Source organism: Taudactylus pleione, unplaced genomic scaffold, assembly GCF_031769625.1.
Source record: "Taudactylus pleione unplaced genomic scaffold, aTauple2 ptg000136l, whole genome shotgun sequence".
Lineage (NCBI taxonomy): Eukaryota > Metazoa > Chordata > Amphibia > Anura > Myobatrachidae > Taudactylus > Taudactylus pleione.
In genome coordinates, this window is record NW_028284538.1 from 2,394,748 (window position 1) to 2,466,836 (window position 72,089).

Genomic DNA, 72,089 nt, shown 5'->3' on the forward strand with positions numbered 1-72,089 from the left:
GAAGCATCCATTTGCATCCCTCACCATCCACAGGCCTACGTTACTATATGCCTCTTCCAGAGTGAATCAGGTCTGCCCCTAACTCTGGGAAATGCTTTGGCTAAAAGTTATTGCTTACGAATCACGGATACAATGGGGTATATTTACTAAGCAGTGCTGGACCCTTTTTCTGAAGAATAAGGTGTAAATATGACTACTTAAATCAAATGACAAAATGGGTTACTGCCAAGAAATCATAAATGTCTCACGTGGTCCCATCATTATCAGAGTTTTATCACGTCCCCAAAGGTAGCTATGGGGATTGCAGTATGTAGTCAATGTACTAAACTGTGATAAGCTTAGGTTATCACAGTTACTGCATCATTAATAATGCCAGCAGAGGAGGAGTGCAATTGTTCGTGGCCTCCCCTGACAAGACTTCTTATAGCTGCTTACTGTATGCACACGGTGGCCCATCAGCAAAATGGGGATACCAAGGTTCTTCTCTGTGACATGCAACCTGCCAATTGGAAGAAAGATTCAGATCACAGCCGGAATTTGGATACTCAGCACTTGGGAAAAGGGAAGGGATTTTCTAAGGGTCTTTGACACCACTGAACACAGTAGTAAGGGGACAATTTGGTGAATTGCAGTGGTAACACGTTTTGTTCTACTGCGGTAAGCAGTACGTCTTTTGTTTGTGTTAATACCTTTGTCAGTTCCCATTCAGTACTCCCATTATCCACGGGAAAATATCTCCACATGATATGTGGGTGGCTTTATAAATATCTTATAAAGATACAGGTTTAAAGAGAAGAATCAACCTGAGGCATACTTTATATGGCACGAAACTGAGTGTATGCCAAGAATATGAATGTATACATACATTGGTGCTTGAAAGTTTGTGAACCCTTCAGAATTTTCTATATTTCTGCTGAAATTTGTCCTAAAACTACCTCAGATTTTCACACAAATCCTAAAAGTAGATAAAGAACCAAATCAAACAAATTAGACCAAAAAATTACACATGCTCATTTTTTTGAGGAAAATGATCCAATATCACATATCTGTGAGTGGCAAAAGTATGTGAACCTTTAGGCTTAGCAGACATTTTGAAGGTGAAATTAGAGTCAGGTATTTTTAATCTATGGGATGACAATCAGGTGTGTGTGGACAACCTGTCTTTTTAAAAGAACAGGGATATATCAAAGTCTGATGTTCACATGTTTATGGAAGTGTATTATGCCACTAACAAAGGAGATTTCTGAGGACCACAGAAGAAGAGTTTTTGATGCTCATCAGGCTGGAAAAGGTTACAAAACCATCTCTAAAAAGTTTGGACTCTACTAATCATCAGTCAGACAGATTGTGTACAAATGGAGGAAATTCTAAACTTCCCAGGAGTGGTCGACCAACTAAGATCACGCCAAGATCAAGGCATCTAATAGTTTGCAAGGTTAAAAAGGAACCCAAGGTATTCTTTAAGCAACTGAAGGCCTTTCTCACGTTAGCTAATGTTAATATTCATGAGTCCACCATCAGGAGCAGTGGCAAACACAGGATTTCTAGAGGGGGGTTTCCAAATGCTTGATTTTAGAGTGAGTATGGCCAGTCCATGAAGAGGGTAGAATTAGCACTTAACCAGCTTTAATATGCATCATACAAAGTATATTGTGTGTCATAATTCCAGCATATAGAGGACCAGCAATCACAGTAAGCCCTTAAATGCAGCAGTAGGGCCATCCTGCCTGAGCTGAATGTTTTTATTTTAGAAGTGGGCACCATTCCAGAGTATTAGAGCAAGTCTGGGAGTCTGGGGGAGCAGCAGAGGAACCTAGCACTGCCCTGGACATATAAGTACATATTGGGCTCTATAGCAGCACATCCTTAACAGTGAATGTTTTCCAGATCTCCTAGTTGGTGCACAGGTTATTTATTACTGAAGCTGCATACACACACAATGATTTTGTAAATGAATGATTTTAATAAACTATTTTCGTTAATTTTTTCAAGGGAAAAATTAACGAATAATTTACTAAAATCGTTCATTTACTAAATGTAAACTACAAACGATTTTCGCATATTCCCTTGATGAAAATCATTGAGTTGGGCAGTCTGACTGAACTACAAACCACAAACGTGAACGCGCATGAACGGTAACCTTTAATCGTTTTAACTTAGAAAGTTAAAGATTGAACGATAAACTATATCAATGATAATCGTTCAAACAATCGTTGTGTATGTGTATGCACCTTGACTGATACATGTTAAAAGATCCACAGGTGGTGCTAATTATTTCATTTGTGATACTGTGAAGAACATGCAGCACTTGTAAAATTCTATTACATTACTATTTCTATTGTGGTCATGTTGTGGGCTGGGGAAGGGGGTTTCCAGGCAGACGGAAACCCCCCCTGCATTTGCCTATGAGGAGGAAAATGTACAACAATGGTGTGCATGGCAAGATTGCAAGGAGAAAGCCGCTGCTCTCCAAAAAGAACACAGGTGTCTGTCTGCAGTGTGCTAAAGATCACCTGGACAAGCCAGAAGACTATTGGAACAATGTTTTGTGGACAGATGATTTCAAAATAGAGCTTTTTGGTTTAAATGAGAAGTTTTAAGTTTGGAGAAAGGAGAACACTGCATTCCAGCATAAAAACCACATACTATCTGTGAAACACAGATCATGTTTGGGCCTGTTTTGCTGCATCTGGTCCAGGAAAACTTGTCATCATTGATGGGACAATGAATGCTGAATTTTACCAGAATATTCTAAAGGAAAATGTCAGGACATCTGTCCATGAGCTGCATCTCAAGAGAACGTGGGTCATGCAGCAAGATAATGACCCAAAGCACACAAGTCATTCGACCAAAGAATGGTTGAAGAAGAATAAATGTAAAGTTTTGGAATGGTCAAGTCAAAGACCTCACCTTGATCCAATCAAAATGTTGTGGAAGGACCTGAAGTGAGCAGTTCATGGGAGGAATCCCGCCAACATAACAGAGTTTTGTGCAAAAAAAACGATAGTAGGCGCTACAGTCATAAATAATGATTATACTCTAAAATTATAATGAAAAAATAAAAGCAACAACAGCTATAAAATGAATCACAATGATACAATATTATACATGAATATAAAGATGTTGCTGATCACTGAAGTCCATTTATATATGAATACACATGGTGATTTGTGTAATGTACAATCCAAAGCTGAAAGTATCTCTGCGAATACTGCGGTTCACAATCCGGCAATCATATAGTGAAGCTAGCTCCTACCAATTATAAACAAGAAGATTGTATGGACTCAAATGGCATAAAGTCACAAATTCAATCAAATGGTATGGCAATAGCTTACACCGTTTGTATTATATTGATAACACACAGACTAGCTTGTTCCAGTATCACTTAATTGGCATACAGCTGTAATAAGTCTTATGGGTAGAATGGCCCGTTGGAATGTTTCTCCAATATTTTGTAATCAGCCTGCTGTGAAAAATGAAACACCGTTTCTGGGCAAAATAATATGCATGAGCTAAGCCAATCAACCGGGCGAATTTCACGGATCCTGCAGGTGTGTGTGTGTCGTTTAGCAGAAGCCGCAGTATGGGCGTTAATAAGGCTTTGATCAAGTACAATGGAGCAGTGGTATCTGGGTACATCAGCAAAGCGTCCTGGCTAACGCGTTTCGTCACATATTATGTGACTTTTTCAAAGGTAAAAGGGAGAACTACATGGTGTCCTTATATTCTCACTCCCACAGGTGACGCTTAAGTGTCAATTAGTGCATAAACAGATGATTATATGTGTTCAATTCAACATCCCATGTCTTGTACAGATCGCATTAATCTTGCGTAATTATGCATTCACATCTCATTCAAATAAAAAGTAATTAAGATAATAATAATGGTAATAATAAAAAAATATAATAATAATCATACCCTTTAATTGTGCACAGTTTATTCATGGTTATTATTAATAGAGGTTTAGAAAACCACAGATCACACAGTCAACATTATATTCACCTAATAACAGTTTTCAAGAATTGCTCCATAGTGAAGCAGAGTTTGTACGGAGGAATGGGGTAAAATTTCTACAAGCCGATGTTCAGGACTAATCAACAATTACCGGAAACATTTAGACGCAGTTATTGCTGCACAAGGGGGTCATACCAGATACTAAAATTGGATCATTTTCCCCAATAAAAATATGGGCATGTCTAATTTTTTTATCTCCTTTGTTTGATTTGGTTCTCTTTATCTTGTGTGAAAATCTAAGGTGGTTTTAGGCAAAATTTCTGCAGAAATATAGAGAATGCTGAAGGGATTACTTTCAGGCATCACTATAGATAAAATGCTGTTTATCTCTCAGCAATTGACATCAGTAGGCATACAAGTAGATGAAGAGAAGGTTGCAATGGTAATGCTGCAAAACCTTACATCAGAGTATGATTTCCTTGTAGTGGCTGGAGTCTTGTGCTACGCAGCTATTAACAGGGCCAAATACTGCAGTTTCAAGAGCGCATACCTGTAGAGACTAATGCTGAGAATTCTGTTCTGCTGTAAAAGGGAGCAGAAGCCAAAGTACAAATGCTTCAAGTCTCACAAAATGGGATATAAGGCCTCAAAGTGCAGAACAAGTAAACCAAGTGGTAGTTTATCATGCAAGGATGATAGAAGAAATTAATCAGCATTAAATGCAGCAGTCACCGCAAAGAATATCGGTACTTAGATTGAGGAGCCACAAGGCACTTTAGCTGTAATGAAAATTGGGTCAAGTCACTAAACCCACGTGATCCTGTAAACATTAGGAGAATAGGAGATAAAAACCTAAACTCCACGAAAGTTGGCATAATTACTGTGTTGTTCAAAATAGAGAAAACTACATATGGTAATTACTGTGTGTTTAGGAATTAAAGGCAGAACAGTTTATCACAGACATAGATGTACTATTTGTGCCAGATCTAGCAACCAATCTGATTGCCATCAATATACTGGAGAAGAAGGGATATAAATTCCAATACACAGAGGGACAGTGTGTTGTGTACAACAAAAGAGGGACTGCAATTGCAAGGGCAACCTGGTGTCAACAACTTTATATTCTAGACACTGAAGTCTGTTGTGTGATGGCAGCTTCTAACTCCAACCAGTCCATGGAACTATGGCATCAGACACTAGGGTACGACAATGTACAGAAGCTTCTAGATGACATGGTGACAGGGATGTCGGCGAACAACCCAGAGAGACCAGAGCCTAAAAGTTGCGGATGGGTAAGCAAACACATTGCCCATTTCCTATGTCAGTGCTCACAGCAAGCGCATGATTGGAACTAATGCACACAGATGTGCGTGGACTGATGGAGGCGGAGTTAATGAGCAGTAACCGCTACTTCATGACACCCACAGATAATGCTACAGGGTAGACGCATGTATACTTCTTGAAAATCAAGAGTGAAGTAACAAGTAAGAATGCAGAATACAAGAATCTAGTACAGTGTTGGCTAACCTTGACCCTCCAGCTGTTGTGGAACTATATATCCCAGCATGCCCTGCCACAGTTTTAGCATGCCCTAATAGCAAAACTGTAGCAGTGCATGCTGGGTTATGTAGTTCCATAACAGCTGGAGTGTCAAGGTTAGCCAACACTGATCTAGTATAAACTCAAACAGGCCTGAAGATAAAAAAAAAGCTAAGGTATGATAATGGCAGAGAATATGAAAATAGAGATCTAGTTGTGTACTACACACCAGAACACAATGGTGTGAGTGAAAGAGCAACAGAAGAATTATTGAAAGAGCACAGACTATGTTAAATGAAGCAAGTCTGGACAAGAGATTCTGGGCAAAGTCAGTCCAAACTACAGTATATCTCAAGAATTGAGCACCTACAGTTGCAGTAAAAAATAAAACCCCTTGGAGACATAGGCCCTCATTCAGAGGCGGTCGCAAGAAGTGATCGCTCTCTCTGAATGAGGGCAGCCGCTTCTTTTTTTTTTTAGTGTGGCCTCCTGGTTGCTAGCTAAGCTGTGGGGTACCACCCACAACTTAGCGACCGACCAGGTTGATGGTCGCGATTGTCAACACCATCGCGGCCATCGGGGCTTGCGACGAGACCCTAAGGTTGGGTCTCGGCAGCCGCAAGCCCCAGGGAGCTGAACGCCCTGAATGCCTTCGTTTGTGAAACCACCCCGCCTACAAAACGGGGTGAGCTGTCTATTAACAGCCGCCCCTTTTGTTGAGAGCTCCGAAGCGAGAGAGTTTCTCCAACTCAGAAATTTACTAAAGGCAAACTCGGGAGAGATTGCTCTATTTAAACAGAAAATCGTGGGTGAGAATGCAATCTCATTTCAATACACCATCGGCCAAACTCGCAAGTACTTTTCATGGAAAATATACAACTTGGGAATTTACCAAGAATTGTGATTATAATCACGGGTGTAATTTGAGCAAACTTGGTCCTAAATAGAAGTTTTAAATAGACTACCCCCTGATCTGCGAGTTTGGCAGAAACATACACACATCAGTGTGATCTGTGTATGTTTCTGCCTATAATTATTTTCTAAAGAGCTCCCAGATTTGAGTCCGGTGCTGGTTTTAAAAATAGGGGTAACTCCATGTATTTTTTCCCCTATTTTTAAAACCAGGACTTGCTCTGGGAGCCCAGGGCTGGTTCCGAAAATACGGGGGAAACCTACTTGTTTTTTAGAACCAGGACTGTCTCAGGAGCCTGGGGCAGGTTATGGATTTTTGGGGAGAACCCTACGTCATTTTCTTTTTAACATTAATCATTTATTTTATAAACACACAAGCAGCCTGCACATTTCTCACTGATATGTGCAGGCTGCTTGTTCGGGTGAGTTTGGCTGCGGTCAGACTCAAGGAACTCAGCAGAGAAATCTCAACCACATATACCATCGGAAAACACGATTTCAGCAAATCCCGATTTTTGGTAAATCACCAGAGTTTCAGCTATACAAATCGAGTTTCCACTCGGGCAATCTCAACTAGATATAATTCTTAATAAATTTACCCCTTAGAGTGAGGAAATGCAGTACATCATGTGCAGGACATCTTGTGCAGAACGTCTTAAGCAAAACATTAGGTTCAATAAAGGAATAAATTAATATCCTAAACACATTGCAGGAATACACTCCTGAATAGGCATAGTCCAGTATAGGGCCTGATTCAGACCCACTCGCAAGCGGGCGCACGTACGTTAGGCGTACGTACAAAATTATTTAAATTCAATGGCTCGCTCGTATTTTCGTTCGCATCTAAAATTCCTCCCTAAACTCAGGCGACCCCTCCTCTAACTAACGAGCGTGCGAAATAGCGAGCGTACATCCCCGAAATGGCTTGAAGGGAACGCACGCACAAGTGAACCCGGAAGTGGCCTTGTCAGATGTCGATTACCTGCTCCTTTATTCTGCCTACCTCCCTCAATCGTATCATGCCAATCAATGTATCAATTAGCTTAATTGTTTTTTTTTTTTCAACACAATGCAAGAAACTTTACTCTTGTCCGTGTTTGTGTTTACCCGCAGAATACGTACGGATGGAACATTCGCTTTTATTGTTCAAAAAACATGTGAACCACAATTAAACAATTGTTCTATTGCTGTGGATCCCCGCATATTTTCCGGGGTTCATTTCTTTATTTAAATTTGCAAACGCATGTCACTGCATCAAGCCTATCATAACTCTCCAGAGATTTCTGGCCCTGTTGAACACATGACTCATACACTAACCAATAAAATTGCTCCTGTTAATTTCCAAAATACATTAGCCAATCATAAATTTTTGCCACACTTTATCAAAAATGCTTTGTATGAAAAACTCCATTGCCATCATGAGAGCCTCCGCATTCACCAGGCGCGAGCTGCTGGTGCTTACGGAGGTGATGGATAGGCGGATCACCAGCCAGCCTCCACCCATCACCAACCGGCAGAAGCGCTCCGCGTATGCGGAGGCACGGTCCCGCCTGCGGTCGTTGGGTTCACGCCGCAACATCGGGCAGCTTGAGCGCAGGTGGTCAGACCTGCAACGGCGAACGCCCCGCTTGCTGGCATGCTTTCGCATGCAGATCCTTGAAAGTAAGTGTTATGTATTGTGGTTTTCATGTTTGTGTTTGTGGGGCAAACTGCGTGTGCATGTTTTCCTGTCTATCCTATTAATTATTTGTCCTCATATCTGCGTGTGCATGTTTTCCTGTCTGTCCTATTACTTATTTGTCCTCATATCTGTGTGTGCATGTTTTCCTGTCTGTCCTATTAATTATTTGTCCTCATATCTGCGTGTGCATGTTTTCCTGTCTGTCCTATTACTTATTTGTCCTCATATCTGCGTGTGCATGTTTTCCTGTCTGTCCTATTACTTATTTGTCCTCATATCTGCGTGTGCATGTTTTCCTGTCTGTCCTATTAATTATTTGTCCTCATATCTGTGTGTGCATGTTTTCCTGTCTGTCCTATTAATTATTTGTCCTCATATCTGCGTGTGCATGTTTTCCTGTCTGTCCTATTACTTATTTGTCCTCATATCTGCGTGTGCATGTTTTCCTGTCTGTCCTATTAATTATTTGTCCTCATATCTGCGTGTGCATGTTTTCCTGTCTGTCCTATTAATTATTTGTCCTCATATCAGCGTGTGCTTGTTTTCCCTCTATTTCTGTTTTTTTCATTCTACTCCTTTTTGCATGTTTTTTGTTGCTGTTTTTTTTTTTTTTATTTGGGCCCCGGATTTGCCCAGAAACTAACCTCAATTTGTTTGACATATTTTAGGAGGACAGCCAAGACTACGCCGTCACTGTCCAGCCAGACGGCGTTCCCGGCCACTATCCCCAACCCCCAGCCAACACTCCACCCCAAATATTTCCCCTATACCCCGCTCCTCCCCAGCCTTCCCAGACCCTCTCCCGGAACTGTCGGGCCTCCTTCCCCTCCGTCCCACTTCCCCCTCTCCTCCACCCACCCCTCTTCCAATTACCCCCTCCCCGGAGTCCATCATTACCCCTCCCCGTTCTTTGGGGAATGAAGGCTCCTCCGAGGAGGAACATGGAGGGACTTCCGGAGCTCCCGTTTTGGCTCCCGGTATGTTTTTCTTTCTCATTTTTTTTAACCACAAACTGTTTGTATGTAATCATGTGTCGTGCCTTTATTCGTGCTTGTTTGGTTTACTTTTGGTGATTTAGCAGTTTGCCTTTACCTCTTCCTGCTGATTTCAACATACACATATCACACCTGTGGGAATTTGTACATAGGCCTTGTATTTTTGCCAGCACCCCCTTTTTGTTTTGGTTTTTCTTTTTTCGGTTTAGGAGTGATTTCGTTGTGTTTTTGTTTTTTTAATGTGGATTCCCTATTGTTTTATTAATCCACACACTTTTCTCACCCACAGAGGAACAGAGGCGTCGACAAGAGGTGGAGGATTGTGTTGGCCAGATGCGCCAACATGTCATTGGCATTCTTGTGGCCCTTGACCGGCTGTCTGGCATCCTTCGCCAGTAGTTTTTTTTGTTTATTTTCGTTTTGTAAATAAATTTTGTAGTTCTAATATACGTTCTGGCTCATTCTTTTTTTCAAAAACACAAATAGTTTTCCCTGACATAAGTAGACTGTTCCTGCAAGGATTTCCCTTTTTTAAAAGTTAGATTGTATTTTGTATTTGTATGTTAAACAGCCACAAGAAACACATAACAGTAACAATGTCATTTCCCTTTTTGGGTGTAGTGTCAATTAGATATTTCGCCATTTTACAGGTTCCTAGTTGGTGTGCAAGCTGCTTAGGCCAATCTTCAAAATCCAAAGGTTTGGACAGGCTTCCTTTTGGTGTGGGTTGGGAACCTGCAAACATATTTCAGTTTACATCAACTGGTGTCAGTACTGGATTACCCCTTAGTCAATTGTAAGGTGTGTTAACCTGGTTACACTTGCTGTTAACGTCCAAAAAAAGGAAGACCATTTCACTCTCCAAACATTTATTCACAACATAAATGAGAAATCAAAGTGGTCAGTCCCAAAAAAAAAAAACAGTGATAATCTCAAATACAACACATACAAATAAAATATTTAATTAAAAAAAACAATCAAGAACTGGTTGACGAAGGACCATGCCAACATGATTCCACAAACATGGCGTTGCGATATGGGTTCCAGAATATATGGCCAAAATCACCAGATCCAGGTTTGGTAAGGGTAGCAGGAAGTAGTGAGCGTTGGAGTGGCAAAGATTATGTGAACAAACAGAAGATGGTGAAAAAAAATAAATAAATTAGATGTTCGCAAACAAACACAAACACATTAGGTATAAACACTGTAGTTTGGGTCAAACTTACCTAAAAAATCTGGCCACCACATCATCGCGTATGGCCCCCCCACATACTGACCTCCGACCAACCTCGGGGGGGCCATCCTCAGGTAAGGCATCCTCTGGCTGCATTGGGACACCACTCCTTATGGCGATGTTGTGAAATATCCCACACAGGACCACAATTTTCGACACCATATCCGGCAAATACATGAGCTCGCCACCAGAGCGGTGGAGGCATCTGAATCGGCCTTTTAAAAGGCCGATACAGCGCTCCACCACTTGCCTGGTGGCTGTAAGTGCGGAATTATACTCACTTTGTGGGCCTGGTGTGGGAGCCAAATAAGGAGTGAGCAGCCAGGACATGCAAGGGTATCCACTGTCTCCTGTGAAAAATAAGAGACAACATCAGGAACACTGTGTATCAAGCTTAACATTGTTATGTACTAAAGGTCTCCACTTACCCAGAAGCCACGCATCACCAGCTTGTAGGTTGGTTAATTTCTGCCATATCCCTGATTGCCGGATGACGAAGGAGTCATGTGCACTTCCTGGTAACTTAGCATTCAGGGACAGGATCTGGAGGGAGGCATCACATACCACCATTACATTCAGGGAGTGATAGTGTTTCCTGTTTCTAAATATTGCCTCCAGCCGTGCTGGAGGCTGAAGTGGTATGTGAGTACCATCCACAACCCCTATGATGTGTGGGAAGCCAGCTATTTGGTAAAAATTGGCCTTGGCCACACTAAGGGCACCCATATCCAAAGGCATTTGAATAAAATGATGGAGGTGCTTGAAAAGTGCCTCCATCACTGCCCTCAGGATCCGGGAAAAGGAGGATTGGGAGATGCCCGCCACTATTCCCACCGTTGTTTGAAACGATCCTGAGGCACAGAAATGTAACACCGCCATAAATTGCGTCAGTGGTGGTATTGCTGTTGGACTGTCAATTTGCCGCTCAAGATCACTTTCTATTAATGAGAGAGTGTCTATGATGATTTTGGGAGGTAGACGGTAGCGTCTTAAAACCTCATCATCGGGCATTCCAAAAAGGGTGACACGTGTTCGAAATATCTGGGGCCTTGCATGCCTACGATGCCTACGCCTGGGATGAGATTGAGGTTGGTCGGCTTCCGGGAGCATGGCCAGAACAATCCTCCCCAGATCAACCTGAAATTCAAAAATTTCAAAGTAAGGCTTTTGACCCACCCCAAAACTATATTAAAACAACTTAGCTTGATGATACCATCCATTGCTGCTTACATGCCGGGGTATTGTCATGATACGTCCAAACTGAAAATAACCAACAAAATTACTTGACACATTTCACTCTGTGCATTTTTGTGGATACATTTTGTGCTAGACCAAAGTTCAAATATGCCAAACACCCATTTAGCAAAACCGCAAAGCGACATTTAACACAGTACATCAAAACGGGTCGAAATGTTGGCTCAAAAAGCGAAAGCTAAACCATCAAAAAGTTAGAATGATTATTAAGCTGTTTAAAATGCGCTAATTAGTTCGCTAATACAAGTCACAAGAGTAACTACTAAAAATGCGCTAATTAGTTCGCTAATACAAGTCACAAGAGTAACTACTAAAAATGCGCTAATTAGTTCGCTAATACAAGTCACAAGAGTAACTACTAAAAATGCGCTAATTAGTTCGCTAATACAAGTCACAAGAGTAACTACTAAAAATGCGCTAATTAGTTCGCTAATACAAGATAAAAAATGGACTTACCAAGAGCAAATATCTAAGATGCAAAATCAAAAGGTCTTTGGGGTCGAAAATAAACAAAATCTAAAATAGAAGAAATTAGGTATCCAAAAATTACAAAATATACGAAACACAATGAAACAACAATTGAACAAAAGTTAGACTTCACAAAACTTACCAAATCAACAAACGAGGTCCAAAAAATATAAACCAACAAAGATAACGGAAAAAAAAACGCAAATCTAACCAACAAACGAATCTCCAACCTCCAACTCCTTTCTACGCAATCAATAAACTCCAGCCAAGATAACCTCCAACAATCCAAAAACGCCACCTCGACTTGAGACACACCAAGCCATAAATAGTGTTTAGTTTCCCGCACAAATTAAGGAGGGATCATAGGGCCGCACAATCAATGATGCGGCCGCAAAATAAGGACGCATGTATAAATACGTCACGAAAACACATTCAAATTCTGGTGTATTTCTTGTTTGGACCTCAGACATGGCGACAGACCAGGGAAAAAATGCACAAGAGTCAGGCGGTAAGTCTTTCATGCATTTTCTATCAACGATTAATTTGAAACATAAGATTAGGCAAGTTGTGATTTTGTGAATTCTGTAAATTTACACAAATAGGTGAGGAGGATGACATGGAAGAGGCTGCTGGGCCCAGTATTCCGGCCAAAGCGGGCAAAAAAAAAAGGCAGCCACATTTCACAAGAAAGGAGATGGAGGTTTTGATCCAGAAGTGTGTGGACATCCTGCCACAGGCAGACAGGAATATGAGTCTAAGCCAGAAGTGGAAAATGTGGGAAGAGGTAGCCGTTGCTGTCAATAGAGTGGGTGATTATGTCCGTCTAGCCCGGGATGTCAAACGGCGGTAAGTAAACCCTTGCCTCCCCTAAAAACAAACCCCATTTTAAACCAAAGGATAATGGCTTCCTTTTTTCCCCACAGATGGGCCGACTTCAAATATCGCCTAAAGCAAAAACTCGCGGACAGGGCTAGGCATGCAAGGGGGACAGGTGGGGGTCCCACCCCTATGTCATTGGAGTTGACGGATTTAGAAGAGCTGGCACAGGGGTGTGTGCAGCCTGTGGAGGTGTTTGGCGTGTCCAACATGGATACGGACATGCCAGACTTTGCGGCTCCTCATGTTGGCCCAGGTAAGTATTGTGATGTCACCAACTCTGAAATGCTATTGTGCCAATATGTAGATTCTAATGTGAGTCTTTTCTCATTTTTCCAACAGAGACACAGGCGGATGAGTCTGCTCCAGAGGGAAGCCTTGGCCGCAGAATTTCTGCTGGCTCTGCAGGGGAGGAACCAGTACATCCGGCTGAGGACCCTGCAGAAGCCAGTCCAGGGCGTGCCCCCTCGCAGGCAGTGGGCCTCCTCACAGAACTCAATTTCAAATCGGATTTCCATACGGAGATTCTGCAGAGGATGGACGCCAGTCTGATACGGGTGGCTGAGGCCCTGGAGCAAAATGCTGCGGCCAACGTGACCATTGGTCAGGCCCTGGCGGAAAATACCAGGGCCAACATCCGCATCGCCGATGCCCTGGAGCAGCTCGTTCGCCAGCACATGGTGGAGCCGACCTCCCTTCCTGCCGGAACATCAGGATCCTCCACCTCTGGCACAACATCAGCCAATCCTCCAAATGTGCCTAGCCCTGTGCCTAGTCCAGAGGCCACAACATCTGCCTCTGGACAGGCCAGCCCGATGGCATCCCGGACCCGGTCTGGCGCCCACCCTCCCCCATCCAAACGGGCGAAAAAACGGTGACAGCAATGGCGACTTTTCCCACACTCCTTCTGTGCTTGGCTCATATTCCTTTCTGGTCAAAACTTCCCTCTCCTTTCTTGTGAAATGTTTTTAAGTTATTTTTGTACGTTTATGTTATCAGTTATTGATTATTTATTTTGGATAAAAAGTATCTTTGGCAGAAAAAAAAAAAAAAAATATTATGCCAATTGGTTTGTGTTTAAACAATAAATTTATGAAAAAAATCTGACATTGTATTGTGACATTATTGTACAAATGGGTTACATTTAATCCTGGCCCTAAAGGCAAAAAAGGACACCAAAAACCATTTCATTTGTTTAAAAAAAAAGGCCTCTTGAAGGAACGTTTAAAAAATCACATAACGATGCAAATTGCACATTAAAAAAAAAAAGGGGAGCTAATTAAAACATGATGACATTATTGTCACAATAGGGCATAAACAACAAATTGAGGCCAAAAAAAACCCCCAAAAATGTACGCCAATTGATTGTGTAATCCTGACATTAGCAGGTATGATTTCCACCTGCGTACGGTTTTGTGCTATCCCAATAAACTGCTTTCCAAACACATACCAAGCCGGTTTTCAATACAACACTAATTGCTTTTGTGACCACCCGCGATTAATCGCTGCAACATCGTGGAGTCCCGGGACGGAGGAGAAGGCCATCGCCAATGTGGTCGAGTAATCCAGACCCTAAACTGTGCGAGCATTTTGAAGGGAAAGAGGATGTTCCAGTGACGTATGTGACGGTCCGAACACATTTGACGTTCGCATCTGCTAATGTATGTACGCCCCAAAAACGCCTCGCCACGCCTGCGTTTTTCCATCTCCACCCCCGTCAACACCCAAAAACGCCCTGTTCTGTCAATCACATTTGACATGTCACTTCCTGTACGCTATTTTAGGAACGACAGAAAAAAAGCTCGCAATCTGCCGTTCGCACATGCGCAGTGTAACACCGACGCATGCGTGGTTAGTCGACATCGGAACGCAACGAGCGTACTGCTGTTTGCGAGTGGCTCTGAATGAGGGCCATAGTCCAATAACTGATATGGGCCCAGAGCCCCTCAGAATAGCCGGCAAGAAACCCCAATAAAAGATTGTTGTGTGAAGCTGAGGAGAGTGCAGACAATGGTCAAGATGCAGGCCAGGCAGGATCTTGAGTAGTTGAGCAGGGGAGTGAGGTACCACAGGATTTACCACCATATGTCAGCCAATGGAGTGAGTAGATGTGGATGGCAATTGTACTGCAGTCACACCTACTTGCCTACCCTCCCAGAAGTCACGGGAGGCACCTGATTTTTCGGATAACTCCCCACACCTCAGGAAGGGTAGGCACTTCTCCCGCATTCTGCCCACTTCTTAGGGCAGTGGGAAGAATGGGGAGAATATTACCGGGGATCGGCAAGTCCGTGCATTGGGGGCGGGGCCTAAAGACGTGCTTCTAAGAGAATCACGTCATTTAGTCCACCCCCTATATTAAATATCCGGCATTCACGGCAAATTACCCTGAGGGGGCAGGGCTTAATGACGTAACCTGGCCAGCCCCTCCCCAACTCCACCCTCCTGCTTCTCCCCAGGCTTCTCCTGGAAAGGAGAATTTATAAGTTGGCAAGCATGAGTCACAGCAACACTGCGTGCCTCCACCTCAGCCAGGATGTCGAGTACATGGCAGCCAGACAGCTGACAGGAACAGGGATGATCGATTGGAAACTGGACCAGAATCCTGGCTAGGTCCTGCCAGAATCGGAACCAGGAATTGTAGTCAGGAAACAAAACCAGGAATCATAGTCAGTTGTATCCAGGAAACAACCAGGAATCATAGTCAGCTGTAGCTATGCAAAAGAATCAGGAATTGTAGTCAGCGGTAGCCAGGAAACAGAACCAGGAATCGTAGTTCAGCGTTAGCCAGGAAACAGAACCAGGAATCAAAGTCAGCTGAAGCCAGGAAACAGAACCAGGAATTGTAGTTCAGCAGCAGCTAGGAAACAGAACCAGGAATTGTAGTTCAGCTGTACCCAGGAAATAGAACCAGGAATCGTCAGCTGTAGCCACAAAAGAGAACCAGGGATCAGTCAGCTGTAGCCAGGAATCAGAACCAGGAATCATAGTCAGCTGTAGCCAAGAAACATCCAGGAATTGTAGTCAGCAGTAGTCAGAAAACAGAACCAGGATTTGTAGTTCAGCTGTACCCAGGAAATAGAACCAGGAATCGTCAGCTGTAGCCACAAAACAGAACCAGGAATCATAATCATCTGTAGCCAGGAAACATCCAGGAATTGTAGTCAGCGTTAGTCAGGAAACATCAGGAATTGTAGTTCATCTGCACCCAGGAAACAAAACCAGGAATCATCAGCTGTAGCCAAGAAAAAGAAACCAGGAATCAGTCAACTGTAGCCAGGAAACAGAACCAGGAATCATAGTTCAGCTGTAGCCAGGATACAGAACCAGGAATCAGTTAGCTGTAGCCAGGAAACAAAACCAGGAGTAATAGTCAGCTGTAGCCAGGAAACAACCAGGAATTGTAGTCAGCAGTAGCCAGGAAACAGAGCCAGGAATTGTAGTTCAGCTGTAGCCAGGAAACAAACAAGAATCGTAGTCATCGGTAGCCAGGAAACAGCCAGGAATTGTAGTTCAGCTGTAGCCAGGAAACAGATCCAGGAATCGTCAGCTGTAGCCAGGAAACAGAATCAGGAATCGTAGCTCAGCTGTAGCCAGGAAACATAACCAAGAGTCATAGTCAGCTGTAGCCAGGAAACAACCAGGCATTGTAGTCAGAGGTAGCGAGGAATCAGAACCAGGAATTGTAGTTCAGCTGTAGCCAGGTAACAGAACCAGGAATCATAGTTCAGCTGTAGCCAGGAAACAGACCCAGGAATCAAAGTCAGCTGAAGCCAGGAAACAGAACCAGGAATCGTAGGTCAGCTGCAGCCAGGATACAGAACCAGGAATCAGTCAGCTGTAGCCAGGAAACAACCAGGAATTGTAGTCAGCAATAGCCAGGAAACAGAACCAGGAATCAAAGTTCAGCTGTAGCCAGGAAACAAACAAGAATCGTAGTCATCGGTAGCCAGGAAACAAAACCAGGAGTAATAGTCAGCTGTATCCAGGAAACAACCAGGAATTGTAGTCAGCAGTAGCCAGGAAACAGACCCAGGAATCAAAGTCAGCTGAAGCCAGGAAACAGAACCAGGAATCGTAGTTCAGCAGCAGCTAGGAAACAGATCCAGGAATTGTGGTCCAGCTGTACCCAGGAAATAGAACCAGGAATCATCAGCTGTAGCCACAAAACAGAACCAGGAATCATAGTCATCTGTAGCCAGGAAACATCCAGTAATTGTAGTCAGCGGTAGTCAGGAAACAGAATCAGGAATTGTAGTTCATCTGCACCCAGGAAACAAAACCAAGAATCATCAGCTGTAGCCAAGAAAAAGAAACCAGGAATCAGTCAGCTGTAGCCAGGAAACAGAACCAGGAATCGTAGTTCAGCTGCAGCCAGGATACAGAACCAGGAATCAGTTAGCTGTAGCCAGGAAACAAACCAGGAGTAAGTCATCTGTAGCCAGGAAACAACCAGGAATTGTAGTCAGCAATAGCCAGGAAACAGAACCAGGAATCAAAGTTCAGCTGTAGCCAGGAAACAAACAAGAATCGTAGTCATCGGTAGCCAGGAAACAAAACCAGGAGTAATAGTCAGCTGTATCCAGGAAACAACCAGGAATTGTAGTCAGCAGTAGCCAGGAAACAGAACCAGGAATCAAAGTTCAGCTGTAGCCAGGAAACAAACAAGAATCGTAGTCATCGGTAGCCAGGAAACAGAACCAGGAATTGTAGTTCAGCTGTAGCCAGGAAACAGATCCAGGAATCGTCAGCTGTAGCCAGGAAACAAAACCAGGAAATGTAGCTCAGCTGTAGCCAGGAAACAGAACCAGGAGTCATAGTCAGCTGTAGCCAGGAAACAACCAGGCATTGTAGTCAGAGGTAGCCAGGAATCAGAACCAGGAATTGTAGTTCAGCTGTAGCCAGAGAACAGAATCAGGAATCATAGTTCAGCTGTAGCCAGGAAACAGACCCAGGAATCAAAGTCAGCTGAAGCCAGGAAACAGAACCTGGAATCGTAGTTCAGCAGCAGCTAGGAAACAGATCCAGGAATTGTAGTCCAGCTGTACCCAGGAAATAGAACCAGGAATCGTCAGCTGTAGCCACAAAACAGAACCAGGAATCATAGTCATCTGTAGCCAGGAAACATCCAGGAATTGTAGTCAGCGGTAGTCAGGAAACAGAATCAGGAATTGTAGTTCATCTGCACCCAGGAAACAAAACCAGGAATCATCAGCTGTAGCCAAGAAAAAGAAACCAGGAATCAGTCAGCTGTAGCCAGGAAACAGAACCAGGAATCAAAGTTCAGCTGTAGCCAGGAAACAAACAAGAATCGTAGTCATCAGTAGCCAGGAAACAGAACCAGGAATTGTAGTTCAGCTGTAGCCAGGAAACAGAACCAGGAATCGTCAGCTGTAGCCAGGAAACAGAACCAGGAATCATAGCTGTAGCCAGGAAACAGATCCAGGAATCGTAGTCAGCGGTAGCCAGGAAACAGAACCAGGAATCCTAGTCAGCTGTAGCCAGGAAACAGAACCAGGAATTGTAGTTCAGCTGTAGCCAGGATACAGAACCAGGAATCAGTTAGCTGTAGCCAGGAAACAAAACCAGGAGTAATAGTCAGCTGTAGCCAGGAAACAACCAGCAATTGTAGTCAGCAGTAGCCAGGAAACAGAACCAGGAATCAAAGTTCAGCTGTAGCCAGGAAACAAACAAGAATCGTAGTCATCGGTAGCCAGGAAACAGAACCAGGAATTGTAGTTCAGCTGTAGCCAGGAAACAGAACCAGGAATTGTAGTTCAGCTGTAGCCAGGAAACAGAACCAGGAATCATAGTTCAGCTGTAGCCAGGAAACAGACCCAGGAATCAAAGTCAGCTGAAGCCAGGAAACAGAACCTGGAATCGTAGTTCAGCAGCAGCTAGGAAACAGATCGAGGAATTGTAGTCCAGCTGTACCCAGGAAATAGAACCAGGAATCGTCAGCTGTAGCCACAAAACAGAACCAGGAATCATAGTCATCTGTAGCCAGTAAACATCCAGGAATTGTAGTCAGCGGTAGTCAGGAAACAGAATCAGGAATTGTAGTTCATCTGCACCCAGGAAACAAAACCAGGAATCATCAGCTGTAGCCAAGAAAAAGAAACCAGGAATCAGTCAGCTGTAGCCAGGAAACAGAACCAGGAATCGTAGTTCAGCTGTAGCCAGGATACAGAACCAGGAATCAGTTAGCTGTAGCCAGGAAGCAAAACCAGGAGTAATAGTCAGCTGTAGCCAGGAAACAACCAGGAATTGTAGTAAGCAGTAGCCAGGAACAGAACCAGGAATCAAAGTTCAGCTGTAGCCAGGAAACAAACAAGAATCGTAGTCATCGGTAGCCAGGAAACAGAACCAGGAATTGTAGTTCAGCTGTAGCCAGGAAACAGAACCAGGAATCATAGTCAGCTGTAGCCAGGAAACAGAACCAGGAATTATAGTTCAGCAGCTAGCAAACAGAACCAGGAATTGTAGTTCAGCTTTACCTGGAATTGTAGTTCAGTTGTAGCCAGGATACAGAACCAGGAATCGTCATCTGTAGCCACAAAACAGAACCAGGGATCAGTCAGCTGTAGCCAGGAAACACAACCAGGAGTAATAGTCTGCTGTAGATAGGAAACAACCAGGGATTGTAGTCAGCGGTAGCCAGGAAACAGAACCAGGAATCAAGTTCAGCTGTAGCCAGGAAACAAACAAGAATCGTAGTCATCGGTAGCCAGAAAACAGAACCAGGAATTGTAGTTCAGCTGTAGCCAGGAAACAGAACCAGGAATCGTAGTTCAACTGTAGCCAGGATACAGAACCAGGAATCAGTTAGCTGTAGCCAGGAAGCAAAACCAGGAGTAATAGTCAGCTGTAGCCAGGAAACAACCAGGAATTGTAGTAAGCAGTAGCCAGGAAACAGAACCAGGAATCAAAGTTCAGCTGTAGCCAGGAAACAAACAAGAATCGTAGTCATCGGTAGCCAGGAAACAGAACCAGGAATTGTAGTTCAGCTGTAGCCAGGAAACAGAACCAGGAATCATAGTCAGCTGTAGCCAGGAAACAGAACCAGGAATTATAGTTCAGCAGCTAGCAAACAGAACCAGGAATTGTAGTTCAGCTTTACCTGGAATTGTAGTTCAGTTGTAGCCAGGATACAGAACCAGGAATCGTCATCTGTAGCCACAAAACAGAACCAGGGATCAGTCAGCTGTAGCCAGGAAACACAACCAGGAGTAATAGTCTGCTGTAGATAGGAAACAACCAGGGATTGTAGTCAGCGGTAGCCAGGAAACAGAACCAGGAATCAAGTTCAGCTGTAGCCAGGAAACAAACAAGAATCGTAGTCATCGGTAGCCAGAAAACAGAACCAGGAATTGTAGTTCAGCTGTAGCCAGGAAACAGAACCAGGAATCGTAGTTCAACTGTAGCCAGGAAGCATCCAGGAATCGTAGTCATCGGTAGCCAGAAAACAGAACCAGGAATTGTAGTTCAGCTGTATCTGGGAAACAGAACCAAGAATCGTAGTTCAGCTGTAGCCAGGAAATAGAACTAGGAATCGTATTTCAACTGTAGCCATGAAACAGAATCAAGAATCGTAGTTCTGGTGTAGCCAAGAAACTGAACCAGGAATCAAAGTCAGCTGAAGCCAGGAAACAGAGCCAGGAATTGTAGTTGAGCTGTACCCAGGAAATAGAACCAGGAATCGTCAGCTGTAGCCACAAAACAGAACCAGGAGTCATAGTCAGCTGTAGCCAGGAAACATCCAGGAATTGTAGTCAGCGGTAGCCAGGAAACAGAACCAGGAATCAAAGTTCAGCTGTAGCCAGGAAACAAACAAGAATCATAGTCATCGGTAGCCAGGAAACAGAATCAGGAATTGTAATTCAGCTGTAGCCAGGAAACAGAACCAGGAATCGTCAGCTGTAGCCAGGAAACAGAACCAGGAATCGTAGTCAGCAGTAGCCAGTAAACAGAACCAGGAATTGTAGTTCAGCTGTAGCCAGGAAACAGAACCAGGAATCGTAGTTCAACTGTAGCCAGGAAGCATCCAGGAATCGTAGTCAGCTGTAGCCAGGAAACAGAACCAGGAATTGTAGTTCAGCTGTATCTGGGAAACAGAACCAAGAATCGTAGTTCAGCTGTAGCCAGGAAATAGAACCAGGAATCATATTTCAACTGTAGCCATGAAACAGAACCAAGAATCGTAGTTCTGGAGCAGCCCGAAACAGAGCCAGGAATCGTAGTTCAGCTGTAGCCAGGAAACAGAGCCAGGAATCATAGTTCACCTGTAGCCAGGAAATAGAACCAGGAATCGTTATTCAGCTGTAGCCAAGAAACAGAACCAGGAATTGTCAGCTGTAGCCAGGAAACAGAACCAGGAAACGTATTCAGTTGTAGCCAGGAAACAAAACCAGGAATTGCAGTCAACGGTAGCCATGAAACATCCAGGAATTGTAGTCAGCGGTTGCCAGGAAACAGAACCAGGAATTGTAGTTCAGCTGTATCTGGGAAACAGAGCCAGGAATCGTAGTTCAGCTGTAGCCAGGAAATAGAACCAGGAATCGTAGCAACTGTAGCTAGTAAACAGAACCAGGAATCGTATTTCAGTTGTAGCCAAGAAACAGAATCAGGAATCATAGTTCAGCTGGGCCCAGAAACAGAACCAGGACTCATAGTTCAGCTGTAGCCAGGAAACAGAACCAGGTATCATAACTCAGATGTAGCTAGGAACCAGAACCAGGAAACTCCAGCATAGAAACTAGGATGCTACTGTTGCTGGCAAAGGTGGAATGTCAGGACAGGTCATAAGGCCCCCCCATACATCAGCGATGTATTGGGCCAATTCACTGATCCCCAGATGCCGTAGTCGGGGCATCGGTGAAACAAATTTTCATACATTTTTTGCTGGGGGACCCTGCCATTTGTTAGGATCAATGGAGCACAGTTAGGATAGACTTTGGGGTTTTTGCATCTTTGCTGTGGAGGATGAGTGGGGCTCATCCTCTGCAATCTTGCTGTATACCCAGAAGATGAGCTCGTCCTCTGCAGCAATGGGGTTAAATCTAATTGGAAATCTACTCTTTTGAACAATTGAGGCATTTGTATCCCTAAATAGTACATCCCTCAGACACTATTGTTAGTAATTGCTCCATGCTTCTACATACATTCACATCTTTGACAAATGCTTTGAATCATAGTTGGGCTGGATTGTAGCTGTGAAAATGATACTACTCATCAAGATACTATACCTTTTCGCTCAATCCCATAACTAGTGCCCTCTTTGGTAATTAATAAATTATACGCCACTATGCTCACTTCTGTTTGGAGAGGTAAACACCCAATGCTCACAAAGGAGAAAATGTTCATTCACCATAACTTGAATTTTTCCACTTGCAGTACCATGTATTTTTTAATCATCTTAAAGATTGGATCATTACTGACTCTCCTAAACCTTGGGCAATCACTGAGAAATACCTTTCAAATCCATTCCCACTGTGTGATTTGATGTGTACTGCTAATACAATGAAAATCCCTTGCAATCATACTATTCTTGCTTGAGATTGACTGTTGAAACTGACATAACAATTCATACACCCTCTCCTCCCATCTCGTCATCCTCTGCTTTTGCCGGCTCATTCCAGATATACACCTGTTGATGCAGCAAGATCCAGGATTTTTTACAGGATGTACTTATTATCATTCACTATAAGCAAAATACAGTATTCATCCTCAGGCTTCACAAACACCTTTCTTAGAATTCCTTCATAAAAATGTTCATGTTAAAATATATATGTACAGTATATATACACTGAGTGGCCAAATTATTATGATCACTGGTTTAGTAGTTTGGTGGGCCACCTTTTGCCCTTAATATGGCTTTAACTCTACTAGTCATGGATTCTACTAACTGTCGTTATGTTTTGTGGGCAATATTAGCACAAATGCAATAAATTACATCTTCCAGTTCCTGAAGGTTTGATGTTAGCGGAACCATTTATCAGATTCTACTTTCAAGCTGGCCTCACAAATGTACAATGGGTTTGAGATCTGGAGATTGAGGAGGCCACTGCTGCAAAGAAATGTCTTTGTCATGCGCCACAGACCTTTCACGTACAATGTGAGCACTATGACCTGGAGCATTGTCCTGCTGAAGGTATCCATCTCCATTGGGAAAAGCTATAAACATCACTGGGTGCACTTGGTCAACAACGATATTTAAATAAACTTGGCCGGCCAGACATTGCTGCACATGAATCAAAGGGCCCAGATGCTCCCTTGAAAACAAGTCCCATTCAACAATGTTGGTCCACATTCTCCCCTGCCATCTGCATGGTGTAATTGAAAATGTGATGCATCAGACCCCATGACCCATTTCCAATCATTTACTGTCTAATACCTGTGTTCCTGAGCAAACTGGAGTTGTTTCACTCTTATTGCAGCAGATAGCAATGGCGTATGGACAGGTCTTCTGCAGTCCATTTGGTGTCATTTACAGCGTACTATTCATTAAAAGGCCATCTAAATTGGTCCCTGATCAGACTATCGGTAATTTGATGCAATTTTGCTTATCTATGGGACTTAACAAGTCGAGAAACCTAAATATTAAGAATGAGGTAGTTTAAACCTCTAGGATGGGGGCTGGCACGAGGGCTGATCACGTGACATAGCCTGCCTGGTGTGGCCGGGGTGTGTCTGTGGTGGAATTTATGTAAAGGCTTGGGCTGTGGTCCAAAGCCTCTTTGTCTCAGCCTTACCACCCTTCCTCCCTTATAGTATTTGTTGGTTGATCATTGGCTATTTTGCGGCAGGGAAGAATGGCAGCTCACTACTCCAGGTGCGATCATTTATTTTAGGTGAGATCCCTTTGTTGAATAGTTAGTGGCTGACCACCTTGACTGGGGCAGCATCATCATCCGCGCGGGTGGGTAGTCAAGCTAAAATTCAAAATGATTTTATTCTTTGTAGTGTAGCGGTGTTATAGAGTTGTGCACCTTGGGCGATATCCGTCTAAATTGCATGTTGTTGGTTGTGCTTGTGCATTGTGGACTGTGCCGATTATGGCCGTCCTTTCTTTGCCATCATAGTTTCCTTTAAATATATAGCTAACAGTTTTTCTTCCAAATGTATGTCTCGTGTTTTTTATTATTATTACTACTACTACTATTATTATTGTTATATTTGTTGTTAAGTGATTTGCACACATGACACACCTGGACTGATAGTAGGTTTATGTCCACTCTGCGTTCCGCGCAAGCATCCAGTAGCCTTTTACAACCACAGGTCTTGCGCCCAGACCCCTTTTTCTTGTCTGCTGGTCCACACAATGAATAATTTAACAACTGCCTCCCATGCACAATTCACCAGTGCAGCCATTTTGCTATTACTCATTCTGCTGCTGCACGAGCCAACAATCATTCCATGTTCACAGTGCGCCAGAATGCGACATCTGCCCATTATTTCATGAGTGATAAACTCAGCCTCTGCTTGTCTTCGCCGATCCGTTCTTATACAGATTCAGGCCTCCTACAACAGCAGAATAGCTTCTCTGCATAAAATCACCTGGTGGTTAAAATAATTTATCCACTCAACTATTAAGGAGAACCTAAGGATTTCCATTATAAATATGCAGTGTCTGACTGCGGCATGAAGGGCACACTGGGGAAATGCAGAGGCAGTGGCCCAATGCTTAAGGGGTGTGACTAGTCTCCAGAGGAGGTGTGGCCAACCCTCACAGAGGCTTGGCCAACAATTAGAGAGAATATGGGTGTGTCAGGGCTGCTAAGTTTGGTTGGCAAGAGGGAGAATCTTGATGTCGTTTCCATAGAAATGAACCAAGCCCCCATGTTCATCCATGGTCCTGCTCCATCAGGTAATACCCCTTTTACACCGGAGCTAAAACCCGGGTTATTGAAGGGTTAACCCGGGCAGCTCCCTGGTGTTAAAGGGGAGAGGGTTGGATCGCCGGGTTGAGTGACCCGACAATCCAACCCAGGTAAACAGGAGGGTTTAAAACGGGCGTAGCCCGTGAAACCCTGCTGTGAGAACAGCTCACTCAGGGTCACGATGACCTGGAGAGCGCTGCAAGCCGGCCGATTGGTCCGGCTTCAGTGGCGTTTGGAGATGACGTCATCTCCAAGCGACCACTTACACGCCGGGAAAGCCGGGTCTATGCAGACCCGACTCTGGTGTGAGCGGCGCCGAGTCAGGAATATCCCGAGTCAGCGCCGGCAAAATTCCGGGTCTGATCCGGATAGGAACCCTGTTCCAACTCCGGGTCAGACCCGGAATTTTGGTGGAAAAGGGGTATTACTAACACTCTAATACCTCTTTTCCACCAAAAACCCAGGTCCGACCTGGGTTTTTGGACATGGTTCCAACCCTGGTCAGACCCAGATAAAACCCGTACATACCCCTTTTACACCGGAGCTAAAACCCGGATTTTTGAAGGGTTAAGCTGGGCAGGTCCCTGGTGTAAAAGGGGAGAGGGTTGGATCGCCGGGTCGAGTGACCCGGCAATCCAACCCAGGTAACTAGCAGGGTTTAACACGGGCGTAGCCCTTGAAACCCTGCTGTGAGAACAGCGCACTCCGGGTCACGATGACCTGGAGTGCGCTGCTAGCCAGCCGATTGGTCCGGCTTCAGTGGCGCTTGGAGATGACGTCATCTCCAAGCGACCACTTTCACTCCGCAAAAGCCGGATCTATGCAGACCCGACTGCGGTGTGAGCGGCGCTGGCTCGGGAATATCCCGAGTCGGCGCCGGCAAAATTCCGGGTCTGATCCGGATAGGAACTTTGTTCCAACTCCGGGTCAGACCCGGAATTTAGGTGGAAAAGAGGTATTACACTGCACCTTCGATCTGGGTTACTCCCAGGTCAGCCCTGTTCACACTGAACTCAGGTCTGCCCTGCTAAACCTGTGAGGTCATAAAAAGTGGGAGGTGACTGCTCCACAACCACCAATCAGCTCATTTTAGACATGACCCAGGTCAGATAACCCGGGTTGCACCGTTTACACTGCACCATTACCCGGGTCCATCCTGGGTCCAACCCTGGTAGCTACCTGGGTTGGATTCCCAGGTCACTTCACCTGGGTTATTTTTCAGGGACCCTTTTACACTGAGCTGCGACCCGGGTAGACCCAGCAAAAACCCAGGTTTTTGCTCTGGTGTAAAAGAGGTATAATTGAGTAACAATGTATAATTCGAGTGCATAGTCTGTTACCTGACCCCTAGAGCATGGTGTTGAGCCCTTAGACAGTGGGGCCCATTGGGGATTTCTCCAGTGGGCCTGTTCGACCCTGCACATATGTATTAAGGTGGAAATTATTATTTACTAAAGAGACCAAAACAATTAATACATTTGTTTCTGAAGGTATGATTATTTATGTATTTATTATTGGGTAGAATATACAACATTAATCTGTTAAGCAGACAATATAATATCCAATAAATCTAAAGGGGCCAAAGTAAATTTACTAACGGGGCAATACTATTTTTATATTAAGTGGGGCCAAGTAAATTAATTCATTATGTTAGCACCAATTACATTGCTCACCTGGGACACGTGGCTCCACCTGGTTTCAGTATCTCTTCAATCTAAGAAAAGCTTAATGCAGGAGATACCACCTGCATTGGGTAAACCAAAGCAGCTGCAGACTGCTGTCCCCATTATTCTCAATGGGGACAGTTCCAAGCAGTTCTTGGCTACTCATGCACAATAGTTGAGCAGAGTGCTTTTTGGAGCAAAAATGTGAAGGTTCCTAAGTAGGCGCCTTCATCACAGAATGCCTCTGCTTAGGGTCACTGGATCTGGAACAAATGGAAGGAGGGAATCTGGTTATTCTATCTCACCTATTCCAGTCTGTATGTTCTCATCAGGTATTTGGTTTAGCTCTAAACATAGTTAAGTAAGGAGTAATTGGTGTTCATGAGTTAATTAAAGAGCTTTATAAACCTTATGTTTGGAGAGTGTCAGTGGTTTCCACTTCACAGACAGCAGGGAGCTGACCTAACCCCTCTGGTGCCACACAAAAGCCTAACACTGCTGTTATTCCAAAGTGAATGTTGTAAAGGCGTTGCCTAGTCCACTTAACAGAGCTTGAGACAAACAGCCAAGCTGCTCAGAATGGGGCCCGCTGTACAGCAGTTGGTCCTGTTTCTACCTTGGCCAAAATACAGAAAGAAAACACTCAAGCTTTTCTAATGTACTGTAAATAGCACAATCAAGGCCCAGAGACTGGCCATTAGAAACAGTAAAATGATTACCCATCTATGACGTAGGCCATTCCAGGGGGTTGCACAAAGGGAATTAGTTGTTTTGTGCCTGCCACTACCACCGAAAGATAGCAGCCACAGAGGACATACCTTGTAGCGGCACCGTCCCTGAACGGAAAGACGAAGAAGGCACACTATCAAATGATGCTGGTGGAAGCCAGTCATTATAGCTAATTAAATGCAGAGATACCTGCACACTGGGGAGAAATATCTGCCCTTCATTCCCAGAGGTTCCATATCTGGTTCCAAACAAGACTTCCAAATTTTAAATGTGTGACTTACAGTACATCTTAATATACCTTACATGGAAAGTGGTGACAGCCTAGGAGCAACTAATTCATGCATTTTGTGGAGCTGCTGGTAATGGATTTGCTACTGGAAGGCTTACCTGTTTCCCTCATAGAAGGTGAGATGTATTAAGCCTTGGAGATAAAGTACCAGACAATCAGCTCCTAACTGTCATTTTTCAAACACAGTCTGTAACATGACAGTTGCTGATTGGTTGGTACTTTATCTCTCTCCAAGGCTCACCCACAGTATGTTGGGTCACTCTGTTTGACCTCCTAGAATGCTGACCAACAGTCACACCAGTGAATGGATATATTGTTGCAAGAGATCTACTACATTTCCCTAATTGAGAACAGATCTACAGCTTCATATACTAGCATCCTGCCGGATCTAGTAAAACTATTCTGGAAGAAGGGGAGACCATCACAGGAAAACCATGATACTTCCAGGGATGATAAACCCTGGACAGTTGAAAACGAGCAGTTCGATAATATGTTTCAAATGTTCAGAATAGGAAAGACTGTGTGCTGCATAGTGAACGTATGCGATAAAATATAGGTAAGTGTGTCCAACCTGTACGAGCAGTGCTAGGTTGTTGTCCCTATGTGATTCTCAATGTTCACCAATTACTGCTTTTAAACCTAAATTCTGGGTCTGACCCGAGATTTGGAACACAATTCCAAAACGGGTCAGACCCAGGACAGACCTTTTTTACTGCGTCGCCGATCAGGATTATTCCCGGATCGGCGCCGTTCACACTGCACACGGGTGTAGTGGAACACTTCTCCCGGCGCTTGGAGATGACATCATTTCCAAGCGCCGAGAAACCTGGAAGTCCCCATGCTGTAAACAGGAGCCGGGTCGAATAACCTGGGGTACCCGTTTACACTACAGGGTTTCACAGATTGTTCACGTGTAAAACCCTGCAAGTTATCTGGGTCACTGAAGACAAGTTGGAAAATGGCTGAAGACAAGTGGGAAAATGCTTATACTGCTGATTGGTTTATATATGCTGAACACACCCTTGATTGGTCGGGATACGACTGCATGTGCAAGTGATCAATCATTTAAGTTTTGTGAAACATTAAGAAAAAGAGAACAGGGGGGCAATGGTTATGAGCCTATGCCTGGGTCAGACACCATACAAGACCTTACTGTTTGTTGTCACAGTGTAGAGTCTACTAAATGAAGTGTGAGTATTTAAAATTCCCAACAGTGGGCCTGATTCAGCTGTGGGAATAGAGAAATATATAGCAAGTAACTGTGAACCTGGACAAACCATATTGCAATGCAAGGGGTGCAGATACATATATATATTTTGCATGTAGTGTTAATACTGGCTGCTTTTGTATGTAGCCCACAAATACTGTACAGCTTTATTATTACATTGCAATTTAGATTTCAGTTTGGACACCACCCTTTCAAATCTAAATCTCTCTGCCCCACCTGCAGCGCAGCATGGTTTTACCAAGATGCACAGTTACTTGCTATATCTTACTCTATTCCCAAAGCTGAATCAGTCCCAGTGTCCTTTGAAGGTGAATGGATGAGAGGTCCAAGTCTCACTTGAGTCAGGTAGACTCCAGTAACTAAATTATTTGTACCTCAGATAAAAGTTACTAATTTGGACAGAATAGGAATTAATCAAATTAAACCATCATGGCACGGTCATCGTTCCAACTTAGCAACTAAATGGCTGTTCCAAACATGTTTGATTTACCCACCCAACCAACCGCTTAACATGACACTGTCCGTCTACTTCTGTATATTAAAAAATAAAAAAAATAAAAATAAATAATGTGTGGTTGTCCCACCCACACTTTATTAATCTGCACTGCTACTTTCAACCCAGTGCTGATTACCCCCAAATCAGAGGAAAAACTGGCATGTTGTACAACATGATTTCAGGGTAACCACTCTGGGCTTTGCCAGCCTAGGCTGGTGGAACCATAGAGGGGGGTACCCCTGCTGTGGGGGTTTCCCCATCATACGATTACAATGTTTACTCCCCTAGGAACTGAGGTCCCAATGTGCACAGAAAGTAGTGTTAAGCTGGCCATCCACTATACCACAGGTTCTCAAACTCGGTCCTCGGGACCTCACACAGTGCATGTTTTCCAGGTCTCTTCACAGAATCAAAAGTGAAATAATTATAACCACATGTGGATCTTTTAAAATGTGTCAGTGAATAATGAATAAACCTGTGCACATACTGGGTGACCTGGAAAACGTGACCTGTGTGAGGTCCTGAGGACCGAGTTTGAGAACCACTGCACTATATAATTTTCTATCAGATATCTGTCCAATCTGGCTGGTTGGAATGAAAACCTGGTAATGTATGGGAGCAAATGACAATCATCCATTTGCTCACAAACACTGGAAAATAGCCAAAAATGGTCGTTCAGACAATTGGGTAAAACACAAATTTAACCAATTTGAACAATTTTTTTTGTCCTTTTTTCAGTGTTTAGAAAATAGTTTCAACAATTTATTATGTGGGCATTTACTAACAGTAAGTCACCAGAAACCTCAGAGACTGATAACAACCAACTTTGATACATTTTAGAACATACCATACAATATGAATGGGATCACGATAAGACCATCTTACCCCATTGCATGCATTAGTGGATAATAATCCAAACCTTCTACTGCTCATTAGCGCGATGAGCTATGGGCCTGATTCAGAGGTGCTCGCTAGATGCGATCACTCGCTCCCAGTGTATGCAAATTCAGTTCATGCCCAACAAGGCAAGCGATCGCACGCCAAGGCATTAGCACGCCCACTAAGTCTTGGCAAGCAATCACGTTGTGTATGCAGACGCCCACCAGCCATTCATAATACGTCCACTTGTGCACGTCATCTCCAGGAAGTGCATGAAAACATTGGTACATCGAGCACCATCGTATGTGCTCGCAGCGCTTGAGGTTGACTATACCTTGCCGCAAGCACTGCTAGCACTTCAGTGTGAAATACAACCAGGTGACGTGTACTATGACACTTTCTTTTAATTATGCACGTTTTTGATACGGCGTTAAGATTCTCAGACATGCCTGCGATCGCACCTCCACTCCCCCATTTCCAGTGGCCTGCCCCAGTTACCACCCACAAACGGCCTCTCCTATCACTCATTCCACTGTGCTGTCTTTGCTGGGCGAGCGAGCGCTTCCCGATCACTCGGACTAGTTCACGCACGCGCACTACGATGCATACGCATGCGCAATTGTATAACATCGGCCAGAAACGAGCGAGCGGCGGCTTGCGATAGAGTCTGAATCAGGTCCTATATCTGGAACATATAGATTTGAAGATCATCCCTGTAAATCTTAGCTGTGCGCAGTGGTGGGATATTCCAATCTGATGGAAGCTATGGGTAACATTCAAGCCTCAAATGTAGTCACTAATAATGGAATCGGTATGAAATACCGCCGGCCGCACGGTAAGATTCCCGGCAGCGCCTGGCCAACATTGGCAGAGTTCCCGGCAGCGGAAGCACGACAGCGCTGGAAATCCCGATCGTGGATAGGTAAGTACTAGCTACCCTAACCTAAGCCCCTAACCCTAACCCTCCATAGGGGTGCTTAACCCTAACCTCCCCCCCAAGTGCCTAACTCTAATCCCCCCTCTAAGTGCCTAACCCTAACCCCCCCCTTCCCCGCTGCCTAAACCTAATTCCCCCCCGGGTGCCCTAAACCTAACCCCCCCAACCCGCGGCTGTCCGCTCGCGGCGCCCGGCATCCCTTCGATCGGGATGCCGGGCACCTGTCTCCCGGCGTCTGGGAAATGTCAGGCGTCTACATCTAGACACCCGGTCATTTCATCCCTCGAAGGGGTATGACAGGACCGGCAGCCGGCTTCCCGATTGTATACCCTAATAACCCAAATACTCTACTTTTAACTTTCATCTAGAAGTGTGCAATAATGTCTTAAGTTGGATACACACTATATGATATATCTTGCAATATTGCTACTTTCTACCAATCTCCATGACCATCGTATAGTGTGTACACACAGTCCGTCATTTACACACGTCGTTCCTTGCATCGTCCTATCTGAAGTGCTGCGCACAATGAAAGATGTGGTGCACATCATGTAGTGCGTATTCACAACCACACATAGGACCTGATTCATCTTTGTATGCAAATGCCGATGTTTACGCAGATTAAGCGATTGTTTGCCATTGTTCATGCATATAAGCCACAATGCGCATGCACAGCAATTGTATTGCGATTACGTTCGCACAGAGGATTCATTTGCAAAGTGAGTGACAGGTAGTCAGCGTTTGGGGGAGGTAACGGGGAGTGGCTAGAGAATTGCTGGCATGTCAGGACTGTTAAACGCTGTTTTCTGGGCATGCATAAAGTAGCCACTTCGTTCTTGCTCACAGCAGTGTCTGGAGTCCCGCTGTGTCTGCGACAGGTTAGACCTACGTTTCCGGGTATGTGCATGAGCGGTGGATGTGAGATGCTGTCAGTGGGCGTCTCTATGCACTGGGCGGCAGGGGGAGTCATTAGCATATTTTCAGAGGAAACTATGTACAGAGGAAACTATGAATTGGATACAATCCCACCGACACAATATATTGTACCGTCATTCCGGAGATTGCATAGTGTGTACGCTCAATATTGTGTGTTCTGGGAATAGTGAAATTGGAACGACTGTTGCGTTGTTTGTTACATTGTTCAAATGTGTCCCTAACTTTAAATTGTAACAAGAAAATAAGGAAAGATATTATTAGTTGCACTCCTTAAAGTGGGTTAACTATTATTATGTGAAATCAAGGGTAGGAACTGGAGATGGAACATTTAGCAGTAATAACAACACACATATGATTCTTTACAATGTTAATTGCTTATAACATTATTCAGTTAAAAACAATAGTCTGTGATTTAGACCTTAATTCAGGAGTCCAATCTCCCACTAACCCAATTCTTAATCATCCAGGCCAAGTATGTTAATGCTGGCATTTGACATAGTGAGTTCCTAAGCATTAAAAGTGCAACTTAGCTTTTTGACAAATGGTGGGGCTCTGGAACGGTCTTCCTTGGAGCATAGGGCCTGATTCAGAGCCGGACGCTCTTGAAGAGCGCTCGCTCTGAATCAGGGCGTTTTTTGATGCGGCCTCCTGGCTGCTCGCTAAGCTGTGGGTGACCACCCACAGCTTTTGTGAGCGGCCAGGTGATGGTCGCGATGGTTGGTCGCGATCAACATCGACAGCCGACCTATTTGTAGTGAGCCCCGCAGCGAGAGAATTTCTCTCTCGCTCCGGGGCTTGCGCATGCGCAGTACCCCACCCTCGACCCGCTTTCGAGCGCTATGCTCTATGCGCTATGCTATGGTTCAATGCTCCAGTCCAAAGTGTCTTTGCGCGGCAGTCGTCCACTATTCTACAATGAGATGGCTTTATCTCTCTGGAGCCCACTTATCACTGAATATTTGAGGTATACTTCCCGAAAACACCCGTTTTCGGGGGTTTACCTCAAATATTAAGTTTCCCCCAGAAGTATTAAGGAGGGACCGCAGCAGGTATCTCCGATACCTGCTGTGATCACTCCATTACTGCAGGTAGTCGCATCCCACATAGCTTTCTATGGGAGATGCAATGCTGCCAGATTTACCAATATCCAGAATGTGATGCATTCCTGATATTGGCGCCCTCAGCTAACGCCATCTGAAGATGGCGTTAGCAGCTGTAGCCTATGGGCTAGACTGCACATAATTAGCCGGCGGAGGGTTCCTCCTATGGCTGCCGCACATGTGCAGTCAGCAGGACTGCACACGCGCGGAAGCCTTGGCACTGGCTTGCAGCTCTCTGAGCACATTGCAGGGAGCTCGTGTCCCTGCATGTGCCGGATGATACATCCGGACGATATGATCGCATATTGCAATGCGAACATGGGCGGTACAGACACGCCCAGATCGGAGATGCTGGGCTGCCCCCAAAACTAGGCTGTCTGCACTGTCGGCTCCTCTTCTATGACAAGAGCTGGGTGCTGCAGGAGAATGTCACACTGTATCACCCTGCTCGAGTCACTGCAGAGAAGCCGGCATTTTGGTGTCACCCCCCCCCCGAGAGTGACACCCGGGTACACCAGTGCACTTTGGGGCTAGAGGAGATACTTGTGCCATCAATTGATAAAGAAATAGTGGGGGTGAGGTTATGTGGGAGGGTGGGAAGATGATCATTTCAGTCTTAGACATATTAAGTTTAAGAAATCGCTGGGACATCCAGGAAGAGATAGACAGTTGGAGATACGAGTCAGTAGAGAGGGGGAAAGATCAGGTGAGGAAAGTAGATCTGAGTGTCATCAGCATAGAGATGATATTGGAGGTCAAAAGAGCTGATGAGTTCACCTAGAGATGACGTATAGAGGGAGAAAAGGAGTGGTCCAAGAACAGAACCTTGGGGAACACCTACCGTAAGAGGCTGTGGGGGGGAGATAAGCCATGAGAGGAGACAGAGAAGGATCGATCAGGGAGGTAGGAGGATAGCCAGGAGAGGGCAGTGTCACGTAGACCAAGGGAGTGAAGGATTTGCATCAGGAGAGGGTGGTCCACAGTGTCAAAAGCAGCAGAAAGGTCAAGGAGAATGAGAAGAGAGTAGTGGCCTTTGGATTTGGTAGCAAGGAGGTCGTTGCTGACTTTAGTGAAGGCAGTTTCTGTGGAGTGGAGAGAACGGAAGCCAGACTGAAAAGGGTCAAGGAGGAAGTGGGAGGTAAGGTGGGCATCCTTATGTTGTGCTGCGATGGCATAGCGATAGCAGTGGATTAGCATGTCTTCGTAGTTAGACCATGTGCAATCGATATTGCAATAACAGTTGCGATCTGTAATGAATCAGGCCCATAGACAGCTTCATTGTTCATCTGACTCTGTCTGTGTCTGTGTCTGTTTCTGACTCTGTCTGTGTCTGGCCACTTTTGATTAAAATGGATTTAATTTTTAACAAAATAATTTATTGGGAAAACTGATGTCTCAGAGACTGAATTTGGAGCCCCGCACAGGACAGTCATGTTAATGAGCTCCCAGGGTTCTCTTTGAACAGAAAACTTAACCCTTAGTAGAAAACTACTCAGTTGTGGTAAAAGTGTATTGCCTATATTATGATACACTAAAGTATTATATATTCTGATTCAAGGACAAACGGAAATAGGGAGACAGAACCATTCCATTCCACTTAGCCGGCTGCACAATTAATCCAGCTGGGTTTTCTCCAAAGCAATTGCAAGTACAAATCTGAGTAGGGCTAAGCAAGAAGCCATTGTTACACCTGAGCTAATTAAGGGGCTTTATAAGCTTTGTGTTCACAGAGCGTTAGTGTTTTCCACTTCACAGACAGCAGGGAGCTGCCATGCTCAACGAAGGCACCGAATAATAGCACCGCAAATACGTATTGCTTTACATTACACTAAACTGCATTTTGTTTTATTACATTTTTGTTGGAAAACTCTGGTAGTTACTGTAAGTTGCTGACTGTTTAGGACGTGATAAAGAATAAGAATAAAATAATTTTTTTTTATGTTGCTGTGGACAAATATACCATCAACTGTGTTTGTATGTAGGCTATTTTTTTTGTTTATTACCCAAAAAGAGGAAAAGTAATCCCAATACACTAAGGGACATATTAATCGCAATCCTCATCACAGATGCGGATGTGATGTTATAAATTTGCCCAAAATCTCAATATGATATTTGAAAACATCGCAAGGATGTATCAAATATCGTATGTAGGGACACAAGAGGCTGTGCAAATCCATCCATCTCTGGTGCAAAAGCAACACCAAGCTAGCCCAATTGCAGGTCAGCATATCATAAATATTCATCTCTATGTATGTACCATTATAGTTGCTGACTATCTTGGATGATCTGGAAGACTCACAAATTAGGGTGAGATCTTCCAGCATGATGGTAGTGCTCACCTTTCCTTCAAGTGCTTTTCCAGATGCCCCACAACAATCTGAAAGGGGATTCATCTGGGGTTCATCTTTACCCCAGTCCTCAGCAGTTCAAGCCCTGTACTTTTTGCAGAATATCAGTCTGTCCCTGATGGTTTTTCCTGAAGAGAAGTAGCTTCTTTGCTGCCCTTCTTGACACCAGGTCATCCTCCAAAAGTCTTCATCCTGTGTCATGCCAACAGTAAAGCATCCTGAGACCATTCATGTGTTGGGTTGGTTGCTTCTCAGTCAAGGGAGTGGGATCACTCACAATTTTGCCTAAGTACACAGCCATGACTAAAGAATGGTACCAAAACATACTCCAAGAGCAACTTCTCCCAACCATCCAAGAACAATTTGGTGACGAACAATAAGGCATTGTTCGTCACCAAATTGTTCTTGGACGGTTGGGAGAATTTGCTCTTGGAGGATGATGGAGCACCTTTCCATAAGGCAAAAGTGATAACTAAAGCTGGCCATACTTCTAAATATTATCTGTCCAACCAGCCAACTAGTTGATTGGTTGGAATGAAAATCTGGTAACGTATGAGAGTAAATGATGATCAGCAATTTTCTCCTAAATGCCAGAAAACAGATGAAAATTGTAGTTCAGATAAGTTTGTTAAATGTGTGATCTAAACAATTTGTTCAAACAACAGTTTTTGTCCATTTTCCGGCATTTAGGAGCAAATTGCTGATTGTAATTTGCTTTCATACCTTACCAGATATTCATTCCAACCAATCAACTAGTTGGCTGGTTGGACAGATAATCTATAGATGTGTGGCCAGCTTAAGTGGCTCGGGGAACGAAACATTTATATTTTGGGTCCATGGCCAGGAAACTCCCCAGAACTTAATCCCATTGAGAACTTGTGGTCAATACTCAAGAGGCGGGTGGACAAACAAAAACCCACAAATTCTGACAAACTCTAAGCATTGGTTAGGTAAGAATGGGCAGCCATCAGTCAGTATGTGGCCCAGAAGTTTATTGACAACATGCCAGGGCGAATTGCAGAGGTCTTGAAAAAAATGGATCAAGACTGCAAATTTTGACTCTTTGCATAAACTTAATGTAATTGTCAATAAAAACCTTTGACACTTATTAAATGCTTGTAATTTTACTTCAGTATACCATAGTAACATCTGACACAAAGGTATAAAAACACTGAAGCAACAAACTTTGTGAAAACCAATACTTGTGTCATTCTCAAAACTTTTGGCCATGGCTGTATAACAGTGAGTATGGCTGTATCCAGGGGCGCTGACAGCCACGGCGGGCTCTGGTGAAAGGGGTGTGGCCTAATCATGTGAGGTGTGACCATGCCCCCTTAGGAAAAAAATTTAACTTTTGCAGTGCCTGGGAGGAGGCGCTAGGAGCTCCTCAGCCCACCGCAAAGTCAGAAGGGGGCGCGATCAGCCCTGAGCAGTCTCCCACTGCAGCAAAGTACACAGCAGCCTGGCACAGGTAAGGTAAGAGGGATGGGGGGGGAGGCACCAGGCCCCTCCAGCAAGCCCGGGCCCGAGTAATTAGTACCCACTCCCACCCCACTCGGCGACCTGGCTGTATCTCATGTAACTTCAATAAACCACTCCACTGGTTAAGCAACTGGGCTATTCGTAGTCTCAGGTCATCCGTTGGTGTGTACAGTAGCTCTGCTACATCATCCAACCTGTACACACATACAGTATATCCAACAGATAAAACATCAGTCAACATCATCAAGTTGCAGCCAGGGTTGTGATGTGCTTTAAACGTATCTACTTGCAGACGCATTTAACACATTATACTGACTTGCATGTATCTTTAAATATGTGCAACTTAACTTAACTATGTACATGTGACATCTTAAATGCACAGTTTGGAGGCAGGGTGGGGAGTGTGGAAAAACTGGAACAAAGAGGCAGAATCTTCTGCCTCCCATCACTATAAACCCCTAAACCCCTGCCCAAATCCAGCTATTGGCTGCCTGACAAAACTGACCGTAAAGGGGCAACTGCCAGCACATTTTTAAAGCAGCAACACTCAAAACCCCTTGTGTTTTAATGTCCCTCATGCTTAAATTGTCAGCCTTCGGGAGAACATATACCCCTTAGGTCTGATATAACTGTTAGGTGAAATGAAACAAGCAATCATTTTGCCAAACGAACATTATTTTTCGACACATATATATATATATATATATATATATATATATATATATTCTTCTAATCAGAGAAAGCTACACTGACACTACCAAGATTACATGAATCATTATACGTACACATGTAAGGGGATGTATGTTGCATAGCTTTACAAGGCAATACGTTTGAAATTAATCAGCTCTCACTTTAGAAACTGTTTAATTTAGCAAAGTAACTTTCAAAAGAAAAACAAAAAAAAAAATTTCCAGTGTAATATAAGCACATACTTAAGTATTCCTTTGATAGGGATAGGGTAAGAGGCCTCATTATGTGCAGAAGAGCAGACGTTCCCATTCTTTACTGACCTTTTCCAACTGAACTTGCATCTAAATCAATGTCTATGCACACCTCCCTAGTGTCATTTACACTGTGGGCATAGGGGGGGAAGATTAGGATGCAGACAATTAAAAGCACATTCCTCAGACGCCTGGCGCTCAAACCTCTCTATAGTGGTGACTGAGTTCTTCAGCGGGTTCTGCTAAGTAACCCTTCATCTGCCGGATAAAGCTACACTGGAGATGGAGAAGTTAATGGTATAAATTGGTTTGAGGAGGTTACAAAAAAAAAGTTAAATATCTGCCTCTCTTGTATCCAATACAAAGTCAAAAGCGATGTGTGTGTTTGTAAATAATGAAAAGGGCAGTATATATATATAGATATATATATATATATATATATATATATGCACAATGGCAGGATTTGTGCATGCAAGACGTCTTAAAGAAAAAAGTAAAAGTAAAAAAACAGATGTTCATATGAATGCATTAAATAACAAGCAGGTTCCATCTTTAAAACCCATTCAATTAGCATTGAGGTCAATGTATGTGTACTATATATGTATATATACTAGAGATGAGCGGTTCGGATTCTGTGGAATCCGAACCGCTCCGAACATTGGGGATCCGAGTCCACCCGAACCCTGTTCGGGTGTTCACCGCCTGACTCGGATCCCCGTTCGGGGCCGAACGGCGGCCGCCTGATGTCGGATTCTCACTAGAGAATCCGACATCAGGTCTCCTCGCGTGTAGGGCAGAGCGCAGTGATAGCGCTCTGCCCTACACAGACACAGACACACAGCCGCCAGTGGCAGCTGTGTGTTTGTTACAGCAGCCAATGAGAGTCACACAGACTCTCATTGGCTGCTGCACGGAGGGAGCCGGCTGGAGCTCACACATGAGCTCCGTCTTCCGGCTCCCTCCTCAGCGTGAGACAGAGCGGACGGCGCGGGAGCGGGGATACAGGTAAGTTTTTATTTTTTATTTTTTTATTTGTGCAAGGGCCGAGGGGCACTACTGGGGGGGGTCTGCTACTGGGGGGGGCTATACTACTGGGGGGGCCATACTACAGAGGGGCCATACTACAGAGGGGCCTGCTACTGGGCCGGGGGCTATACTACTGGGGGGGGTCTGCACTACTGGGGGGGGGTCTGCTACTGGGGGGGCTATACTACTGGGGGGGCCATACTACAGAGGGGCCTGCTACTGGGGGGGCTATACTACTGGGGGGGGTCTGCTACTGGGGGGGCCATACTACTGGGGGGGGGTCTGCTACTGGGGGGGCTATACTACTGGGGGGCCATACTACAGAGGGGCCTGCTACTGGGGGGGCTATACTACTGGGGGGGGTCTGCACTACTGGGGGGGGTCTGCTACTGGGGGGGCTATACTACTGGGGGGGCCATACTACTGAGAGGCCTGCTACTGGGGGGGCCATACTACTGGGGGGGCTTACTACTACTGGGGGGGGCTGCTACTGGGGCAGCCTACTACAGGGGGGACCATACTACAGGGGGGCCCATACTACAGGGGGGCTACTACTGGGGCAGCTTACTACTGGGGGAGGCCTGCTACTGGGGCAGCCTACTACTGGGGGGGCCATACTACTAGGGGGGCCATACTACTGGGGGGGCATACTACTGGGTGGCATGCTAATGGGGGGCATACTACTGGGGAGGCCTGCTAATGGGGGGCATACTACTGGGTGGCATGCTAATGGGGGGCATACTACTGGGGGGGCCTGCTAATGGGGGGCATACTACTGGGGGGCATTCTACTGGGGGCACTGCATAGTGGACCCTACTACTAAGGGGACTGCATAGGGGGCACCACTGCTGGGGGACATTGTGTAAGGGACACCGCTACTGTGGGCATTGTGTAAAAGGGTCACTACTGTGGGCATTGTGTAAAAGGGGCACTACTGTGTGTCGTAACATAAATAAGAGACACTACTTTATGGTGTAATGTGAATCAGGCCCTATGTGCGGTGTAATGCTAATAAGATTGTGCACTGTGACTCCTAGGGCCGTAGCACACTTTGTAAACAAGTACTGTGACTCTGCTGGCCGTACCCCACTGGGTGGGTGCACTACTTTTCATTTCTGCCACTGCTGTGTGGCAATGTGTCATAGATGTGCTTTATACTGTGGTGTCTGTGTCGTTGTGCCGCTGCTTTGTCGCTTAGTAACAAGTCAGCTCACTGCAACCTTTGGCCAATAATGTTGAAAACAATATTATAAGCTGTGATATGGTCTAAATTGACTGGAAATTAATGTTATTGAGGTTAATAATACTCTACGAAGAAAAAAAAGACCAATTTATGTGATTTTAGCTTTTTTTGTCAATTTTTGTAAAAAAATCCAAATCCAAATCCAAAGCCACTCACCGCAGTTTGGCAAATCCAAATCCAAATCCAAATCCAAAGCCGGACGACGAATTAGAACCAAATCCAAATCCAAATCCGGCAAAAATGGTCCGGCGCACATCCCTAATATATACACACATAAACTTGACCTTGGGAGTCTTCAGTCTTCTTTACAAGTCCTGTGGATGCCGCTGTTTTTTCATATGTACATTTTGGCCTGTTTGGACCATCACAGGGCACCCAGGCATATGTATTTTGTTTTTTGTTTAACCTGTGGAGTGCCGGCGTTATTTTGATATATATAAATATATATATATTTACTTTAGTTTGGAGCATTTCAAAAATATAAGCCTAGTCATGCCTCTTCTAGCCTTTTAAGCACAAAGCTTTTGATTTCCTTAGTGCTCCTCAGGGAAAGGTAACTGTAAGCAACATTTAAAGAGAACTGCATGTGCAGTAGATGGCTACAGGTAGGCACCCTGCCGTGTGTACAGCTGCTCTGGAGTGCGCTTATGGGTGCTACTGGCCCCGCCCCCTATATGCGACGTCATGCGCAAAGGGGGCAGGGTCAGCACTAGGCGCTGTTAAGCCCTGTTACAGCCTGGTTGGAACCACGGAACCTTTATGGCGCCTTATAAATAAAAGATAATAATAATAACGGTATCATACAGTAAAAGATTTTTTCATTATATTTGATAGAATCTGGGCAACTTACATAATCATATACAGATACAGACCATATAAAACAACATAGGTGCCTTAGATTATTATAAGCCGCTGTGGACTGTATCTCTCTTGAAAAAAAAATCTTTTACTGCTGAAGGATTTGTAAAGAAAGTTAATAATTCCTCCAGTATAGAAACTGTTATGGTCAGTTAAAATTTTCCGTGCGAATTGCGTTTTATTGGTACCGCAGATCAGATTCCGCTCACTTGTACTAAGCCACAGTAACTTTCATTTAATTTGCCGTAGAAGTATTCTACTAAGATCAAACGCTGTTTCTTCCACCCTTGTGGATAACCCGATGACATTGCCTCTGAAAAGGCTGCATATGGCTGATCCTGGGGGTCTGCAGCACAGTGGGGATCAGACCCTCTGTCTCCAAGATTATTGTTTTAGTCAGTTGTTTTTTTGCAATGGTGAGAAATGTAGCTGGGAGTCTAGCACTGAATGAGGCAGCAAGAGCAGAGGCAGCTTCCACCCCAAAATAAATATTACCCTGTGCAGGACAAAGTAGCTATTGTAGATGGGGAGTGGCCAGCGACCACTGTGAATGCTTAAAACTATACTCATTTCAATTCTTTGCCACCCACTCCATTAACCCCTGCACTCACTGTCACTAAACTTGGTTCACTCACAATGTGATTGTTCTGTACTGCAACATTTTCAAGGTACAGTTTATAAACTGTTGTCCTACCAGCCTTGGAGTGAAAGTGAATTTTGGTGTTTTTTTACTTTTTTGTGCTATTAGTTTGTTTGTCATGTAATTATGAATCATCTTCTTTCTCCTGGGATAAGTGTTCACATTGTGACGTCAGAGATGTGTAGGAACATCTGCACTGTGGGCCTGATTCAGCTTAGGACGGAATTGCAAAACTGCACGCAAGCAGCTCTGCAATTCTGTCCTTGCAATTATGGTAATGCAGCAGGAGGCGTCACGTGCTGCGTTGTCCAACGCTGCATCGAATAATCTGCGGGAACATCGGCCAGCTAAGTGACCCATGGGGTCACGCAAGCCGGCCACCGCAGATGAGAGAAAGAGGCTTGGAAATCTCCGTCAGCCGACGGAGATCCTGGCCTCTTCCCTCCCCCCCAATGGCGGTGACACGCCTCCATTTTGGGAAACGGAGGCCGTCGCCACCCCTTCCCGCCCACAACCGACTGCAGACTGTCTGTCACTGACAGTCTACTGCCGCTCTGCGTGCGTACAAGAAGGACCCGTCTACACATTCACAGGATGGGTCAGGCGCCTACGCAGATTCCCGAACTTGGGGAATCTGCGTTCAGCAGTGCACGAGTGTACACTGCTGAATCAGGCCCTGTGTACACAGAATGTCTGCAAGTAGAGTTTCAGATTAAGGGGGTGCTTCAGTTCCTCTCTATGTCCACCAATCATTGGGCCTGATTCAGGCTTGTACGCTAATGCTGCTATGCAAAAATATGCTAATGTCACAGACATCGAGGAATGTAGTGAGACGTCCACTTGCAGCTTTGCAAGTCCACGCATCTGCGTAAAATGTCGCAGCATCTGCGTACAAAGATGCAGCATCGGTCGCATATTAAACGATTATCGCAGTCCTGAGTCAGTCTATGGTGCCACAGAATGGGCGTGGGAACTGAGATGCCTGAGCTATATTTCTTGAGTATGGAATCGCAGTCGCAAGATGTGACACGACCACAAAGTGGCAGCAACACGCCTGCTTTCTTTGCTGTCACTCCCTGTCACCTCCCCCAAACGCTCCCTGACTGTCAATCACACTGCGAGTAAATTGTCACTGTGAGCGACTACTATAATATACCTTGACACATGCACAGTCCCATGGGTGGTTTAATGATAATCATGCGTACATCACTGATTCAGGTCCAGTCTGGTCTATTATGGTATAATGTCGCTACTCATTTTCCTGCACACCTCTCTGGGGTACGAGGAACAATTAACGAGCATACTGGTGGCAAAGTATCTTCTCCCGAGCGTTCCAGAGACACTTCACGGCATTGCACAGTGGATGGGTATGGTATGCCGGCACTCTGGATCCCGGTGGTCAGAATCCTGACACCGTCATCCCGACCAGGTTACAATCTCGACGCCTCCAGATAAGTAAGCCTAAACTAACGCCAGTCCTAACCCTCCCTCCCCGCAGCCTAAACCTAACCTCCCCCTAGTGCCTAAACCTAATCCTCCCTCCCTGCAGCCTAAACCTAACCTCCCCCCTAGTGCCTAAACCTAACTCTCCTTCCCTGCAGCCTAAACCTAACCTCCCCCCTAGTGCCTAAACCTAACCTCCCCCCCGCAGCCTAAACCTAACCTCCCCCCTCCGCAGCCTAAACCTAACCTCCCCCCCCCCGCAGCCTAAACCTAACCCTTGCCCTAGTGCCAAACCCTAACCCTTCTACTAACCCCGCTACTTACCTTCGGGATCCCAGTGGTCGGGATTCCGGCGTTGGCATTCTGAACGCCGAGATCCCTGCAGTTGGGATTATGGCATACATGCCTACCCTCCCGGTTTTCGCGGGAGGTTCCCGATTTTTCGGGTAACCCCCCGCACCCCCGGAAGGGTAGGCATTTCTCCCGCATTCTGCCCACTTCCTAGTGAAGTGGGCAGAATTAGGAGAATACCCGCGGCAATCGCGGGTCTCCGTGAAGGGGGCGGGGCTTAAGCTGTGATTCTGCATGAATCACAGCATTTGGCCCCGCCCCCTATGTAAATTGTGCCCAATCGCGGCAATTTTACCTCGAGGGGGCGGGGCTTAATGACGCAAATCGTGAAGCCCCGTCGGCCCCTTGCTGCTTCTCTTACCTGGGCTTCTCCCGGGAAGAGAATATGAAAGGTAGGCAACTATGGATTATGGGCCTGATTCAGAGCTGAATGCTCTGACCAGAGCGCTCGCTCTGAATCAGGGCCCTCCTCCCTGAAAATGGAGCGGCCTCTTGGACACTCGCATAGCTGTGGGTGACCACCCACAGCATATGCGAGCGTCCATGATGATGGTCGCGATGGTCTTGACCATCGCGACCATCGGGCTTGCGACGGAGACCCTGCGGTAGGGTCTCGCTGCTGCAAGCCCTGGAGTGATTTTGGCTCTATCAGAGCCAAAATCACACCCACTGACATCACTAGTGATGTCAGTGGGGCCGGCTTCAGACGGTAGGCGTTCCCATGGGAACACCTCCGTCTGGCAGGCACGCCCCCAGCACGCCCACCGAAGGGGGCGTGCTGTCAATCAACAACGACAGCACGCCCCCTTTGGTGCGAGACCCGGAGCGATGGAGAGCCCGTCGCTCGCCGGGTCTCGCGCATGCGCACGACGGAGCTCCCTCCGTCGTGCGCATGCGCAGTGGGGGAACATCGACCCGCTTGCGAGCGTACTGCCGCTCACGAGCGGGTCTGAATGACCCCCTATGACCGCATCCCATCGCGCAGACCTCTATTTATTAATAGGCCCCATAATCCAGCAATAAGACAGGTTTCTACTTCCAGTTTCACTCATGCAAACAAAATGTTTAATAAATTCAATTCAATTTACTAATATGTGCTAAATAAATGAATTAAACCATTAAAAACTGTAATTTATTTGAAAATACTTTAGTTAAAGAGCAAAATCATCCTGAATGGCGATAACAGAACAGGTGCTGCCATGATACTGTACTGTTTCCACATATAAAGGCATGCGGAAGCCATTGCAAAAGAATTGCTATTGCCAGCAGCAACACTTTCATTTATTGGGTGAAATGAAAACGCTATTTTTTACCTGCAATAAATATTTTTGCCCATTGATAAATCAGCCTAAGAGAATCATGGGCATGCAACATTTCCTGATGGAACCTATTTAATCTTTCTCTTTTAGCATTCACTAAATTGTGGCAATTCCCACCAGTTTTGTTGCACAATTATTTATGTCCTATTTGCTGGTGTTGAACATGAACTTTGCACTTTGTGTTTTGCACACCACCCAAACTCAATAAACCAATGAGGTGGTTTCAACATTTACAGTACATGGTCAAAAGTATACAGACACCTCTTCTAATTCATGTGTGGCGTCCATTTCAGCCAAACCTCTTGTTAACAAGTGTATAAAATAAACAAATACAGCCCATTCCGCAGGGGCATAACTAGGTATTTAGAGGCCCCATAGCAAAAAGTTTGTAAGTGCCCCTATGTATCAAACAATGGTGAAAAATGTATATAACACATGTAACTTTGACAAGGAAGATGGGTCCCCCACAGCTCTGAGCCCCAAAGCAGCTGCACCCCTTGCACCTATGGTAGTTACACCCATGGCTTTCCTGTTTCAGACAATGGCGCCACAAAGAAAGTGAGCGCCATAAAAACATGATTTGTCAAGTATGATGGGGAAGAACTATACTGACCTGCACAGAGCCCAGACCTCAACACCATCAAACACCTTTGGAATGAACTGGAATGCCAGCTGCAAGCCAGGCCTTATTGTCCAATGCCACTGCCCAACCCCACCAATGCTCTTGTGGCTGAATGGCTGCTAATACCCGCAGTCCTGTTCTAAATTCTAGTGGAAAACCCTTCCCAGAAGACTGGACGTTGTGATAGAAGTAAGGGGGGGACCAACTACTTATTAATGCCAAGGGTTTTAAGATGAGATGTACAACAAGCACGTTTGTGTGATGATCTAGTATCTACATACTTTTGGTCATGTAATGTATATGGTGAATGATGTGGTTTTAATAATATATTAAATATCTGTCAGACATTGTTATGCTCTGTAAACAAATGATAGTTCCATACGTTTTAGCCATACTTCCTTCAACTCATTTATAATCTAATTTGCTGGTCACCCACTTATGTCTTCATCTCCAAATGTATGCCCTCACCAATACCATCCCAATTGTATAATATAAGTAAATGACTCCTTACTAGAAGTAAAAGAAGTTTTTTTTTTTTACAGGTATACATTGATACAACAGTGATACAGAATTTTACATGGACTGGCAGATTAGACAGCAGAAATTAACCTGTAAGTCCATACAGTCTGCCTCTCGCCAGTCGCTATGACCTGCTTGCTACTCTAAGGCTGGGTACACACTTAAACAATATCGGCCTCTGAGAAAATCGGAACGACAAATTGAGCATATTGTGCACGCCCGATTTGCTGTCACGTGCAATATCTTCTTGATGGCCGTGCCGCAAGTCAATCAGAAGATATTGTGTACGATGCCATGCTGCCGAATGCACAACGGCATCCTACATTGTGCCATTGCTCCTTGCATTGTGCAAGTGTGTATGCACTTTATGATCCTGGCCCCGTCGTCCGATGCACAATGTAGGATGCCTGTCACTCTCTGGCTAAGATGATTCTCCGCCACGAGATTGGAAGACGTGGACCCAGGTTGAGGAGGGAACAGGAGGCAAGGGCCTAGATCAGTGTCTTCCTCATCCACCAGTACCAGATGTTGGTGAGACCTGACCAAAGGCGTTCACCAGTGACCCCTCCAAGCAGGATTTGGGCTTAAGCTGCACCCAGTAGGCAGGTCGCGGCCCTTTGGTCAGGTATCCGGCACAAGTGGGAAAAAATGGAAGAACACTATCACAGGGAAAGCGCAGGAGAAAGATATTGGAGGATTGTACTGAGGTGGTGTATTGAGTACACACTTAGTGGTTTCAGTCGCAATGTTGGCACAGGAGATGGTACTTTGATAACGTACTGAGTACACACTCGATGGCTTCAGACGCAGAGCTGTTGCTGGAGAATAATATTAGGAGATGGTACTTGGATAATGTACTAAGTACACACACTGTGACGTCAGACGTAGAACTGGTCAGGAGATAGGTATAATGAGTGGGTACTTGGATGATGTACTAAGTACACGCACTGTGGCTTTAGATGCAGCACTGACACAGGAGAATGGTATCATGAGATGGTACTTGAATGATGAACTAAGTACACACACTGAGGATTCAGCTGTGGAGCTAGCATAGAAGATGACTCTTAATAGATTTAACTCAGAAGACGTTCTGAGTACACACACCGTGGAAACACTAGGAACAAGTCCCTAGAAGGAACGGAGCTTGGAACCTGGAACGCTGCACCTATTTTTCAGAGTACTGGTGTACTGCATGTAACTATTAATAGTTTCTTGGGATGAAATTATTATCCCGGCTGTTGGGATGCCGGTGCTCAGATTGCCATCGCCGGAATCCCAACACCAGTCAGAATCCCGTCTGCCGGAATCCCAACAGCTGGCATCACGACGGTAAGTATTGGGGTTGGGGGAGGGTTAGGGTTAGGGGTAGGCACTAGGGGGAGAGTTAGCGGTAGGAGAAGGGTAGTATACTTACCGCCTTCTGTTGGGATTGTGACCCAGTCTAAATGCAGGCATTGGGATTCTAGCCACCGGCATCCCGTACCCAACCCAGTTTCTTAAGTGAAGACCTGAAGTATTTTGGTGTAAAACTGAAACCTACACTGAGCAACATGCTCTATCAGAAACAAAGGAAAAGGATCAAATTAGCATTGAAATCAAATTAAGTGATCAAGCTACCAATAAAAAAGAGAGTAGTAGCACCTCTCCTTTTAGTTAAGAGATCCAATCTGGCCACATATCTGTCCTACGATGTTGAGCGGCATCACTGCCCAAGCCAGGTATGTGGATAGAAGAAGCAGAAGTGGATTAAAGATGATGAAGAAATTAGCCCTGAACATTGTTGAACAAAATCCCTATCCTATTATTTTGAACAAAATAATAGGATATATCTCACAAAAACACATACGGTCCATGATAAGCTCGCAGACCTATGTGTTTTCGCCTATTTTGGGGTGAAAAACAGCATTTATCATGGATTATTTTTTGGGACACATCAGGTTCCGAAAAATATCCACGCTAAGAGCCGGCATCGGACGAAACTTTGGGGCTATTAGCATAGCTCCCCCCACGATCAATTAGGAGCGCTAATTTAGCGCTGCTAATTGGATACCCCCCCAGTCTCTTAACAAGCTCCAAAACCTGAAATACAATTGGATTTATAAACCCAAGTCCAACTCTTAAGGCAAAGTTCAAAGATTAGTTCCAATGGAATATTTGAAAAAAATATGTTGATTATTATGCCACTTTTGGTCCAGTTGCTAAGCAAAGTACACTCCTGATGGCGATGCTTAAGCTGGCCACACACTAGACCAACTTGCATCCAACCATCCAACTAGTTGATTGGTTGGAATGAAAATCTGGTAACGTATGAAAGCAAATGACAATCAGCAATTTGCTCCCAAACGCCGGAAAATGGATAAAAACTGTTGTTTGAACAAATAGTTTAGATCAAACAATTAACAAACTTGTCTGACGACCATTTTCATCTGTTTTCTGGCATTTAGGAGCAAATTGCTGATCATCATTTACTCCCATTCCTTACCAGATTTTCATTCCAACCAATCAACAAGTTGGCTGGTTGAATGTAAGTTGGTCTAGTGTGTGGCCAGCTTTACTCTAAGGAGGATGCAAGGGAGACAGCATGACATCAAAACATGCTTCCGCACTAGTGATATCTTGACAAAGCCACTACCAAGTCTTGGGGGCGTATCTATAATGGGTGCAGGGTGTGCGGTGCACACGGGCCCCTGGGTCCAGAGGGGGGTCGACACCGCACACCCTGCACCCATATTTTTTAATACTCACCTCCCCAAAGTCCCATGTCGGCTGTCACAGCCCTGCATAAAACGCCTGGAAAATGGCCGCCGCAGCCATTTTTCCGGAGTTTTGTGCATGCGCAGTTGGGAAATCAACAGGAAAATGGCGTCCGCACCATTTTCCCGGTGACCTGCACATGCATTTATTATATCCTGCACTATAAATGCGGTGTGGAAAATATATTACCATCTAAATTCACAAAGTGCAAACTTAATATTTAGAAGCAAATTTAGCAACAATCTGCTGCACACCCATCGGCATGTGCATGCGTCATTAGGGGCAGACGGAGAAGGATACTCTGGATACCTCTCCAAAAACAATCAGAGTTAAAGTAGCCCATAGGGCCGGAGCCAAGCTCGGAGTTCTTTGCTTTAATGTGTTTGGTAAATCCGACATTTTAGCAGCCACCATAGAAATTTATGGGGGCTGATATCTTCATAGCATACTTGCTGACATTCAGCTCCCTCCTTCCGGAAGGGAGCTGAATGCCTGCATACAGCGGGGGGGCGTGGCCGGGCAATGGGTCCATATTGGGGGCAGGGCCATGGGCGGGGTCACACGATCGCATCATTGTGGCCCCGCCCCCTCCTCACAATGCCAAAAATAAAGGCATTGTGAAGCAGGGGGCGGAGCCACGATGACGCGATTCAGCGCAAATCGCATCATTGGGCCCCCCCGCTGCAGGGGTTTCTAGTAGGTAGTCGGGGGGGGCAGGCGGCAGCCGGGAGGCTTGCCTGCCTTTCCAGGGGGGTCGGGAGCGGCACCTGATATTCGGAAGGGTAGGCAAACCTGCTTCATAGATGCTGCGTTTCCTCCATGTTTCAGTCAGGAGATCCTTAATATTTGCATGTAACCCCTGAAAATGGGTGTTTCAGGAGATATCCCAATATTATTCTTTATAAATATGCCCTTAAGCGTGAAGAACTCAATATTGAGAGAGATACATATCTATGTATAAACAGTGGTAAACGTTAGAACAATGTCTATTCATGTGCTTTTTGTGGTAATTACTGTTCTGTATGAGTTATATTGTTAATAAGAGAAAAAAGATAAAAGATAGGAAACTAGAAAAACTGACAGTAAACTGTGATGTGTTTTGCTATAGTGTAAGAAGCAGCTACTAAGGTTTGTTCTTTAATGAAGACAATTAAAACATGCATGGAAAATGTCCCGAATTATCTGATGCTAACAGAACCAACACAGAGATTATCATACAGGATACACTTGGGCAACTACCAGCTGAAAACAGCAGTGTTGCCAAAAGAGGCCTATCAGAAAGTCGTCATACCTTGTCACAAATGGGGTATGGCAGCCAAACACCGTACCAGGTTCCATTACTAACATCAAAAGGGAAGTTGGGTTTGCAGTGGGCTAAGGAACACAGACACCAGATACAGGACTAGAAAAACATCACATGGTCTGATAAATCCCATTTCCTGCTGTCTGCATCGGAACATAGAGATCATTTCATATTCAGTTCTACTCTCAATTTTTTTTTCTAGCTTTTCAGTATTTGCAGGATTGTGTTTAATATGTACAGTCTAATATATATATATATATATATATATATATATATATATAATTATATATATATATATATTAGGGGTGAGCGGGTTCGGATTTCTGAAATCCGAACCCCCCCGAGCCCCCCCGATCCGAGTCCGATCCGAGTCAGGCTCGACTTTTCCCGCCTGACTCGGATCTGAAATCGAGGAAAAACGTCATCTTCCCGCCTTCCGAGTCTCGCGGGTTTTGGATCCTATATAAGGTACACACGTCGGCGCCATTTTCTCACTCGGCTGTGGACAGTGAAGAGGGAGGGTGGGAGTTAGGGCTGTGTAGTGTAGTGTAGTGTAGTGCTGCTGTTGTCCACTACTTCAAAGTCCATAGGGGCTGGCTGTGTTGTGCTGTGCTGCTGTTGTTAATAGGGGCTGTGTCCACTACTTCAAAGTCCATAGGGGCTGGCTGGACTGTGTTGTGCAGTCAGTTCTCCATAGGGGCTGTGTCCACTCCAAAGTCCTGTGCAGTGTCCCAGTCCTAAAGGAGTGCTGTAGTGTTGTCCAGGGGGTGCTCTGTCCATCAGGGGTGCTCCCCCCAAGTGCTAAAAAAATAATATATTTTCTGTGTTTGTGAATTGTGTGCGCAGTAGCCGCACGTGCATCAACAAAGTAGTGCCAAGCGTGCGCCTGTGTCATAAGTAAAGGGCCGGCTGGCTTGACCGTTAAGGGTGCTGTAACCCCCGAAAGTACACTCCAGTCCAAACCAAAAAAAAAATTATTTTCTGTGTTTGTGAATTGTGTGCGCAGTAGCCGCACGTGCATCAACAAAGTAGTGCCAAGCGTGCGCCTGTGTCATAAGTAAAGGGCCGGCTGGCTTGACCGTTAAGGGTGCTGTAACCCCCGAAAGTACACTCCAGTCCAAACCAAAAAAAAAATTATTTTCTGTGTTTGTGAATTGTGTGCGCAGTAGCCGCACGTGCATCAACAAAGTAGTGCCAAGCGTGCGCCTGTGTCATAAGTAAAGGGCCGGCTGGCTTGACCGTTAAGGGTGCTGTAACCCCCGAAAGTACACTCCAGTCCAAACCAAAAAAAATATTATTTTCTGTGTTTGTGAATTGTGTGCGCAGTAGTCGCACGTGCATCAACAAAGTAGTGCCAAGCGTGCGCCTGTGTCATAAGTAAAGGGCCGGCTGGCTTGACCGTTAAGGGTGCTGTAACCCCCGAAAGTACACTCCAGTCCAAACCAAAAAAAAAATTATTTTCTGTGTTTGTGAATTGTGTGCGCAGTAGCCGCACGTGCATCAACAAAGTAGTGCCAAGCGTGCGCCTGTGTCATAAGTAAAGGGCCGGCTGGCTTGACCGTTAAGGGTGCTGTAACCCCCGAAAGTACACTCCAGTCCAAACCAAAAAAAATATTATTTTCTGTGTTTGTGAATTGTGTGCGCAGTAGTCGCACGTGCATCAACAAAGTAGTGCCAAGCGTGCGCCTGTGTCATAAGTAAAGGGCCGGCTGGCTTGACCGTTAAAGGGTGCTGTAACCCCCAAGTACACTCCAGTCCAAACCAAAAAAAAAATTATTTTCTGTGTTTGTGAATTGTGTGCGCAGTAGCCGCACGTGCATCAACAAAGTAGTGCCAAGCGTGCGCCTGTGTCATAAGTAAAGGGCCGGCTGGCTTGACCGTTAAAGGGTGCTGTAACCCCCGAAAGTACACTCCAGTCCAAACCAAAAAAAAAATTATTTTCTGTGTTTGTGAATTGTGTGCGCAGTAGCCGCACGTGCATCAACAAAGTAGTGCCAAGCGTGCGCCTGTGTCATAAGTAAAGGGCCGGCTGGCTTGACCGTTAAAGGGTGCTGTAACCCCCAAAGTACACTCCAGTCCAAACCAAAAAAAAATTATTTTCTGTGTTTGTGAATTGTGTGCGCAGTAGCCGCACGTGCATCAACAAAGTAGTGCCAAGCGTGCGCCTGTGTCATAAGTAAAGGGCCGGCTGGCTTGACCGTTAAGGGTGCTGTAACCCCCGAAAGTACACTCCAGTCCAAACCAAAAAAAAAATTATTTTCTGTGTTTGTGAATTGTGTGCGCAGTAGCCGCACGTGCATCAACAAAGTAGTGCCAAGCGTGCGCCTGTGTCATAAGTAAAGGGCCGGCTGGCTTGACCGTTAAGGGTGCTGTAACCCCCGAAAGTACACTCCAGTCCAAACCAAAAAAAATATTATTTTCTGTGTTTGTGAATTGTGTGCGCAGTAGTCGCACGTGCATCAACAAAGTAGTGCCAAGCGTGCGCCTGTGTCATAAGTAAAGGGCCGGCTGGCTTGACCGTTAAGGGTGCTGTAACCCCCGAAAGTACACTCCAGTCCAAACCAAAAAAAAAATTATTTTCTGTGTTTGTGAATTGTGTGCGCAGTAGCCGCACGTGCATCAACAAAGTAGTGCCAAGCGTGCGCCTGTGTCATAAGTAAAGGGCCGGCTGGCTTGACCGTTAAGGGTGCTGTAACCCCCGAAAGTACACTCCAGTCCAAACCAAAAAAAATATTATTTTCTGTGTTTGTGAATTGTGTGCGCAGTAGTCGCACGTGCATCAACAAAGTAGTGCCAAGCGTGCGCCTGTGTCATAAGTAAAGGGCCGGCTGGCTTGACCGTTAAAGGGTGCTGTAACCCCCAAGTACACTCCAGTCCAAACCAAAAAAAAAATTATTTTCTGTGTTTGTGAATTGTGTGCGCAGTAGCCGCACGTGCATCAACAAAGTAGTGCCAAGCGTGCGCCTGTGTCATAAGTAAAGGGCCGGCTGGCTTGACCGTTAAGGGTGCTGTAACCCCCGAAAGTACACTCCAGTCCAAACCAAAAAAAAAATTATTTTCTGTGTTTGTGAATTGTGTGCGCAGTAGCCGCACGTGCATCAACAAAGTAGTGCCAAGCGTGCGCCTGTGTCATAAGTAAAGGGCCGGCTGGCTTGACCGTTAAGGGTGCTGTAACCCCCGAAAGTACACTCCAGTCCAAACCAAAAAAAAAATTATTTTCTGTGTTTGTGAATTGTGTGCGCAGTAGCCGCACGTGCATCAACAAAGTAGTGCCAAGCGTGCGCCTGTGTCATAAGTAAAGGGCCGGCTGGCTTGACCGTTAAGGGTGCTGTAACCCCCGAAAGTACACTCCAGTCCAAACCAAAAAAAAAATTATTTTCTGTGTTTGTGAATTGTGTGCGCAGTAGCCGCACGTGCATCAACAAAGTAGTGCCAAGAGTGCGCCTGTGTCATAAGTAAAGGGCCGGCTGGCTTGACCGTTAAAGGGTGCTGTAACCCACAAAGTACACTCCAGTCCGAACCAAAAAAAAATTTATTTTCTGTGTTTAGCCGCACGTATATATCAAATCGATATAACATAAATGGAGGACCAAACTTTCTCCGATAAAAATAAAATAGAGAAAGATCAAGAACCACTTCCTCCTAGTGCTGAAGCTGCTGCCACTAGTCATGACATAGACGATAACATGCCATCAACGTCGTCTGCCAAGGCCGATGCCCAATGTCATAGTAGAGGGCACATACAATCCCAAATGGCAAAGTTCAGGAAAATGACCTTGAAAAAGACATTTAAATCAGCTGAAGAGAAACGTAAACTTGCCAATATGCCATTTACGACACGGAGTGGCAAGGAACGGCTAAGGTCGATCCCTAGTATGTTCATGACTAGTGGTTCAGCTTCACATGACGATGGAAGCACTCCTCCCACTAAAAAAATCAAAAGAGTTAAGCTGGCAAAAGCACAGCGAAGAACTGTGCTTTCTAAGAAGATATCACAAATCCCCAAAGAGAGTCCAAGTGTGGTGGTGGTTGCGATGCCTGACCTTCCCAGCACTGGACGGGAAGAGGTGGCTCTTTCCACCATTTGCACGCCCCCTGCAAGTGCTGAAAGGAGCACCCACAGTCCACTTGCTGATATGCAAATTGAAGATGTCACTGTTGAAGTACAACAGGATGAGGATACTGGTGTAGCTGGCGCTGAGGAGGAAGTTGGCGAGGAGGATTCTGATGGTGATGTGGTTTGTTTAAATCAGGCTCCGGGGGAGACAGTTGTTGTCCGTGGGATGAAAAAGCCCATCACGGTCATGCCTGGGCAGAAGACCAAACATTCCACCTCTTTGGTCTGGCAATATTTCTATCCAAATCCGGACAACAACTGTCTTGCCATATGTACCATATGTAAAGGTGAAATAAGTAGGGGTAGGGACGTCAACCACCTAGGAACATCCTCCCTTATACGGCACCTGCAGCGCGTTCATAAAAAGTTACTGTCAAGTTCAGAAACTTTGGCTCAGACCGTAAGCAGTCCAGGGACACCTAAATCCCGTTGTCCTGTTGTATCCAAGCGCCTGCAAACCACACCGTCAACTCCCTCCTCGTCAATTTCCTCCTTAGTCAGGATCGGAAGTAGTCCTGCAGGCCATATCACTGGCATGACTGACTCTCCTATCCGGGATTCCTCCGGAGGATCCTGCATTGCTACGCCTACTGCTGCCGCTGCTGCTGTTGCTGCTGCTGCTGGGAGTCGTTCATCATCCCAGAGAGGAAGTAGGAACACCACTACTTTTACTAAACAATTGACCCTCCAACAGTCCTTAGCGAGGAGGATGAAGTACGACAGCAGTCATCCTGAAGCAAAACGTATAACTGAGGCCTTGACTGCTATGTTGGTGTTAGACGTGCGTCCGGTATCCGCCATTAGTGCAGTGGGATTTAGACAATTGATGGAGGTAGTGTGTCCCCGGTTCCAAATCCCGTCTAGATTCCACTTCACTAGGCAGGCGATACCGAGACTGTACAGAAACGTCAGAAAAAGTGTCCTCAGTGTCCTGAAAAATGCCGTTGTACACAATGTCCACTTAACCACGGACATGTGGACAAGTGGAACAGGGCAGACTAAGGACTATATGACTGTGACAGCCCACTGGGTAGATGTATCACCTTACGCAGCAACAGCAGCAGCGTCACCAGTAGCAGCATCTCAGAAACGCCAGCTCGTTACAAGGCAGGCTACGCTGTGTATCACCGGTTTCAGTAAGAGGCACACCGCCGACAACCTCTTAGAGAAACTGAGGGAAATCATCGCCCAGTGGCTTACCCCACTTAGACTCTCCTGGGGATTTGTGATATCTGACAACGCCACCAATATTGTGCGGGCATTACATCTGGGCAAATTCCAGCACGTCCCATGTTTTGCTCACACAATAAACTTGGTGGTGCAGAATTTTCTGAAAAGCGACAGGGGCGTGCAGGAGACGCTTTGGGTGGCCCGAAAAATTTCTGGCCACTTTCGCCATTCAGCGACTGCGTGCCGAAGACTGGAGCGCCAGCAAACACTCTTGAACCTGCCCCGCCATCACCTGAAGCAAGAGGTTGTGACGCGGTGGAACTCAACCCTCTATATGCTTCAGAGGATGGAGGAGCAGCAAAAGGCCATACAAGCCTATACATCCACCTATGACATAGGCAAAGGAGGGGGTATGCACCTGACTCAAGCGCAGTGGAGAATGATTTCCGTGTTGTGCAAGGTTCTTCAGCCCTTCGAACTTGCCACACGTGAAGTCAGTTCAGACACTGCCAGCTTGAGTCAGGTCATTCCCCTCATCAGGCTTTTGCAGAAGCAGCTGGAGAAAGTGAAGGAGGAGCTAAGACGGAGCGATTCCGCTCGGCATGTGGGACTTGTGGATGAAGCCCTTCATTCGCTTTGCCAGGATTCCAGGGTGGTCAATCTGTTGAAATCAGACCACTACATTTTGGCCACCGTGCTCGATCCTAGGTTTAAAGCCTATGTGGTGTCTCTCTTTCCGGCCGACACAAGCCTGCAGAGGTGCAAAGACCTGCTGGTGAACACACTGTCAGCTGAAGCGGAACGTGACACGTCAACGGCTCCTTCTTCATTTTCTCCCGCAACTGGGGCTGCCAGGAAAAAACTTAGGTATCCTAAGCAACCCGCTGGCGGTGATGCAGGGCAGGCAGGACCAAGTTTGGACATCTGGTCCGGACTGAAGGACCTGGCAACAATTTCTGACATGTCTACTGTCACTGCATATGATACTGTCACCATTGACAGAACGGTGGAGGATTACATCGGTGACAGCATCCAAGTAGGCATGTCAGACAGTCCATACCTGTACTGGCAGGAAAAAGAGGCAATTTGGAGGTCCCTGTACAAACTGGCTCTATTTTACCTGAGTTGCCCCCCCTCCAGTGTGTACTCCGAAAGAGTGTTTAGTGCAGCCGGGAACCTTGTCAGCGAAAGGCGTAGGAGGTTGCTTCCACAGAATGTGGAGAAGATGATGTTCATCAAAATGAATTATCAGCTCTTCCAGGGAGACCAGCCTCCAGAAGGTACAGAGGGACCTGTGGTGGTGGATTCAAGTGGGGACGAGTTAATACTTTGTGAGGATGAGGATGTACACACTGAAGAGGGTGAGGAATCGGTGGATGAGGAGGATGAGGATGACATCTTGCCTCCGTAGAGCCAGTTTGTGCAGGGACACATTAATTGCCAGCTTGTTTTGTGGGGGCCCAAACGAACCAATCATTTCAGCCACAGTTGTGTGGCAGACCCTGGCGCTGAAATGATTGATTTGTTAAAGTGTGCATGTCCTGTTTATACAACATAAGGGTGGGTGGGAGGGCCCAAGGACAATTCCATCTTGCACCTCTTTTTTTCTTTGCATTATGTACAGTTTGGGGCCTAGTTTTTCTAACTGCCATCCTGCCTGCCACTGCAGTGTCACTCCTAGATGGGTCACGTGTTTGTGCCGCCCACTCGTGTCGCTTAGCATAGTCATCCAGCTACCTCGGTGCAACCTTTTGGACATAAAAACACTATTGTGAGGTGTGAGGTGTTCAGAATAGACTGGAAATGAGTGGAAATTAAGGTTATTGAGGTTAATAATAGCATAGGAGCAGAAAAACCTACAAATTCTGTGATTTTAGCTGTTTTTATGCTTTTTTTCAAAAAAATACAGATCCAAAACACAAAACCCAGAACCCAAAACACGGAAGGGTGGTTTTGGCAAAACCAATCCAGATCCAAAACACGAAGAAAGATCCAGATCCAAAACCAAAACACAAAACACGAAAAGTGGCCGGTGCACACCCCTAATATATATATATATATATATATATATTATAACAGGGCCAGGGAAGGCCCACAACAGGCTCCCTGGGTCAAAGTTCTTTCTGGCGCACGCCGCCATGAGATCTGACCGGGACTCCAACCACGCCATTAGGCGTCTCAGACCAGTTGCCACCCCTCTGTGAGGTTTTCATCCAAATCCATCCAGTGGAAGGTCCAGAACAGACGCCCCGGGTCAAAGTTCTGCCCAGCATACACCAATGGGAGGTCCGACTGGGAGCTCAACCCCCCTAGTATGTCTTCTGGGATCCAATGTTACCACTCTGTGAAGTTTTCATCCAAATCCATCCGTTAGAAGGCTCAGAACAGTTTCCCGGGGTCAAAGTTCTGCCCAGCTTACACCAGCAGGTCCAACAGAGACCCTAACCCCCCTAAATCCTGCAATAAATATACAAAGAAAATTCTCCTTGCGCTCCACACTCTATACTGCTGCCCACAAGACAAAAAAAGTGGAGGCTTCACACTCCACAAAAACACAGTTCTATTACATCAAATACCAGTGGGTGCCTCGTGAGGGTCCGGCAGGATGGAGAAGTCGACCCTCACGAGGCACCCACTGGACCCTCTTGTGGCACCCGCCAGACCAGACGACCCTCTCCTGTTTTTGCAGTCTCAGCTCACCTGGCCGAGCTGCCACTAGCGGCCACCTTCTGCTCCTCTAAGTCCATATAAAGTGCATCAATATCGGGAGTTGAAGTCACTGATTAAGGAGAAAACACAGCACTCATCGGAATCATTATATTAATAATTGGGAAACCAATTCTAAAGGAAAGTACTGTGGGAAACTATATTTGCCCCCTAAATCCTGGCCAGGATCCAACTGGACCACCTCGCTTCGGTTTCATCCCAAATGGCGCAGGGGTGACCAAATGCATAACCAGACAGACAGACAAACAAACAGACCAATGAATTATATATATACTGTATATATTTTGGAGCAATTTCAGATTGATCCAGAATCGGGAGGGCTGCTCCAATATGAAGCTGTCCCTGGGACTCTAGAAAGCTTAACAGGTTCTGTCCTGGCAGTGTTACTGTGTATACGCAACCTTAGGTCATGCAAGTACACTTTGCAAAATGGAGGAGGAGGAGGGATCCATCTTTGCACTCCTCAAGCTCTTCTCATTGGATGAAGTTAGCTATACGAGTAACTCTCCGAAAAATGTTTTGTTTTTTGGAGCATGATAAATCGCAATGTTCCCCTACATTGTATGGGGACTGCGGAGCATGATAAATCGCAATGTTCCCCTACATTGTATGGGGACTGCTGTCTGCTCCCGTACTTACAGTTATATCTGTGATATAACCTGCATAATAGGCTTAATAAAATACATAGCTGATTAGTTTAAAATAGCTGTTTAACCCCATCTAGTATTAATCATTCACAAACAACTATTTCTGCAAGATCAATGGGGCACATATATTTGATAAATAAGCCACCGTGGCCTTTTGTTAGATTAAATATGCTATTTATTATATTTGAATGCTTCTATCAAAGTGTACAGTAATTATTCTGCCCAGCAAATGTACAATAACTGTAGGAGATGGCGGAGCTGACATGGGTCAACTTCAGGCATCGCCTTTGGAAGGGCGTTAGCAAAATGTTGCAGAGTTGTTGTCATCTCTACATGCATTGAGATGGCACGCGACCATTGTTACTAAACCATTCAATGTGTGAAGTAATTGTTGGTGCACTAGTATGTCTGTAGTAAGTCTAGATCTCAATATATGTGATATATTTGTTATGTGTGCACATGTAATTTAGACATACAGGGCTGTTCCTCCCAAGAGGCAAGGGTATACGTTCGGGAAGCCGGCGGACGCAATGCCGACCGCCGGCTTCCGACTGCTTAATCCCGGCGAGGGTTAAATGACAGGCGTCTAAATCTAGACGTCTGTCATTTTACCTACGATCGGGATGCCGGGCACGGACAGCCACGGGGGGGGAAGGGTTAGGTTTAGGGCTTAGGGTTATGCACCCCCCCCCCGGGAGGTTAGGGTCAGGCTAGGGGAAGGGGGGGTGAGGGTCAGGCACTTAGAGGGGGGATTAGGATTAGGCACAGGGGGGGAGGTTAGGGTTAGGGTTAGGAACCCCCGGGGGGAGGTTAGGGGGTCAGGCACTCCCCCGGGGGACTTAGGTTTAGGCGGCGGGGAAGGGGGGTTAGGTATAGGCACTTAGATGGGGGATTAGGGTTAGGCACTTGGGGGGAGGTTAGGGTTAGGCACCCCTAAGCGTGGGTTAGGGGGAAGAATAGGGTAGGAAATACCTTGGGACGATCGGGATTTTCACTGCCGCCGTGATGCGGCCGGCGGTATATCATACCGAATCCGAAGCAAGGTGTGTTCCTGTCATAGGCTGCTGTGCACTGATTGTAGAAGAAGTGTATGAGACATCCTGCAATCATAGTAGTACAATGATGGACAGCATGAGTGGAATACCCCTACTCTTTACCGTATTCCCTCTTGAATGAAATTCTTGTGACCTGGAAGAGCAGGGCTGGAAGAGTGTAGAAGTATTGCCACGGGTGGCAGAAGAGGGCACATTGCCCAAGGATATATCACTTGTATAGTATGTGTTATTAGCAGATCATACAATGGTAGTAGGAGACAGGATGCATTCAGGATACCGGCGCGCGCTATCCCGCCTGCCAACAGCCTGACACTGACATCCCGACATGGGACTAAAGATAGGCGTCGAAATCCGACAGCCGGAATACAGAACAAAGGTAGGCGGGGTGTCTTAGCGTCTATCCGCGCGGGGGTGGGGGGTTAGGTTTAGGGACCCCAGGGGGGGACTTAGGGTTAGGCACCCCCTGCCCCCTGGGAGGGTTAGGGTAGGGGAAGGGGGGGTTAGGGTTAGGCACCACTAGGGGGGGTTAGGGTTAGGCACCCCCCCCAGGAGGGTTAGTTTTAGGGTGTGGCGAGGGGGTTAGGTTTAGGCACTAACAGGGGGAGGTTAGGGTTAGGCACTAAGGGGGAGGTTAGGGTTAGGCACCCCTAAGGGCGGGTTAGGGGGGGAGAGGGGAGGGTTAGGGTACTTACCTGCTGCTGATGGGATTTCGAACAGCCGGGCTGCCGCTGTTGTTATTTGATCCGGCGGCATTACATACCAATTCTTTAGGAGACAGCAGTGTGAGATGGAGGTCAGTCCACACGGCAGATACAGTCAATTTAACCAGGGAATGTTTTATTAACCGTATAAACAGGTACAGGATAATACAGGGACAACAGTATGCAGCAGGAGCAGGATACAAGGATGTCCAGTTGCAGCCAGCAGCGTACAGGGTAATGCTGGTACTGATAGTGCATGCACACAGCGTGAGCATATATGTATGCAGAGCTTGCAATGGGATGTCTATAAAATGTGTATAAAATATAGTGGTGGTGACACAGTGGAGTTTGGGGTCTCTGTAGGCCGTCCAGTTAATGGGAGCTCTCAAGGGCACAGCCACATCCTATACATAAGATGCTGTGAGGAGAATAGGGACACATGGGGAACCACTCATGCGCAGTAGATCATTCTGCAGGTCGGAGGTCACACCTCTGGGTCCTAGTGCCATCACAACATTGGCACGTGACCATTGTTACTACACCATTCAGTGTTTGAACCCATTGATGGTGCTCTTGTGCACATGCACAGATAGCAGAGCTGTTTTTTTTGTTTTTTTTCAAATGTGAGAAAGAGCAATGCTGATGGGTCAGTGTTTCTCCCTGTGTTGTATTACATCACCACACATTGTGAGAACACACATTGAAAAGAAACATGCAGTAAAGGCAACCATTGCAATCCTGGCATCGAATGGCAAAAGTATCACCAACGGATCAGAGACATCGATGGTTACAAATCAGTAATAGTTTCCGATGGCTATCCCTAGGCAGCATTACCATACCATACTACACTTTTAATCAGTGGCGGCTCCAGAGGTGGGGGTCACTTCTAATGATGTTTGGCAGTCGGTGTGACTCCCCTATTTGAAATTTAAACTGCGCGGCAGCCCCACCACTGCTTTTGACTTATCGCTGTGAGGGGATAGTAACCACAGTGTGAGGGAACAGTGTTTGCAGCCGTGTGAGACAGTCCTGGCTGGGTGAGGGGACAGTGGTAGTCACAGATGTTAGATCCACTGTGCTGGGAGACCGTGTCCGACATCGCAAATGCTTTCTCCCAAGCTCTGTCCCAGCTGACAAATATTAATACATTTCTGCAATGTATTGTAATATCGCTGTGCAAATGTGGGCAAATTTTTCTCATCACAACCGGATCTGAAATACTGATTGGGATAAATGGGCCACATAGTCTGAAGTAAGGTTTAAGAAAGTCACAGGTCCATCAGGTGCAACTTTTCATTAAACTTCTATTTCAGGACTTCCAATTGTGCCAACAGCTGCCAATTTAGCTTCACTGGGGAAAACACTTTATCTTACCCCAAAAATGGCAATCAGATACATTCTCCTGATCAACCACCACCATATATATGTCTACTAATAGTAGGCAAAGGCTGGATAAGTGTGAGAATAAATAAGAATACTACGTTTTTTGCTGTATGGCTGTTGATGACAGCCTTGTTGCTGGGCAGATTATAAGGCTGTCTGGTCACCTGGTTGGGTGAGCCAATGATATTGCTTGAGGGAGTGGTCAGATGATCAGTATATATTGGCTTGTTTGCAAGAAGACAGCCTCTTTTTTCTGGATCTTTGAAACCCACCATCCCACCAGTTACTGTTTTTGTTGTGTCACACTAACCTTTTCTTCCCAATTTAGGGGAGGTGCAGCATGCTGGGAGTACACTGCAGCTCAGTAGCTTTATGTGGCGCAAGATACGTTGTGGGGTCACTTGCCCTCGATGAACCTGGCGAATTTGTCCTACTCTGTGCGGGGGCACCCGGGCGCTTTTGTACGAAAGCTTCTCGGATTGGCCCAGGAGGGAAGTGGGACCCTCGCAGCGTTAGTGCATCTAGAGGGGGGGGCGTTTCAGTCGTTCCCCGAGTATTTGAGCAATGTAAAAGCTGGAACTGTCTGCAGCGTCTCTTTGCCACCCTGGTTAGGTTAATTAATTCTAAATAAAAGCTGTGACCTTTTAGCCAAGCTCTGGTTGTCTGTGTCGTTATTTATTAGTTTAAGTTAAATAAGCTAGACAAGGTTATTAAGAGTTTGAAACAATAAACTAATGTATATCTTATAATAACTATAGATAACATTGCTTATAAGGAAGCCATGCAATCCATTTTTTTCAATTGTTAGTGAATTTGGTATCACAATCTCAATTAGCAAAGTATTGCACAGTTTAGCTACGCACACAGTAATGAACCCTTTTTTCTACTGATGGTAAAACTGTCTTCACAATCGAGGACCTCTGAATGGTTTTTGCAACAAAAAGTTCACTAGGCAACACTATGCACAGATGTTAAACATATATATATATATATATATATATATATATATATATATATATACATACAGCCAGGTGCATAAATATTGGGACATTGACAGAATTTTCATCTTTTGGCCTCTATTCATCACCACAAAGGCTTTGAAATTAAACAAACAAGATGTGCTTTAACTGCAGACTTTCAGATTTAATTTGAGGGTAATTACATCCAAATCAGGTGAACGGTGTAGGAATTACAACGGTTTCTATATGTGCCTCCCACTTTTTAAGGGGCCAAAAGTAATGGGACAAACTAAACAATCCTAAATCTAACTTTCACTTTTTAATACTTTGTTGCAAATCCTATGCAGGCAATTACAGCCTGAAGTCTGGAACACATAGACATCACCAGACGCTGGGTTTCATCCCTGGTGATGCTCTGCCAGGCCTCTACTGCAAATGTCTTCAGTTCCTGCTTGTTCTTGGGGCATTTTCCCTTCAGTTTTGTCTTCATCAAGTGAAATGCATGCTCAATCGGATTCAGGCCAGGGGATTGACTTGGCCATTGCACAACATTCCACTTTTTAGCCTTAAAAAACTCTTTGGTTGCTTTTGCAGTATGCTTCGGCTCATTGTCCATCTGCACTGTGAAGCGCCGTCCAATGAGTTCTGAAGCATTTGACTGAATATGAGCATATAATATTGTCCGAAACACTTCAGAATTCATTCTGCTGCTTTTGTCAGCAGTCACATCATCAATAAATACAAGGGAACCAGTTCCATTGGCAGCCATACATGCCCACGCCATGACACTACCACCACCATGCTTCACTGATGAGGTGGTATGTTTTGGATCATGAGCAGTTCCTTTCCTTCTCCATACTATTCTCTTCCCATCGCTCTGGTACAAGTTGATCTTTGTCTCATCTGTCCATAGGATGTTGTTCCAGAATTGTAATGGCTTTTTTAGATGTTGTTTGGCAAACTCTAATCTGGTCTTTCTGTTTTTGAGGCTCACCAATGGTTTACATCTTGTGGTGAACTCTCTATATTCACTCTTGTGAAGTCTTCTCTTGATTGTTGACTTGGAGAGTGTTCTTGATTTGGCCAACTATTGTGAAGGGGTTTTTCTTCACCACGGAAATAATTCTTCTGTCATCCACCACAGTTGTTTTCCGTGGTCTTCCGGGTCTTTTGGTGTTGCTGAGCTCTCCGGTGCGTTCTTTCTTTTTAAGAATGTTCCAAACAGTTGATTTGGCCACACCTAATGTTTTTGCTATCTCTCTGATGGGTTTGTTTTGACTTTTCATCCTAATGATGGCTTGCTTCACTGATAGTGACAGCTCTTTGAATCTCATATTGAGAGTCGACAGCAACTGATTCCAAATGCAAATGTCACACCTAGAATCAACTCCAGACCACCAGCTTAATTGATAATGAAATAATGAGGGAATAGCCCACACCTGTCCATGAAATAGCTTTTGAGTTGATAGTCCCATTACTTTTGGCCCCTTAAAAAGTGGGAGGCACATATACAAACCGTTGTAATTCCTACACCGTTCACCTGATTTGGATGTAATTACCCTCAAATTAAATCTGAAAGTCTGCAGTTAAAGCACATCTTGTTTGTTTAATTTCAAAGCCATTGTGGTGGTGAATAGAGGCCAAAATATGAAAATTCTGTCAATGTCCCAATATTTATGCACCTGACTGTATATATATATTTATATACTAATTAGGTCATACTCAAGTCCTTTTTCCCAAATTGAGCAAACCTACAGTAGCTTTGTTTTCCTCCATATAATTGAAAGCTTATTAATTAGGTTGCCCTTTGTAAGGTGGATTCAAACCCACCCTACATTTTGTCACAGGCCTGATCGCACTTTCTTGGTGTCCCACATCTGCAGTATCAGTCTGCAAATCCTAACACGGGCTACCAATATCCTCTAGAATAATCCTTACCTACAAAGCCCTACAAAGGTAATTAGTGATAGACACACTTTAGTTCTAACACCATACAGTACCTCCCACATCTGATAATACAAGACATAAAATGTGTCATCAGACCAAAAACAAGGTTGATTCAAAGGTCTACTGGACAACAGTATCTGCTGGACCAATTGAGCTAAACTGTGATTTATGCTGCAATCTGTGGAAGGAGCGGGATGCCTGGCACCATAAATAGAAGAGCATGTGCACCTTCTCTCACCATTACTGACGTCCGTTGACTGTATTTCTATGTTAATGTTATACTTTTACAATTACTTAATTTTGCCAAGTGTGACCTCTCTGCAATGTTAGATAATTTAACATATCCCCCCAAAAGAACAACTTGTACTCTCTTAAAACACAAAGATAACCGGGGGGCACCCCAGGAAGTTGTTCCATGTGTGTGGTAGTATCAGTCGCTCCAGAATGCTAACCTTAACACTAACACCATATTGTTAACCCTATCCCTAGCACTAAACCTAACTATATTCCTAACACTAACCCTAATATTAACTCTAACACTAACCTTAGCACTAACGCTACCCCTATTAATAACACTAACCATATTGCTAACCCTAACATTAACCCTAATGCTAACCCTATCCCTAATATTAACCCTAACACTAACCCTATCCCTTACGCTAACACTAACCCTAATGCTAACCCTAACACTAACCCTAATACTGACCCTATCCCTAACATTAACCCTAACCCTAATGCTAACCCTAACACTAACCCTAACACTAGCCCTATACCTAACATTAACACTAACCCTATCCCTTACGCTAACACTAACCCTAATGCTAACCCTAACACTAACCCTAATACTGACCCTATCCCTAACATTAACCCTAACCCTAATGCTAACCCTAACACTAACCCTAATGCTAACCCTAACACTAGCCCTATACCTAACATTAACACTAACCCTATCCCTAATGCTAACCCTAATGCTAACACTAACCCTATCCCTAACATTAACACTAACCCTATTCCTAATGCTAACCCTAATGCTAACACTAACCCTATCCCTAACATTAACACTAACCCTATTCCTAATGCTAATCCTAAACTAACACTAACCCTACTGCTAACCCTGATACTAACCCTGATACTAACCCTATCCCTAACATCAACACTAACCCTATCCCTAATGCTAACACTAACCCTATCCCTATCCCTAACACTAACCCTAATGCTAACCCTAACACTAACCCTATTCCTAACATTAACACTAACACTAACCCTATCCCTAAAGCTAATCCGAACACTAACCCTAATGCTAAAAACTAACCCTAATGCTAACCCTGACACTAACCCTATCCCTAACATTAACACTAACCCTATTCCTAATGCTAACACTAACCCTAACGCTAACACTAACCCTAACACCAACCCTATCCCTAACACTAACCCTATCCTTAATGCTAACACTAACCCTATCGCTAATCCTAACACTAACTCTAACACTAACCCTATCGCTAATCCTAACACTAACTCTAACACTAACCCTAATGCTAACCCTGACACTAACCCTATCCTTAACATCAACACTAAACCTATCCCTAATGCTAACACTAACCCTAACACTAACACTAACCCTATCACTAACACTAACCCTAACACTAATTCTATCCCTAATGCTAACCCTAACACTAACCCTATATCTAACCCTAACATTAACACTAACCCTATTCCTAACCCTAACACTAACCCTATCACTAACCCTAATGCTAAGACTAACCCTAATGCTAACCCTAACACTAACCCTATCTGTAATATTAACACTAATACTTACCCAATCCCTAACGCTAATCCTAACACTAACTCTAACACTAACCCTATCGCTAAGCCTAACACTAACTCTAACACTAACCCTAATGCTAACCCTGACACTAACCCTATCCTTAACATCAACACTAAACCTATCCCTAATGCTAACACTAACACTAACCCTAACACTAATTCTATCCCTAATGCTAACCCTAATGCTAACCCTAACACTAACCCTATATCTAACCCTAACATTAACACTAACCCTATTCCTAACCCTATCACTAACCCTAATGCTAAGACTAACCCTAATGCTAACCCTAACACTAACCCTATCCGTAATATTAACACTAATACTTACCCAATCTCTAACGCTAATCCTAACGCTAATGCTAACCCTGACACTTAGCCTATCCCTAATGCTAACACTAACCCAAATGCTAACACTATCCTTAACATTAACGCTAACCCTAATGCTAACCCTAACACCAACCCTATCCCTAACACTAACCCTATCCTTAACGCTAACACTAACCATATCCCTAACACTATCCCTAACGCTTACCCTAACACTAACTATAAAGTTAACTCCTAACACTAACCCTAATGCTAACACTAACCCTAACACCAACCCTATCCCTAACACTAATCCTATTCTTAAAGCTAACACTAACCATATCCCTAACGCTAACCCTAACAATAACCCTATCACTAACCTTATCCCTATCACTAATGCTAACCTTTAAGGTGGGTACACATTAGAGGATTAGTCGTCCACAATGGTAAATGTGTACCCACTATGGATGACCATGCACGCTTCCGCAGGCTTTCCACTGGGGTCGTTCCGTCGGGCTGCATTTAGGGCCGATATGTCGGGCACCGGTTCGTGTAATTTGCACCGTCCACCAGACATGTCTGCCCGTTGGGCATCATATCGCTGGGTACACACATCGGTAAGTGTGTACCCAGCTTAACACTTACCCTATCCGTAACGCTAACCTAATATTAACCCTAACACTAACACAAACCCTATTCCTAATGCTAACCCTAACAACGGGTTGGGTATGGGATCCCGGCTGTCGGGATGCCAGCTGTCAGAATATGTTTCTCAGCAAAACTTCAGCCTCCCCCCCCCATAAGTCGTCCTAAATGCATTCCAAAGCGGTCCGGGTCGAGTGGCTCATGCCTCCTTGTCCCTGCACCCATCCCAGTCTGCTCCTGCCATAAGCACAGCTCAGAGAACAGTGCCATGAGTGTGGCCGCTGTGCTGTCACTGTCAATGTGTGATAGTGTCAGCCAGTCCTATACTGTAATTGTCAGTGGCCTGGGCCACTGGTGAGAGAGAAAGTGTGGCCCAGTGGGAAGTACCTCGTTCTCCTGGTGGCCCAATCTACCCGTTTTCTTCTCCCCACCCTTCATCCCTCTGCTTTCAATAAAGCTGTTGCTACTGTATTCATTATTTCTAATAGTTGAATATACTTTTATTTATTCTTTTTATGTTCTGCAGCATGCACTAGGCACCAGCAGACCCCTCTGCCATGCTGGTATAGAGATCTTATGTAAATGACAGTGTCAGTGTGGTATTTGGGGTGATGTGACTCATAGACAGCGGCGGCTGTGGCTGGTGTGACAATTGAATTGAGAGATGAGACAGCCTTAATTTTTTCATTTAATTGACTCAGCACCGCCCTCCAGTGGCCGGCGCCCATAGGCAGCTGCCTTAGCTGGTCACAATCCCGACACTAACACCTAACGCTAACACTTGAATATTCAGGTGCTTATCACAAGGTTACATAGTAGAGTGAAAACATGGTTTTGGTGCAAGACAAATAATTTTGGTACCAGACCATCTTGTGTTAAATAAACAAAATCATTTTATTACACTTCTTCCTCCAGCACAATACACATAATGGTTGCTTAAAACATTTTCAGCACCAATCTCCTCCTGCTCAAATCATAATGGTTACAAGCACAACTTCTCCTGCTTCCTCCTGCACAGTACTTTCTGCAGATGTTACATGCAGTTGGTTACACAAACTCCTTCTCCTCCTGCACAATATTCGTCACGGTTGCAAATAGAAATTCATTTACATTTTACACCTCATTCAAACATCTCCAGCACAGTCTTAAGTATTATGTCACAGCAATGAATGCTGAGATCTCACCCAAATCCCTCACAGCTGTGTCTCCTTCCCTTCCAATATGGGGTCACGCAGCAAGGACAATTTCCAGGGATTCTCCCTTCTTCTCTCTGGGGCTCCTACTCCTTATTGTTTTATATAGTCACTCACCCAGTTCCACTCTGGGTGGCCTCTGCCCTTCTCACTTCACAGGAGGTCCCTCACTGACCATCAACTGTGGCCTCCATGATTTCTCTACTGATCCTCTACAGGGGTTACTGTGCAGGAGCTCTCTCGCTGTACTGCACACACTTACATTGCAGACACCCTGTACATGGGCAGCCTTTCTTCCCTCCTGCTACTGCCTCTTCACTGGCAGGAGTCTATTACTTACTGCAGGGCCTCACTACACTCCCTGCAGAGTCAGACACCCCACTCACTAGTAGCCATACTACATGGGGCAGTGCTCCCCTCTCACAGTACAATGGAGCTAGTCCCCTCCGCTGCACAGGTTCATTGCATCATTACTGCACCGGGCAGCCATTCTCGTCACCAGGGGGCAGGGCTTCCTCCATCATTGTCTCAGGCCAGATGTTCCACATACACTTGATTGTCCTCCTCTCTCCCTCAGTGTTTGCATCTGCTTCTCAGTACAATGCACCTCGCTGCAGAACCTTCATCATTGCTTCTCTCTGCTTCATTCTCGCCACTAAGCTGTCCTCTGTGACAGGTGCTGCATGGACCATGGCTGACAGCAGAGGTCGTCTGCTTGCATAATACGTTGTCACGGCCAACAGGCAGATGGTATATGCCTTGGAAAATATCATTTTCCTAAACAACACAAAGAAGGTGAACATTATTAATATCATACACTGCTGAAAAAACAGGACAGGTCTCTCTCTCTCTCTCTCTCTCTCTCTCTCTCTATATATATATACTGTATATAAACAATACTGGTCATATATCAACATAATCAGAACTGTCAACATTGTCATAATTTTAGCAAAGGTGATCCCCCAGCACTCAGAATGATATCAGCAATAAAGCTGCATACACACACAACGATTTTGTTACCAACGATTTTATGAACGATTTTCTGTCAGATTATCTGCCAGATTATCTGTCAGATTTTTTAAAGTGTAATGAACGATTTTTATGAACTACAAACGATTTTTGCATATTCCCTTAATGAAAATCGTTCAGTTGACAAGTCTGACTGAACTACAAACTACAAACGTGAACGCGCATGAACGATAATCGTTCATTGTTTGACTCAGAAAGTGAACGATTTTTTTAAACGATATCGTTTAACGATAATCGTTCAAAAAATCGTTTTGTGTGTGTATGCAGCTTTATGGAGCGTACACACGGTCAGATTTGTCAGACTTGTCAGATTTGTCAGATGAACGATTGAACGATTAAACGATCTGAACGATTTGAACGATTGAACGATTTTTGACTGCATTAAAATGAATGGAATCGTCCAAGTCTGACTGCAAACCCATCAGATGTCAGAAATCGTTATCTGACCATCGGGAACGCGCATCGTTGATCGTCCATCGTTCAGGCATGTCAGATATGAACGATTTTCCTTCAGATATGAACGACTGAACGATTTTTAAATCGTTATCGTTCATATCTGAAGGAAAAATCTGATCGTGTGTATGCACCATTAGACTTGAAAAACTACATGGTGGTAGGTAATTCAGAGATGTCAGTTGCATACTGTATGTTTGCAAAAATATGTTTAAGCCTCCATACCACGTCACGGCATCTCTGATACTGGAGGTTCCTACTTCTAAGTCAAAGTCCGGGGCGTGGAGCCCCAAAAAGCCAGCGTAGGTTAGCCACCCCAGGGCAACACAGCAGTGAAAGTCTAAGGTGTTAGTAAGTGTTAATAATATTAATAAATCAAAAGCTACAGTATGTGTTAAACGGTGATACACAGATGAAGAGTGTAATTAAAATGCTAAAGTAGAAGTATTAATAAAGGCTAAATAGAGTGTTTTAGTGTGCCTCCCCAAAGCAGTTCAGCCATACCAACCCAGGGTGAACCGCGCCACAAACTCATCCCTAAGTATAATAACAAAAAATCTGGGGCATATAATTGCCCAATATAAGGCCGCAAGATAAAGGCACATACAAAAGCATATCTAAAATGAGAGCCAGCTCACCTTGCAGTCACCCCTAGGTCCTCCTAATGGCACTACAGGAACCAGCATGCCCTCCAAACGCTGGTCCCATCTATGCCTCTCAGAACTACAATGCATATTGGTAGCTGCTCAATCACTGTAGTAATTTCACTCAGGTGCATGAAAGGGAGGGGTTAGTCTATACAAGAAATAGCAAAGGGTATCCCCCAGCACTCGGAATGAGATCAGCAATAAGACTTGAAAAGCTACATGGCGGTAGATAATTCAGAGATCTCAGTTGCATATGTTTGCAAAGATATGGCTAAGCCCCCAGGCCACGTCACGGCATCTCTGAACCTGGAGTTTCCTGCTTCTAAATCAAAGTCTGGGGCGTGGAACCCCAAAAAGCCAGCGAAGGCCAGTCACCCCAGGACAGCACACCAGTGAAAGACTAAGGTGTTAGTAAGTGGTAATAAGGCTAGTAAGTGCATCAGGCTAGTGCAGAATGGGGAGACGGGCTGCTGTGTGACTGATCTGTGTGCAATACAAATGTCTGCTAATAACATATGGAAATCAGTAGTAATAACATTTTTAACATATGTAACTTCTACAAAAGTCTGTAAAAACCTCCTTAGAACCTGTGATATTAGAAGACAGAGGCGGATCAGGCATCACCGTGCCCCTAAACAAATGTAACTATAGGCCCTGTGATTCTCAGTCTGTAACTAATGTTGCGTATCCACTACACGATATTAATGGACGACTGAATGATAATGACATCGTTAGCGTTCAGTCATCCATTAATCATGCACAATAATGTCGGAAACGACCAGCGATGCGTGCTCCCGCTGGTCGTTTCCGACATCAATCATCGGCTGAACATTCCGGTTAATCTGCCGATAACGACAGATTGACAATGTACAGGGATGATGGAGGGTTTCTACACTGAACGACTAATCGTTCAGTGTAGGCACTGCAGGGGATGGGGAATGATGGTACGATTACGATGTCGTAATCGTACTGTCTTCCCTGGGTCGCGTAGTGGATATGCACCTTAAGACTCGTTCTTCCCGTCATATCCCATCTACTACACACCTTATAGAGCACAGCAGTGATGGTGGGTGATGAGCAGAGGCTGCGTAGACAAAATCCTGCGATTTAACAGATTCAAAGTATTTGGAGCCGGAACAGTTAGGAAGCCGGTTATAGATAATCTAACAGAATAAAATAACTAAATAATTTCTGTGGAAGAAATTAGGAAAGAAAACTCTGCAGACTATGCTGTGGTAAGTTTAAAAAAAAAAAATTCATAAATTTCCAATTGGGAAATAGGGACATATCAGATCTTCACACACCAAGTACCCCTGTAGCATCCATTTCTGGTAAGGCCATATCTCTCTTCTATGACACTACAGGAATGTGTGAATTTACAATAGAAATA